The 72089-nt window shown below is 38.5% G+C and overlaps 1 protein-coding gene across 1 annotated transcript; it reads right to left on the reverse strand.

Annotated features, from left to right (window-relative positions):
• Positions 1-5805: 5805 nt before the first annotated feature.
• Positions 5806-56082, reverse strand: ANKRD60 (ankyrin repeat domain 60). Its single transcript, XM_053716000.1, has 4 exons — positions 55875-56082; positions 31886-32016; positions 31137-31302; positions 5806-6537 (listed from the first exon to the last, which is right to left on the reverse strand). Exons 1-4 carry the CDS (start codon positions 56080-56082, stop codon positions 6140-6142), a joined length of 903 nt encoding a protein of 300 aa, XP_053571975.1. The 3' UTR covers positions 5806-6139.
• Between the last annotated feature and the right edge of the window lie 16007 nt (positions 56083-72089).

Raw genomic sequence — 72089 nt, forward strand, 5'->3', positions numbered from 1 at the left:
AATGAGATTCTGGTTCCCTTGGCAATGAAAACTTGAGACTCCTTGGCAATGCTGACATGCGCACTAGCATAAACAATAAAAACCTCCTACAAGATAATACTAACCTATCAGCTGTAAGGCTATAACACGCATAACGTGAGATTGAATGGGATTCCGGTTCCCTTGGCAACGAAAGCTTGAGACGCCTTAGCAGTGCTGACATGCGCACTGGCGCAGCTTGGGACGTATCACGTTTTACGCACAACGTATAATTGACTAACACTATTTGTTCCCTTGGCAACATTACTCACATACACATTGACGTTGTACACATGCGCATTAGCGCAACACACACGCCATTTAGAACATCAGATGGCGTTTGAAACTACTCGAATCTAATGGATCAATAGCCCTATAAGGTTAGTCAACAACCTGCCATTTGAAATCACAGTTTATGCACAGCAGTAGATTATAAAACTATTACATACCAATAAATCAAAGGGCTTATAATGTTTAATACAAAGGTTTGAACAAAAAATAGTTACCCTCATATTAAATGTAGATTGGGGCTATTGGCAGAGAGGGATCAGACACTTAAAAACTAAATAAGAAAAAAGATAAACCATTAAACAATGGATTAAAGATGTTCTGATATAAAACAGACCCAGCCTAGACATTAAATAGAAATAGAGATAGGAATCAGATATGATTGAGTAGCATGAGACAAATCTCACTGGATATGGGGAAATATATGTATTGCTACAATATTATAATATTGATGTGTTTTATGTATTATGATTAATATTTGCACTGCAAAGTATGAGGTAGATTGTTTCACTTGACTCATAAAATGTAAACTCTGATGTACATTGTTTAAGTATACAATACTGTGTCACATTTGTTGCTAAAATATATCAGTAGCTAGGATACTGATGATGTCATAAACCACACCCACAACAAGTGTTACCAATTATGTTAAGTGGTTTGTTTAGGAATATATAGCAAGTGTTTGTAAACCATTTTATTATGCCTGAGGAAACAGTCTGAGACTGAGAAACGCGTCGCAATTTAATATTATTTTATTAAAGTGATTTTAACTTTTACTATAAACACTTGCTGCCTATGAACTGGTTTTTATCTGAGGATATCACTGACCTAAAGACCACTGAGAGGACTATTGCATGCTGTATGCCACGAGCTAAGTCTGTTGGGTGACTGAATTAATCCCAGCTTGTCTCTATAGCATCATTGGGGATGCTTCACCAAATGTGAGTTCAAAATCTTATACTACTATCTGGTGTGAAATCACTCTAGTCATACAATACTAGGCCATATAGGCTTTTTTGTGTTTTCTATTTTACACAGACCCTGAACAACTCGAGAGGCCGGTCTGCTGGGTGACTGTTATAGATCCCAGACTGTGTCATTTGCACCAATTGAGGTGCTCCAATACATGTGAGTTCAACTATATAGTAAAATCTACATAAATTTGGAAACTACAATATTGGGCCATGTGGCGCATCTGTCTCTGTTTGATATTTTAGATTTCTTAAATATAGGAGGTGGGACAAAAGGTATGCCTGGTTTCTCCCACTCCTTAGTCACTATGTCCGCCACCCTTTTAGGTATCGGAAAGGCATCAGGGTGCACAGGGACCTCTAGGAATTTGTCCATTTTGCACAATTTTTCTGGAATGACCAAAGAGTCACAATCATCCAGAGTAGTTAGTACCTCCTTAAGTAAGGCGCGGAGATGCTCTAGCTTAAATTTAAACGTCACAACATCAGGTTCTGCCTGTTGAGAAACTCTTCCTGAATCAGAAATTTCTCCCTCCGACAAACCCTCCCTCACTGCCAATTCTGACTGGTGTGAGGGTATGACAGATAAATTATCGTCAGCGCACTCTTGCTCTACTGTATTTAAAACTGAGCAATCACGCTTTCTTTGAAATGCTGGCATTTTGGATAAAATATTAGCTATAGAGTTATCCATTACTGCCATTAATTGTTGCATAGTAACAAGCATTGGCGCGCTAGATGTACTAGGAGTCGCCTGCGCGGGCATAACTGGTATTGACACAGAAGGAGAGGATGATGAACTACTCCCACTACCTTCATTTGAGGAATCATCTTGGGCAACCTTATTAAATGTGACAGTACTGTCCTTACTTTGTCTGGACACCATGGCACAATTATCACATACATTTAAAGGGGGAACCACCTTGGCCTCCATACATACAGAACATGTTCTATCTGAAGGTACAGACATGTTAGACAGGCTTATACAGGCTAATAATGCAAAAAAAACGTTTTTAAACAAAACCGTTACTGTCTCTTTAAATGTTAAACAGAGCACACTTTATTTCTGCATGTGTGAAAAACTAGTGTCTTAATGCTTTAAAAGTATTGCACCCCAATTTTCAAGATTGTAACCCCTTAAATTAGGAAACCGGAGCTGTTTTATCAATTCACAATTTTAAACCCACTACAGTCCCAGCCACAGCGTTTGCTGCGGCTTCACCTGTCCTTGGGGGTTATTCGCCACCGAAATAAGCCTTCCAGGAACGTTTTTAATGGCCACCAGACCCTCTCACATGAAGCTGCATGCACTGCATCCAAAAGAAACTGCGCAATTAAGGCGCGAAAATGAGGCTCTGCCTACTATAGTGAAAGGCCCTTCCTGACTGGGAAAGGTGTCTAAACGACTGCCTGGCACTTAAAAACGTTACCAATTATTCTCAAGTTTTAAAAACACTTCAAAACACATAAAAATATTGAATAAAGCAATCGATTTAGTCCACAACAGTGTCAACCAGTATATAGCCCATTAATAAGCCTTCATTCTGTTATGAGTCTAAGAAAATGGCTTACCGATCCCAAAGAGGGAAAATGACAGTCTTCTAGCATTATTAAATCTTGTTAGAAAATGGACCAGTCATACCTTGAGCAGAAAAGTCTGCAAACTGTTCCCCCCAACTGAAGTTCTCTGGGCTCAACAGTCCTGCGTGGGAACAGCAATTGATTTTAGTTACTGCTGCTAAAATCATACTCCTCTTTTAAACAGAACTCTTCATCCTTTTCTGTTTTAGAGTAAATAGTACAAACCGGCACTATTTTAAAATAACAAACTCTTGATAGAAGAATAAAAAACTACAACTAACACCACATACTCTTCACCATCTCCGTGGAGATGCTACTTGTTCAGAGCGGCAAAGAGAATGACTGGGGGGCGGAGCCAGAGGAGGGGCTATATGGGCAGCTTTTGCTGTGCTCTTTGCCATTTCCTGTTGGGGAAGAGAATATTCCAACAAGTAAGGATGACGCCGTGGACCGGACACACCAATGTTGGAGAAAACAAGATTATTATAATGCACACATTGCTAAATATCTTTCTATTTATATACATATCTGTAATTAAGTATAAAGAGCATAGAATGCACATAGGTTCCGTTTTGACAAATATATTGTATTTTAACATTTTATTTTGACTTTTGTTTTTACAGTTTTAATACAGAGGTAATGTGGGTCATGTTTTAGTAATTATATTTTAAAGGAATATATATGTCAATGATAAGACCTTGTTCACAAGATTGGATAGACTCATTATGTTAACCCTTATGTGTATATGTATATGTGTATTTGTGTATATGTGTGTATGTATATGTATATATATATATATATATATATATATATATATATGTATATATGTGTGTATGTGTATGTATGTATATGTATATATATATGTATATATATGTGTGTGTGTATATATGTATATATATATATATATATATATATATATATATATATATATATATATATATATATACTCATTCTCATGATACATTTTTAAAATGTTTTTAGATGTTTAGAAATTGTCATTCTATTTTGTTTATTATGTCAGTGGTTATATTGAGACCAATTAGGTCTTAGTACACCTGGTTGGGTGTGTCAGGTATTAATGAACTGGGATTGGTCATATGTTTTTATTTAAGCCAGTACTCTCATTGTATCAATAGAAGCCTGATGAAACAGACAGCAGTCTGAGAAACACGTTGCTTGTTCTTTTAATATCTAGTGTCATGAGACACTGAGATTTTTATTTTATTAATAAAATTTGGTTTTATGTAAACCTCTGTGAGAGTCTGAGCTCTGTCAGTCCGGCAAGACATTGAAGAAACCAGTTTCCTTGCATTGTCAGTGAGCTGGGACACTGTGAGATCCCAGTCTGTTTGATTTAGCACAATTGGGTGCTGCTCCACTTGTGAGTACCTTTTTGATAACCTAACAAATCTTTTTCACCAACTGTATTACACCAGGAGGCGTCTGTTTTTTTGTGATTTTTTCACAGAGAAAACTTGGTCTTAAATCTGGTTTACACTTACTATCATGGCTAAGAGATCATTATGGTTTGAGATCATGTGAATAACAAAATCGTACGGCCCATGAGATCTTAGTGTGAGAATGGCTGACAATCTAGTTTAAAGGTAATGTTAGGTTTAGAGTATTGAAACCATTAAAGAACCAGTAAACACAGTAGATTTGCATAATCAACAAATGCAAGATAACAAGACAATGCAATAGCCCTTAGTCTGAACTTCAAATGAGTAGTAGATTTTTTTTTCTGACAATTTTAAAAGTTATGTCTATTTCCACTCCCCCTGTACCATGTGACAGCTATCAGCAAATTACAAATGCATACACGTACCATGTGACAGCCATCAGCCAATCACAAATGCATATACATTTATTCTGTGAATTATTGCACATGCTCAGTAGGAGCTGGTGACTCAAAATGTTTAAATATAAAAAGAATGTGCACATTTTGTTAATGGAAGTAAATTGGAGAGTTGTTTAAAATTGCATGCTCTATCTGAATAATGAAAGTTTAATTTTATACTTGAGTGTCCCTTTAACCTCCTGGATGTTGGAGAGGGTTGCAACCCAGAAATGGTGAAAGTGCACTTGCAATTCATTGGTAGCAGAGATATTCCAAACAAACTCTAACAGAAATATTAAAATGTACTAAATACTTATACCTGTATAACAAGTATATCTACCTTACAAAAAACTGTTCCATGTGGAAAAGGTTGGAAAAACAGTACAGCCTAAATACATATATTTGCAAAAATATTCAATAGCTATGCTCTGAATTATTTTTTTGTGTTTTAGTGCAATTATAAGTAAAATAAAAGGTCAATACAAACTTTGTAGAGTTATTGTTAAAAGAAAGGTTTTGTCAGAGTAAAAACAAAGACAAATTTAAAAACAATAAAAAATTAAAGGTGCAAAATCCAGTTCAGCTGTGGCCCATCATTGATTTAAAAATATTTCTCTAGATTGTAATGAGGATAAAATATTTACTACATGGCAGGAATAACAAAATGTATAAATTATTAGGCATCACCATATTCCACAGTGTTAGATTTAAAGGGACATGCCACCCACATTTTTTCTTTTATGATTTAGAAAGAGAATGCAATTTTAAACATCTTTCTAATTTACTTATATTATCTAATTTTTTTTTATTCTCTTGATATTCTTTGATGAAAAGCATATCTAGATATGTTCACTAGCTGCTGATTGGTTGCTGCACATAGAAGCCTTGCGTGATTGGCTCACCATGTGCATTGCTTTTTCTTCAACTAAGGATATTTAAAAAATGAAGCAAAATAAATAATGGAAGTAAAGTGTAATGTTATTTAAATTTCTATTCTCTATCTGAATCATGAAAGAAAGATTTTGGGTTTAGTGGCCCTTTAAACATAGACAATTGCTTTTTTCCTGTCATAAGTCAGATGTTTTGGGAGCAATCCTTCTAATTGTATCTCACAGCAAATAAACTTGGTACTGACAATTGTTGGACTCCGTTCTCTGTTTTGACTCTAGGCCATATTATATATAAGCCCGTTACAATCAGCTAAATCCATATGGCTCACAAATCTACACATTTCATACATGTAACATTTGAAGTACAAAACCCCATTAAATGCTAGAATACATTTAGCTGAATTGCAAGCATCTCTGGTAGGGAAAAGGTTAAAGTACAGTGTTAACCTACTCTTTCACCAGAGTACCGCACAATACAAGTTTACAGGCTCTCACAACATTTTTCTAAGAAAACAGAAGACGAAAGTGCTGTGTGTATTTCCTCACTCAGACCTTTAAGCATTGTTTTGTTTTTGAGGCGCATTGATACCAGTACCACAAAACTCTTTATGCTGCACTAGATTTGCCATATAACGTTTGGCGTGGGTTCCACTCCTCCAGGTAATCAACTTGGAGTCAAATTTCTGATGAGCAAAAAGCTCAGAGTAGTCCAGATGAGTCTTAACTGATACAGAGGCAGCCCTCTGCCTCCACTGGAACAGGAAAAGTCTTCGCTCAACAGTTTTTTGTCCCCACAGGCGTGCCAGGTCAAGTGCTGTATCCCCACTTCTGTTAGGATCATGAGTTTGTGCGCCATGTGCCAACAGTTCATCTGTGCAGTCACAGTTGCCCATTGCCGCAGTCACATGTAGAGGGCTATTTCCCAAGGGAGTTTTGTAATGTACACTGGCACCTGAAATGAGAATACAGATACATAAGAATGAGACAGAAGATATGATAATTGTCATTTAAAAGGACCACTAAACACAGCAGAATAGCATAATCAGTAAAAGCATAATACAAAGACAATGCAAAAGAACCTTTGTTCGAATTTAAATTGAGTAGTAGATTTCAGACAAATTTTAAAGTTAGTTCTATTTTCCCTGCATCATGTGACAGCCATCAGCCAATAACAAAATGCATACGAGTATATTCTGTAAATCTTGCACATTCATCAGAAAGTGCGTATATATAAAGATTGTGCAAATTTAGAAAATGGAAGTGGAATTGGAAAGCTGTTTAAAACTGTGAGCTCTATCTGAATCATAAAAGTTTAATTTTGACTTGAGTGTCCCTTTAACCAGTACAAGAACAAACCTTATATAAATAGTGCTTTTTTGCGTCTCAAATATGGTGGTAAATTCATAGGTTCACATTACTGTATACGTTTTTAAAGCTAAGATACAAAAAAAAATCAGTGTTGGTTTCTAAGTCAAACATGCCCTTCCCTTAAGCATGATTAGTTTTGTGTGAGTTTTTTTTTTATCTTTTCTTCTTTCATTTTGTTTTCCCTTGTATCTTACTTTTAAATTTGCTCAGAGAGTAGGAGAAAACATTTTTTTGTAGTGGTCGATAAGTAGGTTTAAAATTTTGGAGCCAGAAAGTGTTATTTGTATATATGTAGACAGGGTTAGGGTTGTATATGGAGAATAACCCGAAAAGTTAGGAGACGGGGTAAAATTTTAGGAGACAAGGGCTACCTGGCTACTGGGTTTGCAGAGCCCTGATTTATTGTAATATTAGGTAGAGGTGTGCTTAACTCATGAATATAATGTCTTAAGGGACAGTCTAGTCAAAATTAAACTTTCATAATTCACATAGGGCACGCAATTTTAAACAAGAAAAAGTCATAATTAAAAGGAAGCAAGGATTGTTCTTATTTTTGTACCTTGCAGTAATATGTGATGGACAGAAAAAAGAAAAAAAAGCATACAAACTGTACGTTTCCAAAAGGTTTTCATTATTATATTAGCACTATTATTTTGGTAAGCAAGACAGGAAAATAAAAAGACATTCTGATGTAGGCAGTAAATACCACTTTCCCCCCAACCTATTCTCTGCTAACTCTTGTTAGAGACAGTACAAACTTTGTAATTGCAAGACATTTCTGTTGTCTTGCCATAGATAAACATTTCAGTCAAGACTAAATATTTTTTTTAAAACATATTGTTTACTGCATTTATTATTTTATTAACCAAACTCAAAAATGTTAGTGCCATTGCGAGTTAACATTACTCAAGCACAATCAGTACAGCTTCTATTTCTGGGCTCATTTTACAAGTTACTTTTTTAAACCACTTGAGTGATAATCCAGTGCTTGCTAACATCTTAGTTAGATAAATCCCTTAAATACTAGACTTCTCGCCATGCCAGATATTGCTTGAGCGCTAAACCAAGTTTTTCATGTAGTTCTGTGTTATAGTATTTTAATAAAAGTGTAAACTACAATTTATTCTTACCTGATAAATTATTTTCTTTCAGAACTATGATGGTCCACAGTCCTCCATAACATATGGGATATATTTACCACCACTAGGAGGAGGTCAAGAACACATCAGAGCTTAAAATCCCTCCCACCTTCTCTCTTAATTTAACGTATAGCCGAGTAAAAAAATAGGAAACATTATGTAGGGAACAAAAGCAGGGTCTGCAGAGGTGTCATTAGAACTGTCGCCCAAAAATTGAAAAGGGCGAGGCCTGTAGACCATCATCATTCTGAAAGAAAATAATTTATCAGGTAAGCATACATTTTGTTTTCTTTCGTAAAATGATGATGGTCCACAGTTCTCCATAACATATGGGATTAATACCCAAGCCAATGTTCTATGTTACGGAAAGAGTGAGACAATTTTTCTGGCAGTTCTTATTTAGCCGACACTGCCGCATGAAGGACTTTCCTGACAAAAGCTGCTTGCAAAAAAACAAAACCTCAAAGTGATAAACTCTGAAAAAAGTAGACAGAGAAGATATGTCGCAGCTCTGAAAATCTGCTCCAAAGATGCATCATTTTTTTTTAAAAAACTCATAATGTTGCAATTGCTTCTGTAGAAAGAGCTGTAATATTCTTAGAAGGCGACCTTCCCCTCTTCAAGAAACTCTTGAATCCCTTTTTATGAGTCAAGGGTCCAATGTTACCTTAGTAGCCTTCTGCCCCTTGCTAGACTTAGTAGTGAAAAAAACAAACTAGAAGTTTGTCTGAAATCTTTTAGTTGCTTAGAGATAAAACTCCAAAGTGTTTACTACATTTAAACTATGTAATATCCGCTACCTAGAGTTAGCATGATCTGAACATAATGGAACAACCATCTCTTGATTGGTATTTTCCTTAGGAAGAAAATCTTATTTAGTACAAATTATAGCCTTCACTTTGAATAGCAAGAAATGTAGAATCTCAAGTCAAGTCGATATCAATGGAATGCAATGGTTCAAGAGAAGAACCTTGTAATACAGAGAAAAGGGAGTTCAGATTCCAGGGTGGAGAAATAGGCTGCCTCAGTAGCCTAATTCTAACTAAGGCCTGAACAAAAGTCTGAACCTCAGGAAGTTTAGCCAATTCCCTATGAAAAGAGATAAAGCAGAAATTCAACCATTTGGAAATTAGCAGACAAATACTTGTTAAGGCCATCCTGAAAAAATTGACGGATTCTAGGAAACCAAAAAAACACCACTCAAAATATGTCTTATAATCTTGTGATAAATCTCCTGTATTATAGGCTTTCTGGCCTGCATTATAGATTCAATGGCTGAATCAAAGAAATCTCTATGTTCCCAAACTAGGTGTTCAATCTCTGCACCATCAAATGTATTTGAGATCTTAATAGTAAGTGAACCTTGAGACAGCAGGTCTTGTCTCAGAGGAAAAAGCCATGGAAAGCAAGAGGACATCTGCACTATGTCTGCATACCAAGTTCTGCAATGCCAGACTGGAGCAATTATTACTTACGCTGACTCCTGTTTGACCCAAGAAATTACTCTTAGAAGAAAAACAAGCAAAGAAAACAGGTATGCTAGATGAAATTCCCATGTACATACCAAGGTAACTATTATGTGAGCCTTTGGATCTTTTGATCTTGTAGAATAGCTTGGATGCATGGAGATTTAAGTGAGAAGCCAGCAGATCTATGTCCCGTAAGCCCATATTGATCACTGAGCAATCGAAAATGGACCGATCAACTGCTGGGATGATCCACCTCCCAAGAGTTCACACATGGTATGTGAATTGCCAATACAAGCAACAATTCCTCTCTGCTCAAGACAGAGCAGAGTAAATTATATGGCAAAATGGGTCATGGCAGAGAGCTGCCAGTACCCAAGATGGTGGACAATAAGGTAGAGGAGGGAGGGTTAGAGAGCTGTTTGTGGGGGATCAGGCAGGTTGGGGGCTAAGGAGTATCCTACACAGCAATATATATATATATATATATATATATATATATATATTTTTTTTTTTTTTTTTTTAAAAAGCCTTTAATTTTAGTACTGGCAGACTTTCTGCCAGTACTAAAGATGGCGGAACAATTGTGGGGTGGGGGAAGGAAGAGAGCTGTTTGGGAGGGATCAGGGGGTGGGATGTGTCAGGTGGGAGGCTGATCGCTACACTAAAGCAAAAATTAACCCTACAAGCTCCCCAATTAACCCCTTAACTACTGGGCATAATACAAGTGTGGTGCACAGCGGCAATTAGTGGCCTTCTAATTACCAAAAAGCAACGCCAAAGTCATATATGTCTGCTATTTCTGAATTAAGAGGATCCCAGAGAAGCATTTACAACGATTTGTGCCATGATTGCACTAACTGTTTGTAAATAATTTCAGTAAGAAACCTAAAATTGTGAAAAAGTGAACAATTTGTTTTATTTGATCGCATTTAGCTGTGAAATGGTGGCATGAAATATACCAAAATGGACCTAGATCAATACTTTGGGTTGTCTACTAAAAAAAAAAAAAACATACATGTGAAGGGTTATTCAGGAATTCCTGACAGATATCAATTTTACAATGTAACTAGCGCTAATTTTTTTTTAAAAAATGGTTTGGAAATAGCAAAGTGCTACTTGTATTTATTGCCCTATAACTTGCAAAAAAAGCAAAGAACATGTAAACATTGGGTATTTCTAAACTCAGGACAAAATTTAGAAACTATTTAGCATGGGTGTTTTTTGGGTTGTAGATGTGTAACAGATTTTGGGGGTCAAAGTTAGAAAAAACAGAATTTATGCTTACCTGATAAATTACTTTCTCCAACGGTGTGTCCGGTCCACGGCGTCATCCTTACTTGTGGGATATTCTCTTCCCCAACAGGAAATGGCAAAGAGCCCAGCAAAGCTGGTCATATGATCCCTCCTAGGCTCCGCCTACCCCAGTCATTCGACCGACGTACAGGAGGAAATATGCATAGGAGAAATCACATGATACCGTGGTGACTGTAGTTAGAGAAAATAATTCATCTGACCTGATTAAAAAAACCAGGGCGGGCCGTGGACCGGACACACCGTTGGAGAAAGTAATTTATCAGGTAAGCATAAATTCTGTTTTCTCCAACATAGGTGTGTCCGGTCCACGGCGTCATCCTTACTTGTGGGAACCAATACCAAAGCTTTAGGACACGGATGAAGGGAGGGAGCAAATCAGGTCACCTAAATGGAAGGCACCACGGCTTGCAAAACCTTTCTCCCAAAAATAGCCTCTGAAGAAGCAAAAGTATCAAATTTGTAAAATTTGGCAAAAGTGTGCAGTGAAGACCAAGTCGCTGCCTTACATATCTGGTCAACAGAAGCCTTGTTCTTGAAGGCCCATGTGGAAGCCACAGCCCTAGTGGAGTGAGCTGTGATTCTTTCAGGCGGCTGCCGTCCGGCAGTCTCATAAGCCAATCGGATAATGCTTTTAAGCCAAAAAGAAAGAGAGGTAGAAGTTGCTTTTTGACCTCTCCTTTTACCAGAATAAACAACAAACAAAGAAGAAGTTTGTCTGAAATCTTTAGTGGCCTCTAAATAGAATTTTAGAGCACGGACTACGTCCAAATTGTGTAACAAACGTTCCTTCTTAGAAACTGGATTCGGACACAAAGAAGGTACAACTATCTCCTGGTTAATATTCTTGTTGGAAACAACTTTCGGAAGAAAACCAGGCTTAGTCCGCAAAACCACCTTATCTGCATGGAACACCAGATAGGGCGGAGAACACTGCAGAGCAGATAACTCAGAAACTCTTCTAGCAGAAGAAATTGCAACCAAAAACAAAACTTTCCAAGATAATAACTTAATATCTACGGAATGTAAGGGTTCAAACGGAACCCCTTGAAGAACTGAAAGAACTAGATTAAGACTCCAGGGAGGAGTCAAAGGTCTGTAAACAGGCTTGATTCTAACCAGAGCCTGAACAAACGCTTGAACGTCTGGCACAGCTGCCAGCCTTTTGTGAAGTAAAACAGATAACGCCGAAATCTGTCCCTTCAGAGAACTTGCAGATAATCCCTTCTCCAAACCTTCTTGTAGAAAGGATAAAATCTTAGGAATTTTTATCTTGTTCCATGGGAATCCTTTAGATTCACACCAACAGATATATCTTTTCCATATCTTATGGTAAATTTTTCTAGTTACAGGCTTTCTAGCCTGAATCAGAGTATCTATTACAGAATCTGAAAACCCACGCTTTGATAAAATCAAGCGTTCAATCTCCAGGCAGTCAGTTGGAGGGAAACCAGATTCGGATGTTCGAATGGACCTTGAACAAGAAGGTCCTGTCTCAAAGGTAGCTTCCATGGTGGAGCCGATGACATATTCACCAGGTCTGCATACCAAGTCCTGCGTGGCCACGCAGGAGCTATCAAGATCACCGAAGCCCTCTCCTGGTTGATCCTGGCTACCAGCCTGGGAATGAGAGGAAACGGTGGGAATACATAAGCTAGGTTGAAGGTCCAAGGTGCTACTAGTGCATCTACTAGAGTCGCCTTGGGATCCCTGGATCTGGACCCGTAACAAGGAACCTTGAAGTTCTGACGAGAGGCCATCAGATCCATGTCTGGAATGCCCCATAATTGAGTTATTTGGGCAAAGATTTCCGGGTGGAGTTCCCACTCCCCCGGATGGAATGTCTGACGACTCAGAAAATCCGCTTCCCAATTTTCCACTCCTGGGATGTGGATTGCAGACAAGTGGCAGGAGTGATCCTCCGCCCATTGAATTATATTGGTCACTTCCTCCATCGCCAGGGAACTCCTTGTTCCCCCTGATGGTTGATATATGCAACTGTCGTCATGTTGTCTGATTGAAACCTTATGAATTTGGCCTTTGCTAGATGAGGCCAAGCTTTGAGAGCATTGAATATCGCTCTCAGTTCCAGAATGTTTATCGGGAGAAGAGATTCCTCCCGAGACCATAGACCCTGAGCTTTCAGGGGTTCCCAGACCGCGCCCCAGCCCACCAGACTGGCGTCGGTCGTGACAATGACCCACTCTGGTCTGCGGAAGCTCATTCCCTGTGACAGGTTGTCCAGGATTAGCCACCAACGGAGTGAATCTCTGGTCCTTTGATCTACTTGAATCGTCGGAGACAAGTCTGTATAATCCCCATTCCACTGTCTGAGCATGCACAGTTGTAATGGTCTTAGATGAATTCGTGCAAAAGGAACTATGTCCATTGCTGCAACCATCAATCCTATTACTTCCATGCACTGCGCTATGGAAGGACGAAGAACAGAATGAAGAACTTGACAAGAGCTTAGAAGTTTTGATTTTCTGACCTCTGTCAGAAAAATCCTCATTTCTAAGGAGTCTATTATTGTTCCCAAGAAGGGAACTCTTGTTGACGGGGAAAGAGAACTTTTTTCTATGTTCACTTTCCATCCGTGAGATCTGAGAAAGGCTAGGACGATGTCCGTATGAGCCTTTGCTTTTGACAGAGACGACGCTTGAATCAGGATGTCGTCCAAGTACGGTACTACTGCAATGCCCCTTGGTCTTAGAACCGCTAGAAGGGACCCTAGTACCTTTGTGAAAATTCTCGGAGCAGTAGCTAATCCGAATGGAAGTGCCACAAACTGGTAATGCTTGTCCAGAAAAGCGAACCTTAGGAACTGATGATGTTCCTTGTGGATAGGAATATGTAGGTACGCATCCTTTAAATCCACCGTGGTCATAAATTGACCTTCCTGGATGGTAGGAAGGATCGTTCGAATGGTTTCCATTTTGAACGATGGAACCCTGAGAAATTTGTTTAGGATTTTGAGATCTAGAATTGGTCTGAATGTTCCCTCTTTTTTGGGAACTATGAACAGGTTGGAGTAAAACCCCATCCCTTGTTCTCCTATTGGAACTGGATGAATTACTCCCATCTTTAACAGGTCTTCTACACAATGTAAGAATGCCTGTCTTTTTATTTGGTTTGAAGATAATTGAGACCTGTGGAACCTTCCCCTTGGGGGTAGTTCCTTGAATTCCAGGAGATAACCTTGAGAAACTATTTCTAGCGCCCAAGGATCCTGAACATCTCTTGCCCAGGCCTGAGCAAAGAGAGAAAGTCTGCCCCCCACCAGATCCGGTCCCGGATCGGGGGCCATCCCTTCATGCTGTTTTGGTAGCAGTGGCAGGCTTCTTGGCCTGCTTACCCTTGTTCCAGCCTTGCATCGGTCTCCAGGCTGGTTTGGGTTGAGAAGTATTACCCTCTTGCTTAGAGGATGTAGAAGTAGAGGTTGGTCCGTTTCTGCGAAAGGGACGAAAATTAGGCTTATTTCTAGCCTTAAAAGACCTATCCTGAGGAAGGGCGTGGCCCTTTCCCCCAGTGATGTCTGAAATAATCTCTTTCAAATCAGGACCAAACAGTGTTTTGCCCTTGAAAGGGATGTTAAGCAATTTTGTCTTGGAAGACACATCCGCTGACCAAGACTTTAGCCAGAGCGCTCTGCGCGCCACAATAGCAAACCCTGAATTTTTCGCCGCTAATCTAGCTAATTGCAAAGCGGCATCTAGAATAAAAGAGTTAGCCAATTTAAGTGCTTGAACTCAGTCCATAACCTCCTCATATGAAGATTCTTTATTGAGCGACTTTTCTAGTTCTTCGAACCAGAAACACGCTGCCGTAGTGACAGGAACAATGCATGAAATTGGTTGTAGAAGGTAACCTTGCTGAACAAACATCTTTTTAAGCAAACCCTCTAATTTTTTATCCATAGGATCTTTGAAAGCACAACTATCTTCTATGGGAATAGTAGTGCGTTTGTTTAAAGTAGAGACCGCCCCCTCGACCTTAGGGACTGTCTGCCATAAGTCCTTTCTGGGGTCGACTATAGGAAAGAATTTCTTAAATATAGGGGGAGGAACAAAAGGTATGCCGGGCCTTTCCCATTCCTTATTTACTATGTCCGCCACCCGCTTGGGTATAGGAAAAACATCGGGGGGCACCGGAACCTCTAGGAACTTGTCCATCTTACATAATTTCTCTGGAATGACCAAATTGTCACAATCATCCAGAGTAGATAATACCTCCTTAAGCAGTGCGCGGAGATGTTCTAATTTAAATTTAAATGTTACAACATCAGGTTCAGCTTGCTGAGAAATTTTTCCTGAATCTGACATTTCTCCCTCAGACAAAACCTCCCTCCTGGCCCCTTCAGATTGGTGTGAGGGTATGTCAGAAACGTTATCATCAGCGTCCTCTTGCTCTTCAGTGTTTAAAACAGAGCAATCGCGCTTTCTTTGATAAGTAGGCATTTTAGATAAAATATTTGCAATAGAATTATCCATAACAGCCGTTAATTGTTGCATAGTAATAAGTATTGGCGCACTAGATGTACTAGGGGCCTCTTGTGTGGGCAAAACTGGTGTAGACACAGAAGGGGGTGATGCAGTACCATGCTTACTCCCCTCATCTGAAGAATCATCTTGGGCACTATTATTATCTGTGGCATCATTGTCCCTACTTTGTTTGGACACTATGTCACAATTATCACATATATTTAAATGGGGAGACACATTGGCTTTCATACATATAGAACATCGCTTATCTGATGGTTCAGACATGTTAAACAGGCTTAAACTTGTCAACAAAGCACAAAACACGTTTTAAAATAAAACCGTTACTGTCACTTTAAATTTTAAACAGAACACACTTTATTACTGAATATGCGAAAAAGCATGAAGCAATTGTTCAAAATTCACCAAAATTTCACCACAGTATCTTAAAGCCTTAAAAGTATTGCACACCAAATTTGAAAGCTTTAACCCTTAAAATAACGGAACCGGAGCCGTTTTTACATTTAACCCCTATACAGTCCCAGGTATCTGCTTTGCTGAGACCCAACCAAGCCCAGGGGGGAATACGATACCAAATGACGCCTTCTATAAGCTTTTTCAGTGGTTCTTAGCTCCTCACACATGCATCTGCATGCCTTGCCTTCCAAAAACAACTGCGCATTAGTGGCGCGAAAATGAGGCTCTGCCTATGACTAGAGAAGGCCCCCATCTGAAAAAGGTGTCCATACAGTGCCTGCCGTTTTTTAACAACAATCCCCAAGATTATAATAACTATAAGAGTTATAATCTGTCAAATATGCTTAGCAAAGTAATCGTTTTAGCCCAGAAAAATGTCTACCAGTTTTATAAGCCCTTATAAAGCCTTTTATTCTTTTGCTTAATCTAAGAAAATGGCTTACCGGTCCCCATAGGGAAAATGACAGCCTTCCAGCATTACAAAGTCTTGTTAGAAATGTGGCCAGTCATACCTCAGGCAGAAAAAGTCTGCCAACTGCTTCCCCCAACTGAAGTTACTTCATCTCAACAGTCCTGTGTGGAAACAGCAATCGATTTTAGTAACGTTTGCTAAAATCATCTTCCTCTTACAAACAGAAATCTTCTTCTCTTTTCTGTTTCAGAGTAAATAGTACATACCAGCACTATTTTAAAATAACAAACACTTGATTGAAGAATAAAAACTACATTTAAACACCAAAAAACTCTTAGCCATCTCCGTGGAGATGTTGCCTGTGCAACGGCAAAGAGAATGACTGGGGTAGGCGGAGCCTAGGAGGGATCATATGACCAGCTTTGCTGGGCTCTTTGCCATTTCCTGTTGGGGAAGAGAATATCCCACAAGTAAGGATGACGCCGTGGACCGGACACACCTATGTTGGAGAAAGTGTGTTTATTTCATCATATTTTATCATTTAATTTTTTTATAGTAAATTATAAGATATGATGAAAAACATAATTTATGTAAGAACTTACCTGATAAACTAATTTCTTTCATAGTGGCAAAAGTCCATGAGCTAGTGACGTATATCCCATCTGTCACTAGCTCATGGACTCTTGCCACTTACATGAAATAAATAATGGTACCTTTAGAAATTCAATTTAATGGCGAGAAAAATGGTATACAATATGTGTGAGTACAGTAAATGAGTAAGAGGAAAATCACAGCTAAACACAAACACAGCAGAAATGTAAAAAATAGCCCTGGTCCCAAACAGTCAGAAAATTGAAAAGTGCTGTGGTCCTTAAGGGGTTAAGACCTTCTCTGCCTGCAATCTTGATACATTTTTTCATGTGTATAGTTAAGAATCAGAAAGACAACCTTACTAAAACATCTTCCAAGAAGCTTTCATATCAGTTCAGCTATAAAAGCTGAAGTCCCCCCCCCCCCGGTAAAAAAACTATTAAAAGCCTAAACATGCCTTTCTATGTGAACCCTCTTGATACAGCCTGGCTCATCAAGATGTGTTCCTTTTAAGATTAAAAACAAATGGCAACTTTAGAAAACCTTTAAAGAGATGTGTATCTGTAATTAGCGAGTAAAAATATTCTGCATTCCAATTAAAAGAAAAAATCCTGAGGATATTTTCTAGATATTAACAAGGTTAAAATTACCATGCTGTAATTAGCTGAGGATTGTCTTTATCATAATGTGCTTGATAGATACTATAAGAACTTGGTGTACTTGACAGATAAAAATGAACTTAAAAAAGTATTTACTGCATTGGGGGAGGGATGAAGCCCTACGCTACAGAAAAAAATATAGGTTGAGGGGGAGATTAGTCCCTACACTACAGAAAACAAATGATCGCGTAAAGGGTGAGGTGGGGAGGGGGGACCCTACACTACAGGGAAAAAAAATAATAAATAAAAAAAAATGCACTAATTTGTTACTGGCAGACAAGCTACACTACAGAAAATAAAAATAAACTACTTAAATAAAGTCCTAAACTGGATATTGACAGATTGGCTGCCAGTACCTAAGATGGTGGTTACCAGTGTTGGGGGGGGGCAGAGATGTTTGAGAGGGATCAGACAGGGATGGTGGGGGGTGTCAAGTGGGAAGGTAATCCCTACACTTCAGAATATATTACCCTTAAAGGGACAGTTTACCCTAAATTTTTCTCTCCTTTCATTCGTTCTTAAAGATCAATTTTACATGCTGGAGTGTTTTAAATTGTTTACAAATATCTCCTTTGCCTTTATCTTGGCAATTGAAATAACTGATTTTGCCTGTGGTATCCCTACCTTCAAGCTATGTAACACAGCCAGTAGAATAAATTACATGCCCAGTGGGAAGTAGGAGAGATAAAGTTCTAAAATGCTATTTTTCAATTGTTCTTTCTAAGTATTAAATAGAGACAGCTATAAGAGAAGAATTTGAGTGATAAGGAAGTATGATCTCTCTGCAAGCTTAGCCTATTTTGATGGGTTGTAGTTTAAAAGAGCAAATCCAACTAATTTACAAAAAGAAACATAAAGAGACACTTTTTTCATACATTTTATACTCCGCAGCTGTTACAAAAAGTAATTAGTAACACACTGGGCCAGATTACGAGAGGTGCTCTAAAAGCTACATGTGCGATAAGGTGTTTATCACAGCTGTTTACGCATTTCAGATGTAGCGCTCGTATTACAAAGTTTTATTACAACCCTATCTAATAAAAATTATTTAAAAAAATGATTGCACAAAAAAGTTGTAAGGTCTCGGGTGTTACATAAAAAAGAAGGCTGCAAAGGGCTTTAACACAGGGATAAAATACATATACATGTCTATATATATGTATGTGTGTGTATATATGTTTTTATACGTGTATATATGTATTTACAGACATATATACACATATAAACACAAATAAATATGGAGAGAGAGAGAGCTCAAGAGATGCATTGGAGCCCTTTAAAGTCAAGTAGATGAAACATGTTAAAGCATATTTATGCAATATTTATTTTTAATAAAAAAGTGTTAAACTATGTTTTTACTGTAAATATTTCACATTCCAATGCTCTTCACATAGCAGAATATGTTCTAAGTATTCATAATTAGATATCCCTGCATATATCTGTGTCTATCTATACCTATATATTGTACCAAAAAAACATCAGATATATGTAGAAATATATATTTATGATAAATAGAACATATTATTACATGTGAAGAACATTGGAATGTGAAATATTCATATTTTCATGTCAAGTTAGTGCACTTGAGAATATGTGATCAGGTTTAAACACGAGTAGGGTGTTAGGTTTTTTGCATGCATCTGGTCAGCGTGCAAGTGAAAACTTTTTACTTTCAACTTGTAATATGCGATCTACCTGGCGAGTGCAAAAAGCTTACTACTAGAGTTAGTGTGCAAGTTGGAGCGTTAAATACTGCACCACTTAAAATCTGGCCCATTAATGGGAAACCAGTTTTACAGTACACAGTCCCATAGCTAATTGATTAACCCCTTCACTGCCGTGAATTGTAGAAATGTGATGCACAGCTGAAATTTGTTTCTTTTTATTTAGCAAAAACCAGTTGCAAAGCCATGCATGTCTGCTATTTCTAAACAAAAGGAATCACAGAGAAGCTTTTACAACCATTTGTCATATGACTGCAGTAGTTGTGAGTAAAAAATTTCAACGAGAAATCCAAAAGTGAACGATTTTTCATATGATCATATTTGGCAGCCAAATAGCGGCATCAAATATACCAAAATTAACCTAGATTAATACCTTCGGGTTGTCTACTTTAAAAATATATATAGTTTTGGGGGTTAATTTTGAGAATTTGGGCAGTTTGGCTATACCAAAATGAGAACTAGCCCATTGCATCATTTTATATATAGTTGCAAAAAAAGACCTTAAAATTATCAAAAATAATAAAAAAATATATACATGATTGGTCTTAGCAAGAATCAGAGGATGCAAAAGAACACATTTTACGATTTTTTTCCCTCGACTGAGAATTTCTTTTTTTTTCTCAAACAGATATTGTACAAGAGAAGACAATAAAAAAATTGACGTAAAAATAATGTAAGATTTCAGTCATGAATAAAACGCATTGCTTTGAGGAGCATTTAAATAATATACAGTATTTTGCTTCTTCTAGATGTCTCCACCGAAGCTCTAAACCACCAGATGCAACTTAAAGGACCATTACAGGGAGTGCAGAATTATTAGGCAAGTTGTATTTTTGAGGATTAATTTTATTATTGAACAACAACCATGTTCTCAATGAACCCAAAAAACTCATTAATATCAAAGCTGAATAGTTTTGGAAGTAGTTTTTAGTTTGTTTTTAGTTATAGCTATTTTAGGGGGATATCTGTGTGTGCAGGTGACTATTACTGTGCATAATTATTAGGCAACTTAACAAAAAACAAATATATACCCATTTCAATTATTTATTTTTACCAGTGAAACCAATATAACATCTCAACATTCACAAATATACATTTCTGACATTCAAAAACAAAACAAAAACAAATCAGTGACCAATATAGCCACCTTTCTTTGCAAGGACACTTAAAAGCCTGCCATCCATGGATTCTGTCAGTGTTTTGATCTGTTCACCATCAACATTGCGTGCAGCAGCAACCACAGCCTCCCAGACACTGTTCAGAGAGGTGTACTGTTTTCCCTCCTTGTAAATCTCACATTTGATGATGGACCACAGGTTCTCAATGGGTTCAGATCAGGTGAACAAGGAGGTCATGTCATTAGATTTTCTTCTTTTATACCCTTTCTTGCCAGCCACGCTGTGGAGTACTTGGACGCGTGTGATGGAGCATTGTCCTGCATGAAAATCATGTTTTTCTTGAAGGATGCAGACTTCTTCCTGTACCACTGCTTGAAGAAGGTGTCTTCCAGAAACTGGCAGTAGGACTGGGAGTTGAGCTTGACTCCATCCCCAACCCGAAAAGGCCCCACAAGCTCATCTTTGATGATACCAGCCCAAACCAGTACTCCACCTCCACCTTGCTGGCGTCTGAGTCGGACTGGAGCTCTCTGCCCTTTACCAATCCAGCCACGGGCCCATCCATCTGGCCCATCAAGACTCACTCTCATTTCATCAGTCCATAAAACCTTAGAAAAATCAGTCTTGAGATATTTCTTGTCCCAGTCTTGACGTTTCAGCTTGTGTGTCTTGTTCAGTGGTGGTCGTCTTTCAGCCTTTCTTACCTTGGCCATGTCTCTGAGTATTGCACACCTTGTGCTTTTGGGCACTCCAGTGATGTTGCAGCTCTGAAATATGGCCAAACTGGTGGCAAGTGGCATCTTGGCAGCTGCACGCTTGACTTTTCTCAGTTCATGGGCAGTTATTTTGCGCCTTGGTTTTTCCACACGCTTCTTGCGACCCTGTTGACTATTTTGAATGAAACGCTTGATTGTTCGATGATCACGCTTCAGAAGCTTTGCAATTTTAAGAGTGCTGCATCCCTCTGCAAGATATCTCACTATTTTTGACTTTTCTGAGCCTGTCAAGTCCTTCTTTTGACCCATTTTGCCAAAGGAAAGGAAGTTGCCTAATAATTATGCACACCTGATATAGGGTGTTGATGTCATTAGACCACACCCCTTCTCATTACAGAGATGCACATCACCTAATATGCTTAATTGGTAGTAGGCTTTCAAGCCTATACAGCTTGGAGTAAGACAACATGCATAAAGAGGATGATGTGGTCAAAATACTAATTTGCCTAATAATTCTGCACTCCCTGTATAGTGAGGGAGAAAACAATTATCATTTGGTTGAACATGTCATTTTATCACTATTGATACTGTAACTATGTGTTAACCACATACAAGCACTTCTTTGGAGTTGCAGACAACTGCTGGTCTTGAGTAGTACTTTAACTTTGTACTTAAACCCTTTGCAGGGTTTAAACCCAGAGTTTCAGGGTCAATAGTGATAAAATCACAGCTCAAATTAGAGCATGTCATTTTTTTCAATAGTATGGCCCTTTACAATTAGTTCAATATATTATGTTACATTTACATAATAGATATGTTGGGAGAGGCTAAAGATTAATTTGGTTAGCATCATTAACAGTGGGAAACATTGTCTCATAGGTCAATATGGAATAAAATGTCTATAATCTATTTAGGACCAAGTAGAATTTTATGAAGGAATGACAGCATTAGGGAAAATGTCAGAAAATTTAAGCTTATAGATCATTTCATCTGAGGCGGAAACAATCAATAGTATATGCTCACACACTTGGTAGAAGAATGACAAATGGTCTGACCCCAATGATTTAGTTCTGATTTCATGAGACTGATTATGGGCATACCTCAATGTCACAGTTATCTTCTGAAAGATGGGCTTATTGAGACTCCAAACGTGGTCAAACAAAGCTGTATTTAACCTTTTTATGACCAGGCTAATTTGTAAACAAATTGAAATCACGCAATCGTTTTCAATGATGGGATCGGGTCAGGGGGTGTCCCTATGACGCTAGGCACTCCCTCCAGACCGCGATCCCATTAACAAAACGACGTTGGCTTTAGTACAGCTAAAAGGCTAGAACGTTCTATGCCGTCCTAACGGCGCTTAAGTCCAGCACAGTTAGGATGGCATGGAACATCCTAACGTCGGGAAGAGGTTAATATGATGACCTATTGCTATAAGTGTGCACAGAGCAGATTTTGCTTTTATCAAGTCAGTACCTGAATTTATTTAGAAATGCCCCACTCCAGTTTCTGTACAGATGCTATGTATGTTGCCTGACCTGACGGACAGATTGCTTTAACAGCTGATAACATGGAGATGTATTTATCAGCAAGTGAGCAGTTGGATCCCAATAGTTATATGTATAAAATCAGGCACTTCCTGTTTCACTTTAAGTTATACCTAACCTGTATGTTATATGTTAGCATGTTTAACTGCTGTGCTTTCATATACATGATCTATGAGTCACAGTAAAAATAAGAATTTCACCTGCAAGTATCATCCTGCTGTCACTTTACAGTGCGGTACTATACACAGTATCAAGACGACTTCTGAACATTCAGCATGGGGAACTGCCCATAAGTGAGAAGAGTACCATTAGATGCCTGGGTGCTAGCTCTTGGCTCATATGTTTCAAGGTCTGAAAACATGATTTGGCTTGGAAGTTTAGTCCCCACCAGCCAGTAACCAGTCAACACCACTGCCTCCTGTATTTTATTTATTCGCTTGATGAATAATAAACATCTCCATTTTTACTTATTCACTTTAGCCACTAGAGAGTGCTCTATTCATTCATACATGCTTATGTATTTATGAACTGATAAACGCACAAAATTAAATTAAAATTGAAAAAAAAAAAGTCACATGAACTTCACGCAACTTTGGGTTTATGTAATTAAAAAACATACTACGGAGACTGGACTAGAGTTCTGTTGATATAATCATATTAAATAAAAAATGTATCATACCTTAAAAGGACATAATACTCATATGCTAAATCACTTGAAACTGATGAAGTATAACTGTAAAAAGCCGACAGGAAAATATCACCTGAGCATCTCCATGTAAAAAAGGAAGATATTTTACCTCACAATTTCCTCAGCTTAGCAGAGTAAGTAAGTTATACGCAGGTAAAAAAAAATAAAAAAATGAAGAAATGAACTGCAGCCAATCATGAACTCTTATACTGTGATCTTATGAGATTTCACTTAACTCTTATGTGATTTCATAGTAAATTTCCTTAAACTGAATAGGGAAATAACCTGAGCGTGCATGAGGCTCACTCGCTTGCCTGTCCCGGGACAGACATACTGATTTGCTGCTTAAAGGGGCAGTAAACCTACAAAATAATGTTATATAATTCTGCACATAGTGCAGAATTATATAACATTATCTAAGCGCTAACTTTATTCAACATAATATTGCAGCTGACATTTTATTATAAAGGAGGATTTCTCAGACCGCCGTTCCTTGCTCTACTGAGCAGGTCTGTTTTTTTCACTGAGCACATCTGGGCAGCTGTCTAGTCACAGCCCGGCCTGATCGCACCATTACACTCAGGGCTAGATTTATCAAGCCCCTGCGGCAGCAAGTTCTCACAAGAACTTGCTCGCCGCGATTTATCAAGCAGCGGTCACCAGACCGCTGCTTCCCTAACATCCTCGCCAAATCTATTCTGGCGAAATTCAATCTCCTCGGTCAAGTACGCAAAATTGCGCTCGTGTGCAATGTTAATTACCTGCGGGTAATTGCGCCCCGCCACAGGCGAGCTGAGGCGTACAGGGGCGCGTATACGCGCCCCTGTACGCCTCAGGGTTGATAAATCTAGCCCTCAATGTAGCTCGCTCCTGCTCTGGTCTGGTCTAATAGCGGGAGCGAGCTACATTGAGTGTGATTGGGCGGAGCTGTGACTAGACAGCTGCCCAGATGCGCTCAATGAATAAACCAGACCCGCTAAGTAGAGCAAGGAGCGGCGGTCTGAGAAATCCTCCTTCATAATAAAATATCAGCTGCAATGTTATGTTGATTAAAGTTAGCGCTAAGATAATGATATATAATTCTGCACTATGTGCAGAATTATATAACATTATTTTGAAGCTTTACTGCCCCTTTAAAGTCCTTTACTATGGGGTGTGAATAGGACATTTTGAGGTAAAATATCTTCCTTTTTTACATAAAGATATTCAGGTGATATTTTCTAGTCAGCTTTTTACAGCTTTGCTGCATCACTTTTAAGTGTTTCAACATTTGGGTATTATGGCCCTTTAAATATTACATTAAAGGGATATGAAAGGCAAATATTAATGTATTTTCATTCTCTAGGTTAATATGCATTGAAAAAAATGCTCAAATACCTTCTGTTTGATTTCTAAAGTTTTGCCGCAATGTTCAATGTAAAATATGCGGCTTTCCAAACCCACCGTGAGACTAATTAGCATTAGCCAATCACGGTTGTCTCTTTCAAGGCTGTACCAGGTAGCATGCAAGGACCCACGCATGCGCTTTTGGATATGGTTCTCCCGCAAAAACAGAATTTATGCTTACCTGATAAATTACTTTCTCCAACGGTGTGTCCGGTCCACGGCGTCATCCTTACTTGTGGGATATTCTCTTCCCCAACAGGAAATGGCAAAGAGTCCCAGCAAAGCTGGTCACATGATCCCTCCTAGGCTCCGCCCACCCCAGTCATTCGACCGACGGACAGGAGGAAATATATATAGGAGAAACCATATGATACCGTGGTGACTGTAGTTAGAGAAAATAATTAATCAGACCTGATTAAAAAACCAGGGCGGGCCGTGGACCGGACACACCGTTGGAGAAAGTAATTTATCAGGTAAGCATAAATTCTGTTTTCTCCAACATTGGTGTGTCCGGTCCACGGCGTCATCCTTACTTGTGGGAACCAATACCAAAGCTTTAGGACACGGATGAAGGGAGGGAGCAAATCAGGTCACCTAAATGGAAGGCACCACGGCTTGCAAAACCTTTCTCCCAAAAATAGCCTCCGAAGAAGCAAAAGTATCAAATTTGTAAAATTTGGCAAAAGTGTGCAGTGAAGACCAAGTCGCTGCCTTACATATCTGGTCAACAGAAGCCTCGTTCTTGAAGGCCCATGTGGAAGCCACAGCCCTAGTGGAGTGAGCTGTGATTCTTTCAGGAGGCTGCCGTCCGGCAGTCTCATAAGCCAATCGGATAATGCTTTTAAACCAAAAGGAAAGAGAGGTAGAAGTCGCTTTTTGACCTCTCCTTTTACCAGAATAAACAACAAACAAGGAAGATGTTTGTCTGAAATCTTTAGTAGCCTCTAAATATAATTTTAGAGCACGGACTACGTCCAAATTGTGTAACAAACGTTCCTTCTTTGAAACTGTATTCGGACACAAAGAAGGTACAACTATCTCCTGGTTAATATTTTTGTTGGAAACAACTTTCGGAAGAAAACCAGGCTTAGTACGCAAAACCACCTTATCTGCATGGAACACCAGATAGGGCGGAGAACACTGCAGAGCAGATAACTCTGAAACTCTTCTAGCAGAAGAAATTGCAACCAAAAACAAAACTTTCCAAGATAATAACTTAATATCTACGGAATGTAAGGGTTCAAACGGAACCCCTTGAAGAACTGAAAGAACTAGATTTAGACTCCAGGGAGGAGTCAAAGGTCTGTAAACAGGCTTGATCCTAACCAGAGCCTGAACAAATGCTTGAACATCTGGCACAGCTGCCAGTCTTTTGTGAAGTAAAACAGATAAAGCAGAGATCTGTCCCTTCAGAGAACTTGCAGATAATCCTTTCTCCAAACCTTCTTGTAGAAAGGATAGAATCTTAGGAATTTTTATCTTGTTCCATGGGAATCCTTTAGATTCACACCAACAGATATATTTTTTCCATATTTTATGGTAAATTTTTCTAGTTACAGGCTTTCTAGCCTGAATCAGAGTATCTATTACAGAATCTGAAAACCCACGCTTTGATAAAATCAAGCGTTCAATCTCCAAGCCGTCAGTTGGAGGGAAACCAGATTCGGATGTTCGAATGGACCCTGAACAAGAAGGTCCTGTCTCAAAGGTAGCTTCCATGGTGGAGCCGATGACATATTCACCAGGTCTGCATACCAAGTCCTGCGTGGCCACGCAGGAGCTATCAAGATCACCGAGGTCCTCTCCTGATTGATCCTGGCTACCAGCCTGGGGATGAGAGGAAACGGTGGGAATACATAAGCTAGGTTGAAGGTCCAAGGTGCTACTAGTGCATCTACTAGGGTCGCCTTGGGATCCCTGGATCTGGACCCGTAGCAAGGAACCTTGAAGTTCTGACGAGACGCCATCAGATCCATGTCTGGAATGCCCCATAATTGAGTTATTTGGGCAAAGATTTCCGGGTGGAGTTCCCACTCCCCCGGATGGAATGTCTGACGACTCAGAAAATCCGCTTCCCAATTTTCCACTCCTGGGATGTGGATCGCAGACAAGTGGCAGGAGTGATCCTCCGCCCATTGAATTATCTTGGTCACTTCTTTCATCGCCAGGGAAGTCCTTGTTCCCCCCTGATGATTGATATATGCAACGGTCGTCATGTTGTCTGACTGAAACCTTATGAATTTGGCCTTTGCTAGTTGAGGCCAAGCTCTGAGAGCATTGAATATCGCTCTCAGTTCCAGAATGTTTATCGGGAGAAGAGACTCTTCCCGAGACCATAGACCCTGAGCTTTCAGGGATTCCCAGACCGCGCCCCAGCCCACTAGGCTGGCGTCGGTCGTGACAATGACCCACTCTGGTCTGCGGAAGCTCATTCCCTGTGACAGATTGTCCAGGGTCAGCCACCAACGGAGTGAATCTCTGGTCTTTTGATCTACTTGAATCGTCGGAGACAAGTCTGTATAATCCCCATTCCACTGTCTGAGCATGCACAGTTGTAATGGTCTTAGATGAATTCGTGCAAAAGGAACTATGTCCATTGTTGCAACCATCAATCCTATTACTTCCATGCACTGCGCTATGGAAGGACGAGGAACAGAATGAAGTACTTGACAAGAGCTTAGAAGTTTTGATTTTCTGACCTCTGTCAGAAAAATCCTCATTTCTAAGGAATCTATTATTGTTCCCAAGAAGGGAACTCTTGTTGACGGGGACAGAGAACTTTTTTCTTTGTTCACCTTCCATCCGTGAGATCTGAGAAAGGCTAGGACGATGTCCGTATGAGCCTTTGCTTTTGACAGGGACGACGCTTGAATCAGGATGTCGTCCAAGTAAGGTACTACTGCAATGCCCCTTGGTCTTAGAACCGCTAGAAGGGACCCTAGTACCTTTGTGAAAATCCTTGGAGCAGTGGCTAATCCAAATGGAAGTGCCACAAACTGGTAATGCTTGTCCAGAAAAGCGAACCTTAGGAACTGATGATGTTCCTTGTGGATAGGAATATGTAGGTATGCATCCTTTAAATCCACGGTAGTCATAAATTGATTTTCCTGGATAGTAGGTAGGATCGTTCAAATAGTTTCCATTTTGAACGATGGTACCCTGAGAAATTTGTTTAGGATCTTTAGATCCAAAATTGGTCTGAATGTTCCCTCTTTTTTGGGAACTATGAACAGATTGGAATAAAATCCCATTCCTTGTTCTCTTATTGGAACTGGATGTATCACTCCCATCTTTAACAGGTCTTCTACACAATGTAAGAATGCCTGTCTCTTTATTTGGTTTGAAGATAATTGAGACCTGTGGAACCTTCCCCTTGGGGGTAGTTCCTTGAATTCCAGGAGATAACCTTGAGAAACTATTTCTAGCGCCCAAGGATCCTGAACATCTCTTGCCCAAGCCTGAGCAAAGAGAGAAAGTCTGCCCCCCACTAGATCCGGTCCCGGATCGGGGGCTATCCCTTCATGCTGTTTTGGTAGCAGTGGTAGGCTTCTTGGCCTGCTTATTCCAGCCTTGCATTGGTTTCCAGGCTGGTTTGGGTTGTGAAGTATTACCCTCTTGCTTAGAGGATACAGAATAAGAGACTGGTCCGTTTCTGCGAAAGGGACGAAAATTAGGCTTATTATTAGCCTTAAAAGACCTATCCTGTGGGAGGGCGTGGCCCTTTCCCCCAGTGACGTCTGAAATAATCTCTTTCAAATCAGGTCCAAATAATGTTTTACCTTTGAAAGGAATGTTAAGCAATTTTGTCTTGGAAGACACATCCGCTGACCAAGACTTTAGCCAAAGCACTCTGCGCGCCACGACAGCAAACCCTGAATTTTTCGCCGCTAATCTAGCTAATTGCAAAGCGGCATCTAAAACAAAAGAGTTAGCCAATTTAAGTGCTTGAACTCTGTCCATAACCTCCTCATACGAAGATTCTTTACTGAGCAATTTTTCTAGTTCCTCGAACCAGAAACACGCTGCCGTAGTGACAGGAACAATGCATGAAATTGGTTGTAGAAGGTAACCTTGCTGTACAAAAATCTTTTTAAGCAAAGCCTCTAATTTCTTATCCATAGGATCTTTGAAAGCACAACTATCTTCGATAGGAATAGTAGTGCGTTTGTTTAGAGTAGAAACCGCCCCCTCGACCTTGGGGACTGTCTGCCATAAGTCCTTTCTGGGGTCGACTATAGGAAATAATTTCTTAAATATAGGGGGGGGGACAAAAGGTATGCCGGGCCTTTCCCACTCTTTATTTACTATGTCCGCCACCCGCTTGGGTATAGGAAAAGCGTCGGGGGGCACCGGAACCTCTAGGAACTTGTCCATCTTACATAATTTCTCTGGAATGACCAAATTGTCACAATCATCCAGAGTAGATAACACCTCCTTAAGCAGTGCGCGGAGATGTTCTAATTTAAATTTAAATGTCACAACATCAGGTTCAGCTTGATGAGAAATTTTTCCTGAATCTGAAATTTCTCCATCAGACAAAACCTCCCTCATGGCCCCTTGAGATTGGTGTGAGGGTATGTCAGAACAGTTATCATCAGCGTCCTCTTGCTCTTCAGTGTTTAAAACAGAGCAATCGCGCTTTCTCTGATAAGTAGGCATTTTGGATAAAAGATTTGCTATGGAGTTATCCATTACAGCCGTTAATTGTTGCATGGTAATAAGTATTGGCGCACTAGATGTACTAGGGGCCTCCTGTGTGGGCATAACTGGTGTAGACACAGTAGGGGATGATGTAGTATCATGTTTACTCCCCTCATTTGAGGAATCATCTTGGGCAATATCATTATCTGTTGCATTACTGTCCTTACTTTGTTTGGACACTATGGCACAATTATCACATAAATTTAAATGGGGAGACACATTGGCTTTCATACATATAGAACATAGCTTATCTGATGGTACAGACATGTTAAACAGGATTAAACTTGTCAACAAAGCACAAAAAACGTTTTAAAATAAAACCGTTACTGTCACTTTAAATTTCAAACTGAAAACACTTTATTACTGAATATGTGAAAAAGTATGAAGGAATTGTTCAAAATTCACCAAAATTTCACCACAGTGTCTTAAAGCATTAAAAGTATTGCACACCAAATTTCAGAGCTTTAACCCTTAAATTAACGGAACCGGAGCCGTTTTTACATTTAACCCCTATACAGTCCCAGAATGAGGCTCTGTCTATAACTAGAAAGGCCCCCATCTGAAAAAGGTGTCCAACACAGTGCCTGCCGTTTTTCTAAACATTCCCCAAGATTATAATACCAATAATTAGTTAGAATCTGCATAATATGCCTAGTAAAGCAATTGTTTTAGCCCAGAAAAATGTCTACCAGTTTTGAAGCCCTTTTTGAAGCCCTTTATTCTTTTATGTTTAACTAAGAAAATGGCTTACCGGTCCCCATGAGGGGAAATGACAGCCTTCCAGCATTACATGGTCTTGTTAGAAATATGGCTAGTCATACCTTAAGCAGAAAAGACTGCTAACTGTTTCCCCCAACTGAAGTTACTTCATCTCAACAGTCCTGTGTGGAAACAGCAATCGATTTTAGTTACTGTGCTAAAATCATCTTCCTCTTACAAACAGAAATCTTCATCCTTTTCTGTTTCAGAGTAAATAGTACATACCAGCACTATTTTAAAATAACAAACACTTGATAGAAGAATAAAACTACATTTAAACACCAAAAAACTCTTAACCATCTCCGTGGAGATGTTGCCTGTGCAACGGCAAAGAGAATGACTGTGGTGGGCGGAACCTAGGAGGGATCATGTGACCAGCTTTGCTGGGACTCTTTGCCATTTCCTGTTGGGGAAGAGAATATCCCACAAGTAAGGATGACGCCGTGGACCGGACACACCAATGTTGGAGAAATGCGCAATATGTTCCAGCCCGAAGTGCCGATGACACATTCTTAGTGTTCATGACATCCCTAGGTTTGACATCCTTAAATAGCACTCCACTCATAATCAGGCCCTTTATAATTTACTATTATGGATTTTATTTTATCTTAAATGTGGGATAATAAATTGTCAGGTTTGAAATATTTAGAAAATAATTACTGCTGTGTCATTTACTTTGTACATCACAGAAAATGGCACAATTTTTTAATATTTTTTTTTAACATTTCATATGGTGGTTTTCTCCCATATTGTGCTATTTCTAGAAACTAAAGTTATTTTCTAAAAATGCTCAGTCTGCTATGAAAAACAAGGTATAATTTGTGTGGGTGCCTCACAGAAAAAACATTTACATCTATGTAAATGCAAACAACAAACAACACATCTAGCCTCTGGGTGCGGTGTGAAAATGCCTCAGCAGTGCAAGGGTTAAGGATTTCACTGCAAGAACAATTATTAAACATGTTAGAAAGTCAGCATATGAAACCTCACGTATGAGTTACTATTTACCGTTTCTTAAAAGGAATCGTATCATTTCCAGATGACCTCTGTGTGCCGATATGTAGAGAGCCACATTGGCCCTTGCTGCAATCCACTCTCTTTTCTGAGCAACTGTCATAAGAGATGAGTTAGGAGTGTTGCATTTAGAGTCTGCAGTGACCCCCAGACACTTCAACTTCAAGTGAAAGAAAAAAAAATATTATTCATCATATTGTGATAAATAAAACATAGCATAAGGACAATATTCTATTTTCAGACACAAAGCAGCAAATTATTTTAAAAAATTAACAAGTAGATACATACATGAGACCAATAGACACTGTAGTAACTATTCATTTCCTGCATGCACAATAAATTCTCTAAAACCATTTAAAACTGTAATTTTATTAGTGCAATACACAAATACATTTGCTGGCAGGTCAAGGGCACACCCTTTGAAACACCTGTGGACTTTTTGAAATCTTACTTCTTTTGCAGTTGTCAAATATAGGAAGCTCCTGCACATACAAACCAATCACTGTGCAGCATATAGGGATGTAAAATTTCTGCATGCCACAGAAAATTCTACTTGGAGAAGAAAAACTACAATTTCCAGTGTTAAATTGCATTTTGAAGAATTAACTTTTCAAGTATCAATACATTTTACTAAATGTTTTCAAGCAAAAAAAAAAAAAAAAGTTCCATTGCTGGTCTATGTTGTGCTTTTTATATACATAATGTACTTCTGAATTCTCAGACACATGTATAATGGCAAGCACCTGTATTAGGTTTCCTTGAGCTGCTGCTTTTATAAGATCACTCCACCCATCCTGAGACCAGATATGCAAAATCACACAGCCTCCAGGAATAATGCCATTGTATTTAAATGAAGAATTATCTGGCATATCTCCTACAAGAGAAAGAAAAATGTAAGAGCAATATCATATATATTTTTTAATTCTAAGTATAAAAAGTAAAATGCACCATCAAATGTATTCTGTGTGTACCCGCATTCAAAGACTTTTCCTTCACAGAAACCCAGCCATTCCATAAGCGCTATGCACAGTTAAATGGATCACTAAAACCGCACTAGCTTTTACTAAAAGTATTTTGGGAATGATATGTGAAACAGTGAAGTGGAGCGCTGAACTCAACCCACGTAGCCAACCTCTTATACTACCTCCTTCCTGGGTAGTTTTTTATCAAAAGAAATTTAAGTTAGAGTGCAGGTGGCGCTAGAAATTAATCAAGCAGTGGGTTAATAAACTTTTATCTAAGCCTATTTCGTTCAGCCTCAGTCGATAGGCGTATCTCAATAAAGTGTAAGTCTGGCTATTCACAGTGTGGCAAACTAAGTTACAAGAGAGAAATAAATTTCTAAAACCAATTTCTAAAAAATTATAACAAGTTTATTCAGCAATCCTCTTAATTTGATAACATAAAAACTCATCAAACACATTCATACATGTGGCCCATACTATCCAGTCAATACACCTTCCAAACACACAGTATCACAAAAACATAATTTATGTAAGAACTTACCTGATAAATTCATTTCTTTCATATTAGCAAGAGTCCATGAGCTAGTGACGTATGGGATATACATTCCTACCAGGAGAGGCAAAGTTTCCCAAACCTCAAAATGCCTATAAATACACCCCTCACCACACCCACAAATAAGTTTAACGAATAGCCAAGAAGTGGGGTGATAAGAAAAAAAGTGTGAAAGCATATAAATAAGGAATTGGAATAATTGTGCTTTATACAAAAAAATCATAACCACCACAAAAAGGGTGGGCCTCATGGACTCTTGCTAATATGAAAGAAATGAATTTATCAGGTAAGTTCTTACATAAATTCTGTTTTCTTTCATGTAATTAGCAAGAGTCCATGAGCTAGTGACGTATGGGATAATGACTACCCAAGATGTGGATCTTTCCACGCAAGAGTCACTAGAGAGGGAGGGATAAAATAAAGACAGCCAATTCCTGCTGAAAATAATCCACACCCAAAATAAAGTTTAATGAAAACATAAGCAGAAGATTCAAATTGAAACCGCTGCCTGAAGTACTTTTCTACCGAAATCTGCTTCAGAAGAAGAAAACACATCAAAATGGTAGAATTTAGTAAAAGTATGCAAAGAGGACCAAGTTGCTGCTTTGCAAATTTGATCAACCGAAGCCTCATTCCTAAACGCCCAGGAAGTAGAAACTGACCTAGTAGAATGAGCTGTAATCCTTTGAGGCGGAGTTTTACCCGACTCGACATAGGCATGATGAATTAAAGATTTCAACCAAGATGTCAAAGAAATGGCAGAAGCTTTCTGGAACCGGAAAAGATGACAAATAGACTAGAAGTCTTTCGGAAAGACTTAGTAGCTTCAACATAATATTTCAAAGCTCTAACAACATCCAAAGAATGCAACGATTTCTCCTTAGAATTCTTAGGATTAGGACATAATGAAGGAACCACAATTTCTCTACTAATGTTGTTGGAATTCACAACCTTAGGTAAAAATTCAAAAGAAGTTCGCGACACCGCCTTATCCTGGTGAAAAATCAGAAAAGGAGATTCACAAGAAAGAGCAGATAATTCAGAGACTCTTCTGGCAGAAGAGATGGCCAAAAGGAACAAAACTTTCCAAGAAAGTAATTTAATGTCCAATGAATGCATGGGTTCAAAAGGAGGAGCTTGAAGAGCCCCCAGAACCAAATTCAAACTCCAAGGAGGAGAAATTGACTTAATGACAGGTTTTATACGAACCAAAGCTTGTACAAAACAATGAATATCAGGAAGATTAGCAATCTTTCTGTGAAAAAGAACAGAAAGAGCAGAGATTTGTCCTTTCAAGGAACTTGCGGACAAACCTTTATCTAAACCATCCTGAAGAAACTGTAAAATTCTCGGAATTCTAAAAGAATGCCAGGAAAAATGAGAAAGACACCAAAGAAATATAAGTCTTCCAGACTCTATAATATATCTCTCTAGATATAGATTTACGAGCCTGTAACATAGTATTAATCACAGAGTCAGAGAAACCTCTTTGACCAAGAATCAAGCGTTCAATCTCCATACCTTTAAATTTAAGGATTTGAGATCCTGATGGAAAAAAGGACCTTGCGACAGAAGGTCTGGTCTTAACGGAAGAGTCCACGGTTGGCAAGAGGCCATCCGGACAAGATCCGCATACCAAAACCTGTGAGGCCATGCTGGAGCTACCAGCAGAACAAACAAGCATTCCTTCAGAATCTTGGAGATTACTTTTGGAAGAAGAACTAGAGGCGGAAAGATATAGGCAGGATGATACTTCCAAGGAAGTGATAATGCATCCACTGCCTCCGCCTGAGGATCCCGGGATCTGGACAGATACCTGGGAAGTTTCTTGTTTAGATGAGAAGCCATCAGATCTATTTCTGGAAGTTCCCACATTTGAACAATCTGAAGAAATACCTCTGGGTGAAGAGACCATTCGCCCGGATGCAACGTTTGGCGACTGAGATAATCCGCTTCCCAATTGTCTATACCTGGGATATGAACCGCAGAGATTAGACAGGAGCTGGATTCCGCCCAAACCAGAATTCGAGATAATTCTTTCATAGCCAAAGGACTGTGAGTCCCCCCCTGATGATTGATGTATGCCACAGTTGTGACATTGTCTGTCTGAAAACAAATGAATGATTCTCTCTTCAGAAGAGGCCAAGACTGAAGAGCTCTGAAAATTGCACGGAGTTCCAAAATATTGATTGGTAATCTCACTTCATGAGATTCCCAAACCCCTTGTGCCGTCAGAGACCCCCACACAGCTCCCCAACCTGTAAGACTTGCATCTGTTGAAATTACAGTCCAGGTCGGAAGAACAAAAGAAGCCCCCTGAACTAAACGATGGTGATCTGTCCACCACGTCAGAGAGTGTCGTACAATCGGTTTTAAAGATATTAATTGAGATATCTTTGTGTAATCCCTGCACCATTGGTTCAGCATACAGAGCTGAAGAGGTCGCATGTGAAAACGAGCAAAGGGGATCGCGTCCGATGCAGCAGTCATAAGACCTAGAATTTCCATGCATAAGGCTACCGAAGGGAATGATTGTGACTGAAGGTTTCGACAAGCTGAAATCAATTTTAAACGTCTCTTGTCTGTCAAAGACAGAGTCATGGACACTGAATCTATCTGGAAACCCAAAAAGGTTACCCTTGACTGAGGAATCAATTAACTTTTTAGTGAATTGATCCTCCAACCATGATCTTGAAGAAACAACACAAGTCGATTCGTATGAGATTCTGCTAAATGTGAAGACTGAGCAAGTACCAAGATATCGTCCAAATAAGGAAATACCACAATACCCTGTTCTCTGATTACAGACAGAAGGGCACCGAGAACCTTTGTAAAAATTCTTGGAGCTGTAGCTAGGCCAAACGGCAGAGCCACAAACTGGTAATGCTTGTCCAGGAAAGAGAATCTCAGAAACTGATAGTGAGCTGGATGAATATGCAGATATGCATCCTGTAAATCTATTGTAGACATATAATGCCCTTGCTGAACAAAAGGCAGGATAGTCCTTACAGTTACCATTTTGAATGTTGGTATCCTTACATAACGATTCAATATTTTTAGATCCAGAACTGGTCTGAAGGAATTCTCCTTCTTTGGTACAATGAAGAGATTCGAATAAAACCCCAGCCCCTGTTCCAGAACTGGAACTGGCATAATTACCCCAGCCAACTCTAGATCTGAAACACATTTCAGAAATGCTTGAGCTTTCACTGGGTTTACTGGGACACGGGAAAGAAAAAATCTCTTTGCAGGAGGTCTTATCTTGAAACCAATTCTGTACCCTTCTGAAACAATGTTCTGAATCCAAAGATTGTGAACAGAATTGATCCAAATTTCTTTGAAAAAACGTAATCTGCCCCCTACCAGCTGGGCTGGAATGAGGGCCGCACCTTCATGTGGACTTAGAAGCTGGCTTTGCTTTTCTAGAAGGCTTGGATTTATTCCAGACTGGAGATGGTTTCCAAACTGAAACTGCTCCTGAGGATGAAGGATCAGGCTTTTGTTCTTTGTTGAAACAAAAGGAACGAAAACGATTATTAGCCCTGTTTTTACCCTTAGATTTTTTATCCTGTGGTAAAAAAGTTCCTTTCCCACCAGTAACAGTTGAGATAATAGAATCCAACTGAGAACCAAATAATTTATTACCCTGGAAAGAAAGGGAAAGTAGAGTCGATTTAGAAGACATATTAGCATTCCAAGTTTTAAGCCATAAAGCTCTTCTAGCTAAAATAGCTAGAGACATAAACCTGACATCAACTCTGATAATATCAAAAATGGCATCACAGATAAAATTATTAGCATGTTGAAGAAGAATAATAATATTATGAGAATCATGATCTGTTACTTGTTGCGCTAAAGTTTCCAACCAAAAAGTTGAAGCTGCAGCTACATCAGCCAATGATATAGCAGGTCTAAGAAGATTACCTGAACACAGATAAGCATTTCTTAGAAAGGATTCAATTTTCCTATCTAAAGGATCCTTAAAGGAAGTACCATCTGCCGTAGGAATAGTAGTACGTTTAGCAAGGGTAGAAATAGCCCCATCAACTTTAGGGATTTTGTCCCAAAACTCTAATCTGTCGGACGGTACAGGATATAATTGCTTAAAACGTTTAGAAGGAGTAAATGAATTACCCAAATTATTCCATTCTCTGGAAATTACTTCAGAAATAGCACCAGGAACAGGAAAAACTTCTGGAATAACCACAGGAGATTTAAAGACCTTGTCTAAACGTTTAGATTTAGTATCAAGAGGACCAGAATCCTCAATTTCTAATGCAATTAGGACTTCTTTAAGTAAAGAACGGATAAATTCCATTTTAAATAAATATGACGATTTATCAGCATCAACCTCTGAGACAGAATCCTCTGTATCAGAAGAATCATTAGAATCAGAATGATGATGTTCATTTAAAAATTCATCTGTATAAAGAGAAGTTTTAAAAGACTTTTTATGTTTACCAGAAGGAGGAATAACAGACATAGCCTTCTTAATGGATTCAGAAACAAAATCTCTTATGTTATCAGGAACACTCTGAACATTAGATGTTGATGGAACTGCAACAGGTAATGGTACTTTACTAAAGGAAATATTTTCTGCATTAACAAGTTTGTCATGACATTTAATACAAACAACAGCTGGAGGAACAACTACCAAAAGTTTACAGCAGATACACTTAGCTTTGGTAGTTCCAGCACCAGGCAGCGATTTTCCAGTAGTATCTTCTGACTCAGTTGCAACGTGTGACATCTTGCAATATGTAATAGAAAAAACAACATATAAAGCAAAATTGATCAAATTCCTTAAATGACAGTTTCAGGAATGGGAAAAAAATGCCAGTGAACAAGCTTCTAGCAACCAGAAGCAAAAAAATAACGAGACTTAAATAAAGTGGAGACAAAATTGACGCCCACATTATTTGGCGCCTAAATGCTATTAGCGCCAAAAATGACGCCACATCCGGAACGCCGACATTTTTGGCGCAAAAAACGTCAAAAATGACGCAACTTCCGGCGACACGTATGACGCCGGAAACAGAAAAAAAAATTTCGCGCCAAGAATGACGCAATAAAATGAAGCATTTTCAGCCCCCGCGAGCCTAACAGCCCACAGGGAAGTCAAATTTTAAGGTAAGATAAAAATTATATATTCAAATGCATTATCCCAAATATGAAACTGACTGTCTGAAATAAGGAAATGTTTAACATCCTGAGTCAAGGCAAATAAATGTTTGAATACATATATTTAGAACTTTATAAAAAAGTGCCCAACCATAGCTTTAGAGTGTCACAGAAAATAAGACTTACTTACCCCAGGACACTCATCTACATGTTGTAGAAAGCCAAACCAGTACTGAAACGAAAATCAGCAGAGGTAATGGTATATATATATATATATATAAAAGAGTATATCGTCGATCTGAAAAGGGAGGTAAGAGATGAATCTCTACGACCGATAACAGAGAACCTATGAAATAGACCCCGTAGAAGGAGATCATTGAATTCAAACAGGCAATACTCTCCTCACATCCCTCTGACATTCACTGCACGCTGAGAGGAAAACCGGGCTCCAACCTGCTGCGGAGCGCATATCAACGTAGAATCTAGCACAAACTTACTTCACCACCTCCATAGGAGGCAAAGTTTGTAAAACTGATTTGTGGGTGTGGTGAGGGGTGTATTTATAGGCATTTTGAGGTTTGGGAAACTTTGCCCCTCCTGGTAGGAATGTATATCCCATACGTCACTAGCTCATGGACTCTTGCTAATTACATGAAAGAAAGGTTAATATCCTCAATTAAAACAATAATAAAAAAACATATATAAAATCGGTCTGAGTGCACAAAAATAAGTTAAGAGTGCTATGGCAATTAAAGTGTTACACAATCAGGCTTAGATAATATATGCCTTTTTCACAGTCTCTGGTATTATAATGGTAATGCTTCCTCGATAGAGAGTTTTAGTTTAGTTAATAGACTTCTGTAGCAATCAGGATCAAGTGACAGCTATCTCAAGTTGATTAGGACAAAGCCTAGTTATTCAGGCGGCTCTTATGATTTGCTATTGTAACCAAGTAGAAGTGATTCCAGTTAAACTTAGTGTATTTTCGGGTCTCACCAATCTTGTCACTCTTAGAGCAACAGTCTATAAATGTTTAGAAATAAGTCTGTCCGGACTTGACCACAACGGACTTCCGTGGTTCTGTACTAATGTAACTGTGCAGGGGGATCTGGAAAAAAACACACACCTTAGGGGTGAAACGCGTAGAAAGGTATTTACTGATTCTGGAGAAGAGACACAACGCTTACTAACTCTGCGTACATTGTACTTAAAGAGCAGAGGACACGCTATATGCTGTGAGCTGGGATACGGCGGTAACTGAGGTAAGGCTTGCGCAAGTGAAGACAGTTACAAATTAGGACCCGGAGGTCCGAGACACACATCAGAACAGCATACCTATACAGGAGTGGATATACCGAGACGAAGAGAAGCAGGTGAGAGTGTTTGTGTTGTTACCAGATCCCCCTGCACAGTTACATCAGTACCGGACCACGGAAGTCCGTTGTGGTCAAGTCCGGACAGACTTATTTCTAAACATTTATAGACTGTTGCTCTAACAGTGACAAGATTAGTGAGACCCGAAAATACACTAAGTTTAACTGGAATCACTTCTACTTGGTTACAATAGCAAATCATAAGAGCCGCCTGAATAACTAGGCTTTGTCCTAATCAACTTGAGATAGCTGTCACTTGATCCTGATTGCTACAGAAGTCTATTGACTAAACTAAAACTCTCTATCGAGGAAGCATTACCATTATAATACCAGAGACTGTGAAAAAGGCATATATTATCTAAGCCTGATTGTGTAACACTTTAATTGCCATAGCACTCTTAACTTATTTTTGTGCACTCAGACCGATTTTATATATGTTTTTTTATTATTGTTGTAATTGAGGATATTAACCTTTTGTGATACTGTGTGTTTGGAAGGTGTATTGACTGGATAGTATGGGCCACATGTATGAATGTGTTTGATGAGTTTTTATGTTATCAAATTAAGAGGATTGCTGAATAAACTTGTTATAATTTTTTAGAAATTGGTTTTAGAAATGTATTTCTCTCTTGAAACTTAGTTTGTCACACGGTGAATAGCCAGACTTACACTTTATTGAGATACGCCTATCGACTGAGGCTGAACGAAATAGGCTTAGATAAAAGTTTATTAACCCACTGCTTGATTAATTTCTAGCACCACCTAGACTCTAATTTAAAAGTATTTTGGCTCATGTATAAACAAAAAGGCTTCTAGTGGTGTGTATATACACATTTTGCCTATAAAGCCCCTTTAATATATTTGTAGGTCATTTAATGTAAACACTTTGAAATGGAAATATAAAAAAACCCTCTGCAATATACTTTCATTATTTATTTTCAGTTCCTGTTGAAAAAGGAAGTGCAGAACACTGTTATATTCCACACAACCATTGGCTGCACACTCTAGTAACCTATTTATAACTGTCCCTATTTGGCCAGAGAAGGTAACCTAAGTTACAACATGGCAGCTCCCATTGTTTTATATACACTAAAACTTTACACTTATTTTGTCAATATTTAAACAGCTAATGAAACTTAAAAATACAGCTACATGTTACTCTCAGACTAACCTTTTTGTTGAATGCGTCATTCTATCTAGCATTTATTTAGTGTTTAATGTTCATTTGATATACAGTGAATATAGCTCAATGACAATACTGCAAAGTTGGGTTTTCTTTTCTATGTAGTTCTATTCCTTGGTAAGTGAGTGCCAATTTCACATTGTATTCTTTGACTGGAAATTTAACCTCTTCAATGAAGAAAAATCTTCTTGTTCAATTAAAGGGACATTAAACCAAAAATACTAGATATAATGAAATATTCAAGGCAAAGATTAGCCTGGGAATAATATTCTCAAGTGCATTAAGCCCACACACATTCCAATGTTGTTCACATACAAGAATATGTTCTATTTACTCATAAATACACACACACACACACACACAAATATACAAATACATATATATATATATATATATATATATATATATACACACACACACATATACATACATGCATACTGTATATTCATAGAACATATTCCCCTATGTGCAGAACATTGGAATGTGTAATATTTACACATAATATAACACTTTATTAGTGCATAAATTTGTTTTTACATGTTTTAATATAAAGGGCTCCAATATATATATATATTTATTTGTTGCACAGGAACAAGATTAAAATCCTCCATGTCTCAAAAGAAAATCAATAAAATTAGTTGCACAGGAAATTAGGACATCTTGCTGCAGGTGGTGTCACAAGTAGAAGCTGCATTGGAGAGCGGAAGAAGCCTTTTCTGCACACACGCCACAATCAGAGTTGCTTGAGGTATGCAAACGCACATTTGCACAAGCCAGCTTCATTTTGGAAGAAGGTGCTGTGGACTGATGAAACAAAGATTGAGTTATTTGGTCATAACAAGGGGCGTTATGCATGGAGGCAAAAGAACACAGCGTTCCAAGACAAACACTTGCTACCCACAGTAAAATTTGGTGGATGTTCCATCATGCTGTGGGGCTGTGTGGCCAGTGCTGGTACTGGGAATCTTGTTAAAGTTGAGGGTCACATGGATTCTACTCAATCTCAGCAGATACTTGAGAATAATGTTGAGGAATCAGTCACAAAGTTGAAGTTACGCTGGGGATGGATATTTCAACAAGACAATGACCCAAAACACTGCTCAAAATCTCCTCTGGCTTTTATGCAGAGGAACAAGTACAATGTTCTGGAATGACCATCCCAGTCCCCAGACCTGAATATCATTGAAAATCTGTGGGGTGATTTGAAGCGGGCTTTCCATGCTCGGCAACCATCAAACCTAACTGAACTAGAGATGTTTTGCAAAGAGGAATGGGCCAAAATACCTTCATCCAGAATCCAGACACTCATTACAGGCTATAGGAAGCGTCTAGAGCAGGGTTATCAAACTCATTGTATCCGGGGGTCACTGGCCAAGTGTTTTTCTCCCCTCTGGGCCACTTGAACAGAGTGAGTGCTCTGGAACTGGATATACTAGAAACTGGAAGTGACATTCACTCATGTAGTAGTGCATGGTAGGAGCTGTAACCTACAATACATATACACAGTGTATATTTATCTTGTGAGTGTCAAGTGAAGTGACCATTCTGGAACTGAATATTAAGTGAGATTTATCTAAGCAGTGAATAATGAGAGTCTACACTGAACAGTGCATGCTTTTCTTTATATTTATCTATCAGTGCCTACATAGAACTTGATACACCGCTTATAACCCTAAAAAAATTAATGGGGCCAAATTAATAATTTACCTAATAAAAAAGGGAGGGCCAGATTAAACTATTTTGAGGGCCACATATGGCCCCAGGGCCTGTACTTTGAGACCACTGGTCTAGAGGCTGTTATTTCTGCTAATGGAGGCTCTACTAAATATTAATGCAAAATTTCTGTTGGGGTGCCCAAATTTATGCACCTAATTTTGTTTTGATGCATAGTGCACATTTTCTGTTAATCCAATAAACCTCATTTCACTACTGAAATATTACTGTGTCCTTCAGTTATTTGATAGATCAAAATGAAATTGCTGATCCAAACACCCAATTATTTATAGATGAAAATCATGGAAATTGTCAGGGGTGCCTAAACTTTTGCAAACAACTGTATCTATATATATCATTTCAGAACTTTTTCCACCTTTAATGTGACCTATAAACTGTACAACTCAATTGAAAAACAAACTGAAGTCTTTTAGGTAAAGGGAAATAAAAATAAAAAACTAAAATAATATGGTTGCATAAGTGTGAACACCCTTTTATAACTGGGGATGTAGCTGTGTTCAGAATAAAGCAATCACATTCAAAATCATGTTAAATAGTAACAGTAATAGAGTCAGTACACACCTGTCATTTAAAGTGCCTCTGATTAACCCCAAATAAAGTTCAGCTGTTCTAGTAGGTCTTTCCTGACATTTTGTTAGTCACATCCTACAGCAAAATCCATGGTCCGCAGAGAGCTTCCAAAGCATCAGAGGGATCTCATTGTTAAAATGAATCAGTCAGGAGAAGGGTACAAAAGAATTTCCAAGGCATTAGATATACCATGGAACACAGTGAAGACTGTCATCATAAAGTGAAGAAAATATGGCGCAACAGTGACATTACCAAGAACTGGATGTCCCTCCAAAATTGATGAAAAGACGAGAAGAAAACTGGTCTGGGAGGCTGCCAAGAGACCTACAGCAACATTAAAGGAGCTGCAGGAATATCTGGCAAGTACTGGCTGTGTGGTACATGTGACAACAATTGCCAGAATTCTTCATATGTCTGGGCTATGGGGTAGAGTGGCAAGACGAAAGCCTTTTCTTACAAAATAAAAACATCCAAGCCCGATTAAATTTTGCAAAAATACTTCCGAAGTCTCCCAAAAGCATATCGTAAAAGGTGTTCTGGTCTGATGAAACCAAAGTTGAACTTTTTGGCCATAATTCCAAAAGATATGTTTGGCGCAAAAACAACACTGCATATCACCAAAAGAACACCATACCCACAGCGAAGCATGGTTGTGTCAGCATCATGCTTTGGGTCTGTTTTTCTTCAGCTGGAACTGGGGCCTTAGTCAAGGTAGAGGGAATAATGAACAGTTCCAAATACCAGACAATATTGGCACCAAACCTTCAGGCTTCTGCTAGAAAGCTGAACATGAAGAGGAACTTCATCTTTTAGCATGACAACGACCCAAAGCATACATCCAAATCAACAAAGGAATGGCTTCACAAGAAGAAGATTAAAGTTTTGGGATGGCCCAGCCAGAGCCCAGACCTGAATCCAATTCAAAATCTGTGGGGTGATCTGAAGAGGGCTGTGCACAGGAGATGCCCTCACATTCTGACAGATTTAGAGTGTATTTGCAAAGAAGAGTGGGCAAATCTTGCCAAGTCAAAATGTGCCATGCTGAAAAACTCATACCCAAAAAGACTGAGTGCTGTAATAAAATCAAAACGTGCTTCAACAAAGTATTAGTTTAAGGGTGTGCACACTTATGCAATTATTATTTATTATTATTATTATTATTTTAGTTTTTTAGTTTTATTTCACTTTACCTAAAAGATTTCAGTTTGTTTTTCAATTGAGTTGTACAGTACAGTTTATAGGTCACATTAAAGGTGGAAAAAGTTCTGAAATAATTTATCTTTGTCTAATTTTTTTGCATCACAGAAACCTGAGATTTTAACAGGGGTGTGTAGACTTTTTATATCCACTGTATATACATACATACACATATTTATATACACACATACATACATACATACACACATTATATATATATATATATATATATATATATACACACACACACACATATATATATATATATATATATATATATATATATATATATATATATATATATATATATATATATATATATATATATATATATATATATATATATATATACACACACACACCATCCATATTTAGACATGTATATGTAGGTAAAAAAACACTTTGGGCTAGATTACGAGTGGTGTGTTAACACTGCTATTTTTCACACATACATTTAAAGGGACATTAAACTCTAAATATATACTAAATAGAATGATGCATTCACAGAAAAGATTAGTCTGAGAATAAAATGTAGATGTATTTTTTAAAGTTTTATTACCTTTTTAAATATTGACAAAATAAGTGTAAAGTTTTAGTGTCTATAAAACAATGGGAGCTGCCATGTTGTAACTTAGGTTACCTTCTCTGCTGTGGTCAATTAGGGACAGTTATAAATAGGTCACTAGAGTGTGCAGCCAATGGCTGTGTGGAATATAACAGTGTTCTGCACTTCCATTTCTAACAGGAACTGAAAAGCTCACAATTTCAGACTGGAATTACAGGTAAAGGGGACAAAATAAATAATGAAAGTATATTGCAAATTTTTTTTTTACATATATGATTTATAATTTTATATTACCATCTCAAAGTGTTTAGTGTCCCTTTAAAGTAATTTTATTTATCAGGTTCAAGTTCATTTAACATCAAGATGTTACATACATACATTGTTTGCACACTTTATCTGTCTCTAATTACAGATTAGATAACCATACGTGGTGGCTGTTTGCTGAGCTGTGCGCTGGCATCAAGAGCCCATTTCATGTTCAAATAAACCTAGGTTTCAAACTGGGTTTCAACACAGCAGTGTCCACAATTTTCAAAGGATAATTACAGAAAATGGACATCATAAATGAGAAGTATATTGCAATGTTTTACTACACATAATGAAGCATTTTATATTACAGTCTCAAATTTTTTAATGTCCATTTAAAGAGACAGTCAAGACTAAAATTGTTATTGTTCAAAAAGATAGATAACGCCTTTACTACCCATTTCCCAGCTTTGCACAACCAACATTGTTATATTAAAAGGGATAGTAAAGTCCAAATTAAACTTTCATGATTTAGATAGGGCATGTAATTTCAAACAACTTTCTAATTAAATTTTATCATCAAATTTGCTTTGTTCTCTTGTTATTATTAGTTGAAATGCAATCTAAACCTAGGTAGGCTCATATACTAATTTCTAAACTCTTGAAGACTGCCTCTTATCTAAATACATTTGACAGTTTTTCACAGCTGTAGGGCGTTAGTTCATGCGTTTCATATAGATAACATTGTTATCATGTGCTCATGCACGTGAAGTTATTTAAGAGTCAGCAGTAATTGCCTGTAATGCAAGTCGGTCAAATGATATGAGATAAGGAGGCAGTCAGCAGAAGCTCAGATACAAGGTAATTACAGAGGTAAAATGTAAATTTCTATAAACAGTGTTGGTTATGGAAACCTGGGGAATGGCAAATAAAGGGAATTTTCAATATTTTTAAACAATACAATTGTTGGTGTTTACTATCCCTTTAATATACTTTATAACATTTAAACCTCTAAATTTCTGCCTGTTAAGCTACTACAGACAGCCACTTATCCCATGCTTTTTTATTTGCTTTTCACAACAGGAGACTGCTAGTTCATGTGGGCCATATTGATAACATTGTGTTCACGCCTGTGGAGTTATTTAAGAGTCAGCACAACACAGCACTAATTGGCTAAAATGCAAGTCAATAGATAATAAATAAATAGTCATGTGATCAGGTAGCTGTCAGAAGATGCTTAGATACAAGGCAATCACAGAGGTAAAAAGTATATTAATATAACTGTGTTGGTTATGCAAAACTGGTAAATGGGTAATAAAGGGATTATCTATCTTTTTAAACAATACAAATTATATTGTAGACTGTCCCTTTAATTAGTATTACTACCCTCTGATCTAGACATTACATGACTGATATGCAAATAGCTCATTAGACAACAGGATAAGAGTAATATATGTTAATTTTGCGGCTGTTTCTAAGTAGAATACAGCTGGTGGTTGACGAATACATTTATATTCTACTCCTGATTGGCTCACTGGCCTTAACCATCTCAAAAGAAGCAATGTGTGGTTTAATTTTTAAACTAGAATGTTTCTTTAACAGGGGAATTAAAAAAGGAAAGTCTTCTCCAGAATTTCTATTGTTTAAAAAGATAGATAATTCCTTTATTACCCATTCCCCAGTTTTGCATAACCAACACAGTTATAATAATACACTTTTTACCTCTGTAATTACCTTGTATCTAAGCCTCTGCAGACTGCCCCCTTATTTCAGTTCATTTGATAGACTTGCATTTTAGCCAATCAGTGCTGACTCTTAAATAACTCAACAGGAGTGAGCCCAATATATATATATATATTATGACACACATGAACTAGCAGTGTCTAACTGTCAAAATGCATTGAGATAAGAGGCACTTCAAAAGGCTTAGAAATTAGCATATGAGCTTACCTAGGTTTAGCTTTTCACAAAGAATACCAAGAGAACAAAGCAAATTTGATGATTAAAGCAAATTAGAAAGAAAGTGGTTTAAAATGGCATACCCTATCTGAATCATGAAAGTTTAATTTTGACTAGTCTGTCCCTTTAAGTAATTTCTGATGTATGTATTGTATTTTTATCAGTAGTTAATCACTGCATTGCAAAATATCTGCATATCTTACAATAGTTTTAAAAACATCTTAGCTGGAAAAATTGACATGGTTTAGCTGTATCAGACACACTATCTGATGTTCTTTGCTGTGGTCAAGAAGAGAAAGATGTTGCAGGGTCTGAGCTCTAAGGAAAATAGACTTTCAGAGTAGATTTTTCTACAAATAAAAGACCTTTATGGTAAATATATCTGGATTGTAATGGTTTTTCACATTTCTAAATCACACAATTTCTAAAGGATTTTTTTAGTGGATTAACTTTGTAGTTTAAAAAAAATAAAAATCAATAAATAAAATAAAATAAAAAAATCAATACAATGCCCCCATTTTAAATCTTATAAATTGTGAACATATATACAAGTTATAAAAATAACACTTGTTTTATGGGTGAAAAAAACAGAGTAAATCTGCCAGCTACTAAACCATTCTACACAAAAAGGTCAGATCCAATTAAAGATTGCTCCCCAGAATTAGCCTCTTAAAAGGAACAGTAAAGGCCAAAATAAAAATTCACGATTTCGATGTAATTTTGAACAACTTTTCAATTTACTTTTATTATTAAATTTGCTTTGTTCTCTTGGTATTCTTAGTTGAAAGCTAAAACTAGGTAAGCTCATATGCTAATTTCTAAGCCCTTGAAGGCCACCTCTTATCTGAATGCATTTGACAGTTTTTCACAGCTAGAGGGCGTTAGTTCATATGTGCCATATAGATAACATTGTGCGCATGTCCGTAGAGTTATTTAAGAGTCAGGACTGATTGGCTAAAATGTAAGTCTTCAAATGAAATAGAAATGGATACAGCACCCACCACTCACTAGTGCACGGAGAGAGCTGACCAAGCCCAGACGATTCAAGCAAAAGAAGGTAGTCTCCAGCAGTGAGCAAAGTGACTTTTTATTTTTAAACACAGGTCAAATACAGCAACGTTTCGGGCTAACAATAAGCCCTTTCTCAAGCCTTGAGAAAGGGCTTATTGTTAGCCCGAAACGTTGCTGTATTTGACCTGTGTTTAAAAATAAAAAGTCACTTTGCTCACTGCTGGAGACTACCTTCTTTTGCTTAAAATGTAAGTCTGTCAAAAGAACTGAAACAAGTGGGAAGTCTGCGGAAGTTTAGATACAAGGTAATCACAGAGGTAAAAAACATAATTTATGTAAGAACTTACCTGATAAATTAATTTCTTTCATATTAGCAAGAGTCCATGAGCTAGTGACGTATGGGATATATATTCCTACCAGGAGGGGCAAAGTTTCCCAAACCTCAAAATGCCTATAAATACACCCCTCACCACACCCACAAATCAGTTTAACGAATAGCCAAGAAGTGGGGTGATAAGAAAAAAAGTGCGAAAGCATAAAAAATAAGGAATTGGAATAGTTGTGCTTTATACAAAAAAAATCATAATCACCACAAAAAAGGGTGGGTCTCATGGACTCTTGCTAATATGAAAGAAATTAATTTATCAGGTAAGTTCTTACATAAATTATGTTTTCTTTCATGCAATTAGCAAGAGTCCATGAGCTAGTGACGTATGGGATAATGAATACCCAAGATGTGGATCTTCCACGCAAGAGTCACTAGAGAGGGAGGGATAAAATAAAGACAGCCAATTCCGCTGAAAAATAATCCACACCCCAAACAAAGTTTAAATCTTATAATGAAAAAAACTGAAATTATAAGCAGAAGAATCAAACTGAAACAGCTGCCTGAAGTACTTTTCTACCAAAAACTGCTTCAGAAGAAGAAAAAACATCAAAATGGTAGAATTTAGTAAAAGTATGCAAAGAAGACCAAGTTGCTGCTTTGCAAATCTGATCAACCGAAGCTTCATTCCTAAACGCCCAGGAAGTAGAAACTGACCTAGTAGAATGAGCTGTAATCCTTTGAGGCGGAGTTTTACCCGACTCGACATAAGCATGATGAATTAAAGATTTCAACCAAGACGCCAAAGAAATGGCAGAAGCCTTCTGACCTTTCCTAGAACCAGAAAAGATAACAAATAGACTAGAAGTCTTTCGGAAATTCTTAGTAGCTTCAACATAATATTTCAAAGCTCTTACTACATCCAAAGAATGTAATGATCTTTCCTTAGAATTCTTAGGATTAGGACACAATGAAGGAACCACAATCTCTCTACTAATGTTGTTAGAATTCACAACCTTAGGTAAAAATTTAAATGAAGTCCGCAACACTGCCTTATCCTGATGAAAAATCAGAAAAGGAGATTCACAAGAAAGAGCAGATAACTCAGAAACTCTTCTAGCAGAAGAGATGGCCAAAAGAAACAAAACTTTCCAAGAAAGTAATTTAATATCTAGAGAATGCATAGGTTCAAAAGGAGGAGCTTGTAGAGCTCCCAAAACCAAATTCAAACTCCAAGGAGGAGAAATTGACTTAATGACAGGTTTGATACGAACCAAAGCCTGTACAAAACAATGAATATCAGGAAGATTAGCAATCTTTCTGTGAAACAGCACAGAAAGAGCAGAAATTTGTCCTTTCAAGGAACTGGCAGACAAACCTTTATCCAGACCATCCTGAAGAAACTGTAAACATCTAGGAATTCTAAAAGAATGTCAGGAAAATTGATGAGAAGAACACCAAGAAATGTAAGTCTTCCAGACTCGATAATATATCTTCCTAGACACAGATTTACGAGCCTGTAACATAGTATTAATTACGGAGTCAGAGAAACCTCTATGACTAAGAATCAAGCGTTCAATCTCCATACCTTCAAATTTAATGATTTGAGATCCTGATGGAAAAATGGGCCTTGAGATAGGTCTGGTCTTAACGGAATCCGCATACCAAAACCTGTGAGGCCATGCTGGAGCCACCAGCAGTACAAACGAACGCTCCTTTAGAATCTTGGAAATCACTCTTGGAAGAAGAACTAGAGGCGGAAAGATATAGGCAGGATGATACTTCCAAGGAAGCGATAATGCATCCACTGCCTCCGCCTGAGGATCCCTGGATCTGGACAGATACCTGGGAAGTTTCTTGTTTAGATGAGAAGCCATCAGATCTATTTCTGGAAGACCCCAGATTTGAACAATCTGAAGAAATACCTCTGGGTGCAGAGACCATTCGCCCGGATGCAACGTCTGGCGACTGAGATAATCCGCTTCCCAATTGTCTATACCTGGGATGTGAACCGCAGAAATTAGACAGGAGTTGGATTCCGCCCATACAAGTATTCGAGATACTTCTTTCATAGCCAGAGGACTGTGAGTCCCCCCTTGATGATTGATATATGCCACGGTTGTGACATTGTCCGTCTGAAAACAAATGAACGATTCTCTCTTCAGAAGAGGCCACGACTGAAGAGCTCTGAAAATCGCACGGAGTTCCAAAATGTTGATTGGTAATCTCGCCTCCTGAGATTCCCAAACCTCCTGCGCTGTCAGAGACCCCCATACCGCTCCCCAACCTGTCAGACTCGCGTCTGTTGAGATCACAGTCCAGGTTGGAAGAACAAAAGAAGCCCCTTGAATTAATCGATGGTGATCTGTCCACCACATCAGAGAGTGTCGTACAATCAGATTTAAAGATATTAACTGTGATATCTTTGTATAATACCTGCACCACTGGTTCAGCATACAGAGCTGAAGAGGTCGCATGTGAAAACGAGCAAAGAGGATCGCGAGCAAAGAGGATCGCGTCCGATGCAGCAGTCATAAGACCTAGAATTTCCATGCATAAGGCTACCGAAGGGAATGATTGAAACCGAAGGTTTCGACAGGCTGAAATCAATTTCAGACGTCTCTTGTCCGTCAGAGACAAAGTCATGGACACTGAATCTATTTGGAAACCTAAAAAGGTTACCCTTGTCTGAGGAATCAATGAACTCTTTGGTAAATTGATCCTCCAACCATGTTCTTGAAGAAACGACACAAGTCGATTCGTATGAGATTCTGCTAAATGTGAAGACTGAGCAAGTAACAAGATATCGTCCAGATAAGGAAATACCACAATACCCTGTTCTCTGATTACAGATAGAAGGGCACCGAGAACTTTTGAAAAAATCCTTGCAGCCGTTACTAGGCCGAACGGCAGAGCCACAAATTGGTAATGCATGTCTAGAAAAGAGAATCTCAGAAACTGATAGTGATCTGGATGAATCGGAATATGCAGATATGCATCCTGCAAATCTATTGTGGACATATAATGCCCTTGCTGAACAAAAGGCAGAATAGTCCTTATAGTTACCATTTTGAATGTTGGTATCCTTACATAACGATTCAATATTTTTAAATCCAGAACTGGTCTGAAGGAATTCTCCTTCTTTGGTACAATGAATAGATTTGAGTAAAACCCCAGACCCTGTTCCAGAACTGGAACTGGCACAATTACTCCAGCCAACTCTAGATCTGAAACACATTTCAGAAATGCCTGAGCCTTCACTGGATTTATTGGAATGCGAGAAAGAAAAAATCTTCTTGCAGGTGGCCTTACCTTGAAACCTATTCTGTACCCTTGTGAAACAATGTTCTGAATCCAAAGACTGTGAATCGATTTGATCCAAATTTCTTTGAAAAGTCGTAATCTGCCCCCTACCAGCTGCGCTGGAATGAGGGCCGCACCTTCATGTGGACTTGGGAGCTGGCTTTGGCTTTCTAAAAGGCTTGGATTTATTCCAGACTGGAGACGGTTTCCAAACAGAAACCGTTCCTTTAGGGGAAGGATCAGGCTTCTGTTCCTTATTCTGACGAAAGGAACGAAAACGATTAGCAGCCCTATATTTACCTTTAGATTTTTTATCCTGAGGTAAAAAAGTTCCTTTCCCCCCAGTAACAGTTGAAATAATAGAATCCAACTGAGAACCAAACAATTTATTACCTTGGAAAGAAAGGGAAAGCAAAGTTGACTTAGAAGACATATCAGCATTCCAAGTTTTAAGCCATAAAGCTCTTCTAGCTAGAATAGCTAAAGACATATACCTGACATCAACTCTGATGATATCAAAGATGGCATCACAAATAAAGTTATTAGCATGTTGAAGAAGTTTAACAATGCTATGAGAATTATGTTCTGACACTTGTTGTGCCAAAGCCTCCAACAAAAAAGTGGAAGCTGCAGCAACATCAGCCAAAGAAATAGCAGGCCTAAGAAGATTACCTGAACATAAATAAGCTTTCCTTAGAAAGGAATCAATCTTCCTTTCTAAAGGATCCTTAAAGGAAGTACTATCTGCCGTAGGAATAGTAGTACACTTAGCAAGAGTAGAGATAGCTCCATCAACTTTAGGGATTTTGTCCCAAAACTCTAATCTGTCAGATGGCACAGGATACAATTTCTTAAATCTTTTAGAAGGAGTAAAAGAATTACCCAGATTATTCCATTCCCTAGAAATTACTTCAGAAATAGCATCAGGGACAGGAAAAACTTCCGGAATAACTACAGGAGGTTTAAAAACTGAATTTAAAAGCTTATTAGATTTAGTATCAAGAGGACTAGAATCCTCAATTTCTAAAGCGATTAAAACTTCTTTAAGTAAAGAATGAATAAATTCCATTTTAAATAAATATGAAGATTTATCAGTGTCAATATCTGAGACAGAATCCTCTGAACCAGAAAATCCTCATCAGAAACAGACAAATCAGAATGATGATGTTCATTTAAAAATTCATCTGAGAAATGAGAAGTTTTAAAAGACTTTTTACGCTTACTGGAAGGAGGAATAACAGACATAGCCTTCCTAATAGATTTAGAAACAAAATCTCTTATATTAACAGGAACATCCTGAGTATTAGATGTTGATGGAACAGCAACAGGTAATGGAATATTACTAATGGAAATTGAATCTGCATTAGCAAGTTTATCATGACATTCATCACAAACTACAGCCGGAGGAACAGATACCACAAGTTTACAACAAATGCACTTAACTTTGGTAGAACCAGCATCAGGCAGCGTTTTTCCAGAAGTAGCTTCTGATCCAGGGTCAATCTGAGACATCTTGCAATATGTAAGAGAAAAAACAACAAAGCAAAATCTATCAAATTCCTTAAATGACAGTTTCAGGAATGGGAAAAAATGCCAATGAACAAGCCTCTAGTAACCAGAAGCAAAAGAAAATTGAGACTTAAATAATGAGAAAAAAAGGTGGAGACAAAAATGACGCCCACATTTTTTAGCGCCAAAAAAGACGCCCACATTTTTTAGCGCCAAAAAAGACGCCCACATTATTGGCGCCTAAATGCTTTTGGCGCCGAGAATGACGCCACATCCGGTGACGCCGACATTTTTGGCGCAAAACGTCAAAAGAATGATGCAATCACGAACAACTTCCGGCGACAAGTATGACGCCGGAAATGACAAAGAAATTTTTTGCGCCAAAAAAGTCTGCGCCAAGAATGACGCAATAAAATGAAGCATTTTCAGCCCCCGCGAGCCTAACAGCCCACAGAGAAAAAAGTCAATTTAAAGGTAAGAAAAAAATTGATAATTCATATGCATTATCCCAAATAATGAAACTGTCTGCCTTGATTCAGGATGATCAATATTCCTTATTTCAGACAAATAAATGTTTAAACACATATATTTAGAACTTTTACATAAAAGTGCCTAACCATAGCTTAGAGTGTCACAAAAAATAAGATTTACTTACCCCAGGACACTCATCTACATGTAGTAGAAAGCCAAACCAGTACTGAAACGAGAATCAGAAGAGGTAATGGTATATAAGAGTATATCGTCGATCTGAAAAGGGAGGTAAGAGATGAATCTCTACGACTGATAACAGAGAACCTATGAAATAGACCCCGTAGAAGGAGACCATTGAATTCAAATAGGCAATACTCTCTTCACATCCCTCTGACATTCACTGCACACTGAGAGGAAAACTGGGCTCCAGCCTGCTGCGAAGCGCATATCAACGTAGAATCTAGAACAAACTTACTTCACCACCTCCATGGGAGGCAAAGTTTGTAAAAACTGATTTGTGGGTGTGGTGAGGGGTGTATTTATAGGCATTTTGAGGTTTGGGAAACTTTGCCCCTCCTGGTAGGAATGTATATCCCATACGTCACTAGCTCATGGACTCTTGCTAATTACATGAAAGAAAGTATATTAATATATATCCGTGTTGGTAATGCTAAACTGGGGAATGGGTAATAATAGGGTTTATCTATATTTTTAAACAATAACATTTTTGGTGTGTACTGACCCTTTAAACAATAGACTAGCACTAGTCAATTAATATTAGTGAAAAGAAAGCAGCCACAAATCAGAAATTAGCTCCCGCCTCCCAGATCCTGAATCTACCTCGGTATGCTTTTAACCTCTACCTGAACCCCTCCATAAATAATCACTGAAGCCTTTCCACCAGGCACCTGTAAAGTTTCCCACTGACCCATCACACACACCCAGTGCAACATCCCCTCTGTTTCCCACTGACCCATCACACACCCAGTGCAACATCCCCTCTGTTTCCCACTGACCCATCACACACACCCAGTGCAACATCCCTTCTGTTTCCCACTGACCCATCACACCCCCCCCCAGTGCAACATCCCCTCTGTTTCCCACTGACCCATCACACACCCAGTGCAACATCCCCTCTGTTTCCCACTGACCCATCACACACCCAGTGCAACATCCCCTCTGTTTCCCACTGACCCATCACACACACCCAGTGCAACATCCCCTCTGTTTCCCACTGACCCATCACACCCCCCCCCAGTGCAACATCCCCTCTGTTTCCCACTGACCCATCACACACACCCAGTGCAACATCCCCTCTGTGGACCACTGACCCATCACACACACCCAGTGCAACATCCCCTCTGTGGACCACTGACCCATCACACACACCCAGTGCAACATCCCCTCTGTTTCCCACTGACCCATCACACACACCCAGTGCAACATCCCCTCTGTTTCCCACTGACCCATCACACACACCCAGTGCAACATCCCCTCTGTTTCCCACTGACCCATCACACACACCCAGTGCAACATCCCCACTGTGGACCACTGACCCATCACACACATCCAGTGCAACATCCCATCTGTTTCCCACTGACCCATCACACACACCCAGTGCAGCATCCCCTCTGTTTCCCACTGACCCATCACACACACCCAGTGCAGCATCCCCTCTGTTTCCCACTGACCCATCACACACACCCAGTGCAGCATCCCCTCTGTGGACCACTGACCCATCACACACATCCAGTGCAACATCCCATCTGTTTCCCACTGACCCATCACACACACCCAGTGCAACATCCCCTCTGTGGACCACTGACCCATCACACACACCCAGTGCAACATCCCCTCTGTGGACCACTGACCCATCACACACACCCAGTGTAACATCCCATCTGTTTCCCACTGACCCATCACACACACCCAGTGCAACATCCCCTCTGTGGACCACTGACCCATCACACACACCCAGTGCAACATCCCCTCTGTGGACCACTGACCCATCACACACACCCAGTGCAACATCCCCTCTGTGGACCACTGACCCATCACACACACCCAGTGCAACATCCCCTCTGTGGACCACTGACCCATCACACACACCCAGTGCAACATCCCCTCTGTGGACCACTGACCCATCACACACACCCAGTGCAACATCCCCTCTATTTCCCACTGACCCATCACACACACCCAGTGCAACATCCCCTCTGTTTCCCACTGATCCATCACACACACCCAGTGCAAAATCCCCTCTGTGGACCACTGACCCATCATACACACCCAGTGCAACATCCCATCTGTGGACCACTGGCCAGCAGCTCCTTGGTTCACCAACTTTATGTCACAAGAACAGTCACCATATTTTAAAAACTGTAAACCTTTTTAGACATTAAATGTAGGACGTCTGAAACAATGAAATAAATATAAGTGGAGTCTAAGTGACTGCAGTAAAAAGTCATATAGGACTTGCTGCTTTTTGAGTGAAGCACTCCTGCCAGCGATTGCAGCTTTCCTGTATTCTATAACACAGATAACAGTAAACAAACCTCGCACAAGGGCAACATTAAAAAATAAATAAATATAAAATAAATACCCACCTGGCAACAAAAGCCTAAAGTCAGTTCTCATAAAGTTTTACCTTCATCAATGTAGGAGAGCCTCTGCCAGTGCCTGGGGATCCCCGCAATCAGCTCAAGTTTGTCTTTGAGCTCAGCTACCCGCATATGATGGCTACAGCCAGGCACTACAAATCTCTCCCCGGTCTCATGCAATCGTACTTTGATGCTGAATCGGTTCCCATACGGGGTGGCGGTTTGCTGAGCTGTCCGCTGGCATCGAGAGGCCATTTCATGTCCCAGTAAACGTAGCAGTGTTATGGAAGAAGTCGCTCTCAATGGAAGCGCTCAAGAGTTTGCAGTATCCTAGTAGGCTAATTGCTAGGTTACAAGACGCCATGTTCGCGCGTGTGCAATAGCCGGGGTTATGCAGAGAATGGTTTCCAGTCTACCGTGATTTCCCCCTGCGCTGCTCAATTCAGGTTACAATTTTCCTTACTTTAGCGTGCACGCAACAGGTTTTAGAAAAATAACACATACTGTAAAGCTGTAAACATACTACTTATGCTTAAACAGGTTTTACACAAATAAGCATACTATAAACTTATTACTTATACTTAAACTTATTTTTGTGCGAGTACATATATGTATATGTATGTATATATATATATATATATATATATATATATATACTGTATATATATTTATATATGTATGTGTGTATATATATATATCTATATATGTATATATATATATATATATAGGCTTACCAGAAGTCCCACTTTTACTGGGATTGTCCCGGTTTGGAGGCGCTGTCCCAGTGTCCCACCCAGTTGTTCATTCTGTCCCAGTAGGGTTGCCACCTCCAGGTTTCAAATCATGTGTCCGGGTTTCAGACCACCTGAAACCCAGACACATTATTCAAAATGACTGGACTGTGGCTCTCCAGCATAGTTGGATGCTGGTACTTTGTTACATACAGCCCTGCTTAGCTTAACGTTCGTGTCCTTCAAAGTTTACATTTAGTAGTACAGACTGAGTGAGCAGCGTAGGGTTTTTTTTAATTTTGTAGTACTACTTGGTTTATTTTTCTAAGAATTTAACACCCCCCCCCCCCCCGACCCTTGGTGTCATTGCCGGTAATACACCTTTAGGGGAATCATATGGGTATGACTAGGAAATACAGACAGGCCGGATTTTTGGCCTGGATCTTGCTTTACTTCATGCAGAATAGCATTTTGGCTATAATCTTCCTGCATTATGGTATAGCGTAGCCTCTTAAACAGCTTTACCAGGTACAGTACGTGTTTCTTTTTTACTTTCATTCAGTGTTGTATTTATGCCTTATCAGTATTTGGCTCTGTTCCTTAATTAGACACATAAAACACATATTACACTGCAGATATTAAATTGTGAAATTGATAATTATGAAAGTGATAATTATGCTTGATGTTTGGCAATATTTAGAATCTGAGATTTAGATTAATGATTTATTTGCAATGACAACGTAATGGTGCCTTTTTCACTAGGGGGTGGTGTTATGGTCTATTTAAACTGTGTGATTCACTTGTTTGACTGAGGAAGGGTAGAGTATCCACAAAACATTACACACATAAAAGCTACTACTTTAAAAGGACCGGTAATTGCCACTCCCCCTTGACCACGCTCCTGACCACACCCCCACTGGCACCGCACCAGGTGGTCCCAGTTTCACCTCTAAAAATTATGGTAAGCCTATATATATATATATATATGTATGTATGTATATATGTGTGTATATATATATTTATTATATATCTATATGTATATGCATGGATGTTCTGTATCACGTTCGTTCATTTTAAGGAATAAAGTTTGGATATTTTTATATTAACCTTGCCTGGAGCTCCTTTTCTTATCTATTTCCTTCATATGGTGACTAGTGATGTCCCGAACTGTTCGCCCGCAAACGGTTCACAGCGAACATAGCTTGTTCGAGTTCGCGTTTGTGGGCGAACACATGGCGATGTTCGATCCGCCCCTATGTGTCATCATTGAGGAAACTTTGACCCTTTATGTCACAGCCACCTGACACATTAGAGCCAATCAACATCAGACACTCCCAGCTACTCGGAATCCGCCATTTTAGACTCATAACGACCTTGCTTTCTTAATGAGAGGACGTGTTGTGTTTTTGCTCCTGACATTAATAGGAAAAACATAGCTAGGCTAGTGTATTTACAGTCCAGAAGGACTCCACTCATCTCTGCTGCAAGCACAGCACCCCAAAAAGCCCTTTTTAGGGCTATATTTCGTGCAGTGGCGTCACTAGGGTTGGTGTCACCTGGTGCGGTAATTTATGGTGTCACCCCCCCAGAAAGCAGACACACACAAAAACACAGGCACACACACACTTAAAAACATACTCAGATGCACACACAAAAACACACACAAAAACACTGAGACACACACACACAAAAACTCAGACACACACTTACAAAATATGTAAACTGCACTGCATTAATTATAAAGCGCATGCCTAGAGCTGCTCCCTGGCTCAGCAGAGCATCAAATGAAAGATAAACAGAGCACTCTAAAAATAAATCACTAAAGAAAAGGTTTAGGCGCAAACTATGAAAATTCTGCTCTCTGACTCTGTTCCAAGCCTGTCATTGCACAGCCCCAGGCCGCGTGCCTACCGCTTCTTATGGCCAATCACCTCTGCACTCTGCCCACCCCCAGTCCCCCGCCCGCCCTTCTACCTGTTCAGTGTGCACTTAGTGTACCGTAACCGTAATAATCTGGTGGGCATCATACGTGGCTCCTTCACTTTAAAGACAGTGTCAAACAGTCATGCGGTCAGGTGCCAGGCATCCCCTCATGATTTGCCAGTTCCCGTTTAGAGAGACAGCACAGCAGTGAGTGACTCCACTGCTCCACATGTCACTGAGCAGTGAGCACAGATAGGCAGGCAGGTTTAGGCTAGCAGCGCAACTTTGCAAGCCCCACGGCATGCCCACAACATTCATAGCAAAATTGGGCAGGGGAGAAGCAAAGTACAAACAAGCAAAAGCATCCGGGAAAACTATTTGTTGAAATTGCAGCACTGGTTCAAGGGGCAAAAAAATTGTGTGTCTACAACTTCCCCAGTCCCACCAATGTTCACAAATGCCAGCCCCTCTAATAAAAAAAATTCTATGCATCTCAACATTGTATTTCTTTTGTCACCCGGGTGCGGCCCACCCCCCCCCCCCAGTGACGCCACTGATTTTTCCCGTTTTTTTTTATTAGCATTTGCCTGGCTTTCAGGCTATGTGTTTAAGGCTCACAGCATATGCTGTGATTACTGCCACCACTGATATCTCCCTAACAACATTAGTTTAAATTTAACTAACCAAAAAATTTAATTATTTTGCTAGTGTAATTTTTTTTCATTTTCTATCAAGCCAGTGTCACACAGCATATACTCTGGTTCATTGCTCTGTGCCAGCCAGCAGCCACCAGTGTTAATATCCGTTTATAACATTATTTTAAATAAATAAAAAAAAAAATATTTTGCTAGTGTAATCTAATTACATTTACTATCAGGCCTGTGTCTGTCAGGCTCACTCAGCATTAATATACCTAAATTTTTTTTCAGTCTTTTGGTTAATTGGTCTGTGCCAGGCAGCCACCCAGCACTCATATCTATTCTTCTTCACCTTAATTTTAATATAAAAAAAAAAAAAGTTTAAATTTGTTTGATAGTGTAATCTAATATAATTTTCTATCCGGCCGGTGTGTTTTGCTGACATACAGAGCCTACTGTGTTTACTTGCTGCCCTCCCTAGTCTATGAGCCACGACGAATTTAAATCATTTTTCTAGTGTAATCTAGTATTTTCTATCAGGCGTGTGTGTATCTGACTTACAGAGCCTACTGTTTTTAATAGCTGCCCTTCCAAGGCTATCAGCCACGACTCATATGTATGTGCTTAACCTTTTTCTTTAAATTCCCCCAAAAAAGTCTTTAAATCATTATGCTAGTGTAATCTAATTTTATTTTCTATCAGGCCTGTGTCTAACTGTCTATCTGACTTACACAGCATACTGTTGTTAATTACTGCCCTACGTAGCAGCCAGCCAGTGCGACCACTCATAGAGTCATATGTGTATTGCACTTCTTAACATAATTTTAATATTAAAATCTAAAATTTTTAAATATTTTGCTAGTGTAATCTAACTTAATTTTCTATCAGGCCTGTGTTTTTGTCACTTACACAGCATACTGTGTTAAATTGCTGCCCTACCTACCATCCACGACTCATATCTGCCAGCCTGTGTGCCAGGCCCAACTAGCCAATTAGTGGCACCAATCATAATTCTTGTAACAGTATATAAAAAAATAGAAATCATAATTTTTTGGACTGCAAATATTCAGTCTCCTAGTGCCATTGAATTGCATTTACCTCCTGCCTGCCACTGCCAGCCTTTTGTGCCAGGCCGTCTAGCCAACTATTTACACCAATCATAATTGTTTTTTTTTTTTTTTAATTTTTTCTTTATTTAACATATCAATGTATATAAAACATATTGCATATGACACGTAAGTTTCTATACAGCAAGATAAAAAAGAAGACAATACAGAAAAAAAAGAAAAGGAAAGAAAAGAGATTAAGCTAGCAGCAATTACATATCAACTTAACATATACACCAATACTTTGACCCTTTTATATATTCCAGTTAAACAAAACCAACAAACAAACAACACAAAAACAACAAGACACACACAAAAAAAAAAAAAATAATAATAATAAAAATAAAAAAGTTATAAAACCTTCTCTAGCACGCCACGCGTCCCTCTCTCCAACTCAGCCAATCAGTAGACCTAATTTAACTTAATATTTATAATTTGTTCTATACGATATGTAAGGTCATTACCCTGAGAGCAAACAAAACGCTTGCAGGTATTGCAGAACTTTTCCCCTGAGGTCCCTCCTATTTTGAGATCATAAGCTGCTTTAATTACTGTATCTAATAGTAATTTCCTTATTTCCGCTATTGACGGAACTTTGTCTACAATCCAGTATCTAAAAATAAGTGTTCTAGTAATTGTTAATGCTACCACCAGAAAGTTAATTTCTCTATCCCATGAAGCATGGGATCTAAGAAAAAAAATGGAATCCTTAGTTAAGTAGATTTTCCTTTTAAATATAGTAAAAAAAAAAGAACTCTAGTTTCTTCCAGAACTGGTTTAGTTTTGGACAGTTCCATATCAAATGGATTAAATCTGGATCAACCGAGTGGCATTTAGAGCAACAATTAAGCACTTTTTTTTTCCATTTTGCCACTCTACGTGGAATAAAGTAGTCTCTATGTAGTAGTCTAAATTGAATTTCTCTATGGTAAGATGAAGGGAGTAACTTTTGGGTGATCGTTAGACTTTTCAGTAGTATTTTTTCCAGGTTGGCAGAATCAACCGCTGATATCCAATAAGATGCCAGTTCTGTTAATGCTGAATTTTCATCTAAAGACAGCAATAGTTTATATCTAAAAGATAACAGACCCTTTCTAACCTTAGCAACATCAATTAAAGGATGAACTTTCCATAGTTGAGGCGCTATCCTGGTCAGTTTAAGGATATAATCCTTAACTTGTAAAAAATAAAACATATGTTTCTTTTGTACTGCAGGAAATTTTTCTTGGAACTTATCAAATGTATACAGTTTATTCATGGTGTAATTATAAAAATCATTCACTACTAGTGGTCTCTCTGGTGACCATTTCTTAAAGGTATCAGATATATTACCTATGGGGAAGTGAGGATTACCGCTTAACGGCACCCATTTTTAGATATTGATTTCTCCATACTTTTATTATATCCCTATACAAAGGGTGTAACAGAAGACTCTTTCCTAACTCTCTATTTGTGGCACAAAGTACATAATTTAAGGATAGTGGAGAACAAACTTGATTCTCTATGGACTCCTCAGAATATAAAAAGGACCTTGATAGCCAATCAAGGGGGAAGCGTAAAATTGCCGCCTGATTGTAACGCTCTAGATTAGGTAGAGCCGGGCCCCCTTTATTATAGGGCTGATATAGTTTAGTTAGTTTCAACCTTGGTTTTCTCCCACTCCATAAGAACAACCTTAATGATTGGTTAAAGCGGTTTAAGTCATTTCTATTTATCAGAAAAGGAAGCATCCTTAACGTGTATAAGATTTTAGGAATAATAAACATCTTAAAAAGAGAAATTTTTCCCGACAATGATACCGGAAGTGATGCCCAAGACTTTAGTCTATTTCTACTATCCCCCAATATTGTACCAAAATTGTCTTTATACCATTCTGTTGTATTAGCTGAGATTTTTAAGCCCAAATACTCCAGAGTTTTGGTTTCTATAAATTGAAAAGTCTGGGGTTCCCCAGAGCTCTCTTTAAGCCACAAGATTTTTGATTTTGAAAAGTTTGTTCTATAGCCCGAGACCTTCCCATACTGTTCAAGCAACCCCATAATCGCACTGATCTGCCTTTTTGGCTCAGCAACAAATAACAGAAGATTGTCCGCAAACAAGGCGGTTTTAAGTTTTGTTTGTCCTATACTGATTCCAATCAATAAATCTCTCAGTTTAATGGCCAGGGGTTCCATTATAAGGTCAAATAGTAATGGTGACATTGGGCATCCCTGACGGGTGCCTCTTGTCAAGATGAAAGAATCTGACATAGAGTCATTGATCAAAATGGAAGCCTTAACATTTGTATAGATCTTATCAATAAAATACTTAAAGTGACCCCTGAAGCCAAATCTCTCCAATACTTCGATCAGAAAGGGCCACTCCACCCTGTCGAAGGCCTTCTCTGCATCCAGGGATAGCAGGAAGGCCTCCGGCAGGGCAGAGCGATCCCCCCCATAATGACATATCACCTGTAGAATTTTTCTTATATTCATCTCTGATGCTCTTCCTATAATAAACCCTGCCTGATCTTGGTGCAATAGCCGGCATTAAAGGTTTCATCCTCTCCGTGATTATTTTCATCAAAATTTTATAGTCTAGTCCTAATAACGAAATAGGTCTATACGAGATCATATCTGTTGGATCCTTATTAGCTTTTGGAATCAAGATTATATTAGCTCTCTTAAAATTCTCAGAGATCTTAGATTCTGTTCCGAAGTATTCATTATATAAATCAGACAGTACTGGCCCTATCTCTGTTCGCAGTATTTGATAGAACTCAATAGGTAAGCAATCGGGGCCTGGAGCTTTCCCTCTCGCCATTGATCCAATAATTTTGTAAATCTCATTTTCTGTTATTGGCTGATTTAAAAGATCACAATTTTCTGTTGAAATTGTAGGCAAGCAAATCCCGTCCAGGAACTTTTTAATAGTGTCTACATCTGGACGTTGAGATGAATAAAGATCAGAATAAAAAGCGTGAAATAGATGTGAGATCTGCTCTTGTTCTGTAACTAATTGGTCTTTTACCTTTATTGCTGCTATTGGTCTCTTCCTAGACTGTCTTTTAAACATTGAGGCCATAAATTTACCTACTTTGTTACCAAATTTTGCAAATCTGGCACTGTTTTTGTATAGGAGTACCTGTGCTTCTCCCAAGAGAAATGTCTCTCTTTCTTTTTTGGCCTGAAAATAATTCTCAGTATTTACCTTACAGGGTCTTTCCAAAAGTTTAATATATGATTCCCTCACTTTATCTGAGAGAGCCTTATCTTTTCTCGCCTTCTCCTTCTTTGCTTTTGCCACATAACTAATTATTTCCCCTCTTAGGTAAGCTTTCGCTGTTTCCCAAAAAAGCTGAGTATTGTCCCTGCAATGACTGTTAAATGTTCTAAAATCTTCCCAAGATTTAGTTAAGAAGTTTCTAAAATCAATAGAGTCTCGCAGATAGACCGGGAAAAAGAAGGAATTATATAAGAATTTCCTTTTCGTTGTAATAGCCAAGATAACCGGGGCGTGGTCTGACAAACTAAAATCCCCAATAATACATTTCTCAATCTTTGGTACCAAAAGATCTGAGATTAGAAATAAGTCCAATCTCGAAAGCGTATTATCGGACTTGGAACAACATGTGTATTCTAGACTATTGGGATTTAAGAGCCTCCATATATCTACTAGTTTAAGTGAGTTATACAGTAAATTAAATATTTTCTTTTCAAATTTCAATTGTGTAGATTTGATTTTAACTTTAGTGTTACCCCTCCCTACTTTCCTTCTATCCAGATAAGAATTTGGGGTAACATTAAAATCCCCTATCATCAAAATTGTAGCTTTTGGAAATTTGAACATTTTCTTAACCAATAAATTCCAAAACCCCTCATTAGGGGTATTTGGACCATAAATGTTTACTAACAAATATTCTTCATTATGAATAGAAAGTCTAATAATTACATATCTCCCTTCCTTATCTATAGATGTATTTAAAATTTTATATTCTAGTCTTGTATGGAAAAGAACCATAACCCCTCTGGAGGATTTTGAATATTATGAAAAAAAAGTTTCTCCCAACCATCTAGCTTTGATCTTTCTATGCTCTATATCGGATAGGTGGGTTTCCTGAAGGCAAGCTATGTCAAAATCCCTTTTTCCTAGGAGGTTCATAACTGCCTTTCTTTTTATTGGGGAGTGAATCCCCCCTATATTCCAGGTTATAATTTTAACCATTCCACCCAACAACAAAAAATGAGCAGAGAATCAAGCCTAGTGGGGCGTTCAGGGGGAGAAGGGAACACGGGGAAAGACAAGAGAAGGGAAAAATAAATAAATAAATTATTACATAACTTAACAGGGCATTTACACCACCTTAGTTCAACCTCTATACCTGTTTTAAAAGAGCTTATACTTAGCGGCAGTCTAATGACTGCTTTAAAAACATAAAACAGGACTATATTTATTACATACTCCCCTACACTTAGGGGAAAATTCTTTAACAGTTTGTGCTATTACCACGTGCTTTCAATCATCCCAAAAATTATATCTATTAATATCATCAGATATATCTTAACAAGGTATTTACACCAACTTGCTTTAACCACTATGCCTATTTTAAAAGTGCTAATACTTAACAAAAATCTGATGACAAAAAAAAAAAAAAATGTGAAGCAGCTCTGTACATTTTACATACATCCCTATACTTAAAAGTAGAATTTTTAGTGTTGTGCACTACTCGCCTAATTTCAATCAACCAAAAATTTATGTACAGTAGTGTCAACAAATATATGGCAAATCTGTGCATTTTACATACACCCCAATACTATTAATTTTGTGCTCTAGTAACTTATTCTCAAATTTTATAAACATTTGTGTACATTAAAAGGTAATGCATTCTCAAAATTTGAACCACTTTTTTTTTTTTTTATGAAGAGGAAGGGAAAAAAAAAAAAAAATACCCCATGACAGTTTTTGCTGTATAAATGGGAGAGAGAAAAAAAAAAAAAAAAAAAAAAAAAAAAGGAAAAAAATACCCATAACAGTTTTCGCTGTGTAAATGGGAGAAAAAAAAAAAAAAAAACCATGACGTGTTTTTGCTGTATAAATGGGAGAGAGAAAAAAAAAAAAAGGGAAAAAAATACCCATAACAGTTTTCGCTGTATAAATGGGAGAGAGGAAAAAAAACAAAAAAACACACACAGTAAACAAAAAACATTTGTACAAAAATATACATAACCCTAATGTCAAATGGAAAGAGGACTCTCATTCAGTTTTTCTCCCTATTTAGCTTCATTCTCCAGGAAAGCCTGAGCTGTTCCAGGGGAATCAAAGAAAAAAAGTCTGTGCCAGATTTTATCTTAAGTCTAGCTGGATACAGCAATGAAAAAAAATGTATTTTCAGCCACTAAGCGAGAGCATATAGCTGAAAATTGCTTCCTTTTCGTTGAGGTCTCAATAGAAAAGTCTTGGAAGAGCAGGATCTTTGTTCCTTGATATTGCAGGGGTTGTTGCTTCCTGTAGGCTCTCAGAATTTCATTTTTCCCCTGGAAATTTAAAAACTTCGCTATGACTGGCCTCGGTCTTCTACCGTTTGGCGTTGATGGATCCCTTTCTCTTCCCATCCTGTGTATTCTCTCCGTTATGAAGATATTCTCCCCCATATTTAGGCCAAGCATCTCTGGGATAGAATGTTCCACAAATTTCTTTAATTCTTGGAAGGATAAGGATTCAGGAATGCCAATTAGGCGTAGATTATTTCGCCTTGTCCTATTTTCTAGGTCATCAATTTTTGTAAGTAAGGATAGATTTTGCTTTGACAGGCTTTCCATCTGTAGTTGAAGTATATTTTGAGCATCCTCACAATTTGAAATCCTCTGTTCTGCTTCATTTATTCTTTCTGCATGGTTTTTCAATTCTTCCAGGATTGTGCCCAGCCTTATATTAATTTCTTCCAATTTTGGACCAATTAAAGCAGATACTAAAGTTGCAATTTCTCCTGCATATGAAGTATCTGGGATCCTATCTTCTCTCAAAGATTTATTCGTGGAGCTGGTTATACTGGCAGATTTGTTAGCTTTTTTCTCCGCTTGTTTTATCTTTGGAGACATTTTTGGTTGGGTGAGATATTTATCCATATAGAAGTAAACAAGTACTGCGTCACTGTTAGTTTTCTTACACTTGCTATATAGACAAGTGTATAACAGCTATCAAAAAGTGTCAGCCCCCTTAGGAGAGTTTATAGTTGTAGGTATGGAAGGAGGATACCAGATCGGGATAGGGGACCTTACATGCTTGTTGATTTATCCGATGTTTCCCCTGGCTGTTAAATACCCCAAGCAGGGGAAGGAGAATGAAGGAACAGCCAACAAAAAAAGCAACTGCCCAGAGGAAAAAAGGCAGGGCCAGTTAAGCCCAGAAAGAGAATTTCCGGCCCAGCAGGTCCTCAGTATCAAGGGTATATAAGACAGGGTAGGGGGAGAACAAATAACTTTCTCCAAAACCCATCAAAAAAGAAAAGTAAATAGACGGTTCCTACCTCCCCTTCTTTCGCTTCTCCCTTCCTTTAGCTCCTTACTTTCAATTCCGCTGGGCTATTGACTCAATCTTGTCCTCTTATTGCTTCTTTGCTTTCTTTTTTTTCCCCTTTTTCTTTTCTTGTTTTGGATACTCTAGGGGGTTAAAGCTGCTGTGGCTTGCGGATGTCCTAATTCCCCTCCTAGAACACCACCATGCAGGCCCCAGCGTTGGTCAGCAGACAGAACTCTGGCCACAAGACCCTTCCTATAGCGCTGTATATGGCAACTAGCGTGATCACCCACGGCACAGCTTCTCTGCCGCGGCACTCCCGGAGGTTGGCCCCTGTGTGGTCGCCACTCCACCACACTGCCCCCAAATTCCTCACACCCAGAGTCTCCACAGTAGGTCCTGGAATCACAGAGTCGGCATCGGACACGGCTTTTTTTTTTCCACCGCTGTCGATTCCGTGCCTGCCTCTGTGTTCGCGCTGTGCTCCGTTGCGTGATGACGTAACAGCGTCACACCCCCCTATACATAATTGTTGTCACAGACAGTATAGTTACTAATTAAAATTTAAAAATTTTTGATTGTTGATCTTAATCCTCAGTTTGCTCGTGCCCTAGAATTGCACTTTTCTACTGCCTTCCAAGCCTGTGTGCCAGGCCTACTTGAAAAATATTTACACCAATCATATTTGTTGTCACAGTATTCTTAATAATTAAAAATTAAAATTTTTGGTAATAGTTGTTGTGAATCCTCAGTTTGCTGGTGCCATTGAATTGCACTTTCCTCCTGCCTTGCAGCCTGCCTGCCAGCCTTTTGTGCCAGGCCATCTTGCCAACTATTTACACCAATCATAATTTTTTGTCACAGTATAGTTACTAATTAAAATTAAAAAATTCTTGATTGTTGATCTTAATCCTCAGTTTGCTCGTGCCCTAGAATTGCACTTTTCTACTGCCTTCCAAGCCTGTGTGCCAGGCCTACTTGAAAAATATTTACACCAATCATATTTGTTGTGACAGTATTCTTAATAATTAAAATTTTTGGTAATAGTTGTTGTGAATCCTCAGTTTGCTGGTGCCATTGAATTGCACTTTCCTCCTGCCTTGCAGCCTGCTGTGAGCCAGGCCCACCTAGCCAATTATTGCCAGCAATTATATTTCTTTTAACAGTATTGCAAAAATTGTCAATCATCACTGTTTTGACTGTCAGTAATCAGTCTCCTAGTGTCCTTGAATTGTATCTACCTCCTGCCTGCCAGCCTTTTGTGCCAGGCTGTCTTGCCAACTATTTACACCAATCATAATATTTTGTCAGAGTATAGTTACTAATTAAAATTAAAAAATTCTTGATTGTTGATGATCTTAATCCTCATTTTTCTCGTGCCCTAGAATTGCACTTTTCTACTGCCTTCCAAGCCTGTGTGCCAGGCCTACTTGAAAAATATTTACACCAATCATATTAGTTGTCACAGTATTCTTAGTAATTAAAAATTAAAATTTTTGTTAATAGTTGTTGTGAATCCTCAGTTTGCTGGTGCCAGTGAATTGCACTTTCCTCCTGCCTTGCAGCCTGCTGTGTGCCCGGCCCACCTAGCCAATTATTGCTAGCAATCATATTTCTTTTAACAGTATTGCAAAAATTGTCAATCATCACTGTTTTGACTGTCAGTAATCAGTCTCCTAGTGTCCTTGAATTGCATTTACCTCCTGCCTGCCAGCCTTTTGTGCCAGGCCATCTTGCCAACTATTTACACCAATCATAATTGTTGTCACAGTACAGTTACTAATTAAAATTTAAAAATTCTTGATTGTTGATCTTAATCCTCTGTTTGCTTGTGCCCTAGAATTATACTTTTCTACTGCCTTCCAAGCCTGTGTGCCAGGCCTACTTGAAAAATATTTACACCAATCATATTTGTTGTCACAGTATTCTTAGTAATTAAAAATTAAAATTTTTGTTAATAGTTGTTGTGAATCCTCAGTTTGCTGGTGCCAGTGAATTGCACTTTCCTCCTGCCTTGCAGCCTGCTGTGTGCCCGGCCCACCTAGCCAATTATTGCTAGCAATCATATTTCTTTTAACAGTATTGCAAAAATTGTCAATCATCACTGTTTTGACTGTCAGTAATCAGTCTCCTAGTGTCCTTGAATTGCATTTACCTCCTGCCTGCCAGCCTTTTGTGCCAGGCCGTCTTGCCAACTATTTACACCAATCATAATTGTTGTCACAGTATAGTTACTAATTAAAATTAAAAAAAATTTGATTGTTGATCTTAATCCTCAGTTTGCTCGTGCCATTGAATTGCACTTTTCTACTGCCTGCCAGCCTGTGTGCCAGGCCCAACTATCCAATTAGTGCCAGCAATCATATTTATTTTAACAGTATTGCAAAATTTGTCAATCATCACTGTTTTGACTGTCAATCTGCAGTCTACTAGTGCCCTCCTTGAATTGCATTTTCCTCCTGCCTGCCTGCCTGTGTGCCAGTCCCAACTAGCCAATTAGTGCCACCAATCATATTTATTGTAACAGGATTGGAATTTCTGTTAATCATAACTGTTTTGACTGTGATTCTTCAGTCTCCTAGTGCCATTGAATTGCAGTTTCCTTTCTCCCAGCGTGTGTGCCAGACAGGCCCATTTGCCAACTAGTGCCAATTGCCAAACAATCATATTTGTTGTCACAGTACTTGTAATATTTAAAAAAATTAACAATTTGTGATTTTTAAAAAATCTGTCTTTTTTGTTGTTGTCAGTCTCACAGCGTATACTGTGCCCACTTTCACAGTGCCACCACTCAATTGGTGTAATAGTATTGTTAGTGTCCATTTAAAAAAAAATGACAGGCAGAGGCAGGCCACCCCGCAGGTTCCGTGGTCGTGGTGCTGTGATTCCTTTAGACCCTACAAATATGCACATTGTTCAGACGCCGGGTGCCAGGGGCGACGCAAAAACTGAGGAGGACCTAGTTGAATGGCTAACACAGGACACCCAATCTTCCACAAGATTTTTGATTTTGAAAAGTTTGTTCTATAGCCCGAGACCTTCCCATACTGTTCAAGCAACCCCATTAATCACACTGATCTGCCTTTTTGGCTCAGCAACAAATAACAGAAGATCGTCCGCAAACAAGGCGGTTTTAAGTTTTGTTTGTCCTATACTGATTCCAATCAATAAATCTCTCAGTTTAATGGCCAGGGGTTCCATTATAAGGTCAAATAGTAATGGTGACATTGGGCATCTCTGACGGGTGCCTCTTGTCAAGATGAAAGAATCTGACATAGAGTCATTGATCAAATTGGAAGCCTTAACATTTGTATAGATCTTATCAATAAAATCCTTAAAGTGACCCCTGAAGCCAAATATCTCCAATACTTCGATCAGAAAGGGCCACTCCACCCTGTCGAAAGCCTTCTCTGCATCCAGGGATAGCAGGAAGGCCTCCGGCAGGGCAGAGCGATCCCCCCCATAATGACATATCACCTGTAGAATTTTTCTTATATTCATCTCTGATGCTCTTCCTATAATAAACCCTGCCTGATCTTGGTGCAACAGCCGGCATTAAAGGTTTCATCCTCTCCGCGATTATTTTCATCAAAATTTTATAGTCTAGTCCTAATAACGAAATAGGTCTATACGAGATCATATCTGTTGGATCCTTATTAGCTTTTGGAATCAAGATTATATTAGCTCTCTTAAAATTCTCAGAGATCTTAGATTCTGTTCCGAAGTATTCATTATATAAATCAGACAGTACTGGCCCTATCTCTGTTCGCAGTATTTGATAGAACTCAATAGGTAAGCAATCGGGGCCTGGAGCTTTCCCTCTCGCCATTGATCCAATAATTTTGTAAATCTCATTTTCTGTTATTGGCTGATTTAAAAGATCACAATTTTCTGTTGAAATTGTAGGCAAGCAAATCCCGTCCAGGAACTTTTTAATAGTGTCTACATCTGGACGTTGAGATGAATAAAGATCAGAATAAAAAGCGTGAAATAGATGTGAGATCTGCTCTTGTTCTGTAACTAATTGGTCTTTTACCTTTATTGCTGCTATTGGTCTCTTCCTAGACTGTCTTGAGGCCATAAATTTACCTACTTTGTTACCAAATTTTGCAAATCTGGCACTGTTTTTGTATAGGAGTACCTGTGCTTCTCCCAAGAGAAATGTCTCTCTTTCTTTTTTGGCCTGAAAATAATTCTCAGTATTTACCTTACAGGGTCTTTCCAAAAGTTTAATATATGATTCCCTCACTTTATCTGAGAGAGCCTTATCTTTTCTCGCCTTCTCCTTCTTTGCTTTTGCCACATAACTAATTATTTCCCCTCTTAGGTAAGCTTTCGCTGTTTCCCAAAAAAGCTGAGTATTGTCCCTGCAATGACTGTTAAATGTTCTAAAATCTTCCCAAGATTTAGTTAAGAAGTTTCTAAAATCAATAGAGTCTCGCAGATAGACCGGGAAAAAGAAGGAATTATATAAGAATTTCCTTTTCGTTGTAATAGCCAAGATAACCGGGGCGTGGTCTGACAAACTAAAATCCCCAATAATACATTTCTCAATCTTTGGTACCAAAAGATCTGAGATTAGAAATAAGTCCAATCTCGAAAGCGTATTATGGGACTTGGAACAACATGTGTATTCTAGACTATTGGGATTTAAGAGCCTCCATATATCTACTAGTTTAAGTGAGTTATACAGTAAATTAAATATTTTCTTTTCAAATTTCAATTGTGTAGATTTGATTTTAACTTTAGTGTTACCCCTCCCTACTTTCCTTCTATCCAGATAAGAATTTGGGGTAACATTAAAATCCCCTGTCATCAAAATTTTAGCTTTTGGAAATTTGAACATTTTCTTAACCAATAAATTCCAAAACCCCTCATTAGGGGTATTTGGACCATAAATGTTTACTAACAAATATTCTTCATTATGAATAGAAAGTCTAATAATTACATATCTCCCTTCCTTATCTATAGATGTATTTAAAATTTTATATTCTAGTCTTGTATGGAAAAGAACCATAACCCCTCTGGAGGATTTTGAATATGATGAAAAACCATTCCACCCAACAACAAAAAATGAGCAGAGAATCAAGCCTAGTGGGGCGTTCAGGGGGAGAAGGGAACATGGGGAAAGACAAGAGAAGGGAAAAAAAATAAATTAAATTATTACATAACTTAACAGGGCATTTACACCACCTTAATTCAACCTCTATACCTGTTTTAAAAGAGCTTATACTTAGCGGCAGTCTAATGACTGCTTTAAAAACATAAAACAGGACTATATTTATTACATACTCCCCTACACTTAGGGGAAAATTCTTTAACAGTTTGTGCTCTAACCACGTGCTTTCAATCATCCCAAAAATTATATC

This window comes from Bombina bombina, chromosome 1 (assembly GCF_027579735.1).
Source record: "Bombina bombina isolate aBomBom1 chromosome 1, aBomBom1.pri, whole genome shotgun sequence".
NCBI classification, from domain to species: domain Eukaryota; kingdom Metazoa; phylum Chordata; class Amphibia; order Anura; family Bombinatoridae; genus Bombina; species Bombina bombina.

What these genes read in the sequence shown, in the direction of transcription:
- ANKRD60 (XM_053716000.1), bottom strand. Translation starts at nt 56,082, where the DNA reads ATGGCCTCTCGATGCCAGCGGACAGCTCAGCAAACCGCCACCCCGTAT. An exon ending in CTCAAGGAAACCTAATACAG is followed by an intron (nt 31,303 to 31,885) that starts GTGCTTGCCATT and finishes TTTCACTTGAAG; the next exon opens with TTGAAGTGTCTGGGGGTCAC. An exon ending in ACGATTCCTTTTAAGAAACG is followed by an intron (nt 6,538 to 31,136) that starts GTAAATAGTAAC and finishes TTCTCATTTCAG; the next exon opens with GTGCCAGTGTACATTACAAA.